The following is a 67448-nucleotide window of genomic DNA, read 5'->3' as shown; positions in this document are numbered from 1 at the left end:
TCCAACGTAACTATTGTAAATCTGATCTCTCGTTCAGGTTCACAAATTTTTAATTCTTGTTATGTTATGTGGTCTTTGTTGAGATTTGGTTATGATCTTTGTTGAAGTTAATGTTTTCACCATTTCTTCTTGGTGTGGAAAAAATATTATTGTCATGCATTTTGGGGTTTATTAGTTACAAATAAATGAGAGATCTCATGTTTTAACAATTTATGAATATGTTGTGTATCCTAAACTTTATTTCCTAATCTTTTATTTATTTATTTATTTATTTTCCTAATGTTTTCATAAATTGGATATATAAGAGTAATGCTTTATTGGATATCATATCTTATTTCGAAAGTTTTTCTTTAAAGAAAATAATAATAAATAAATAATTTAAATACTCTTTTAACTTTTAAAATTTATAAGTGTTCGTATGATTGCTCACGTCGTCTTAGTACTTAATATATTCGCTCTTTTATAAACTTACTAAAAAAATACAAAATATAAAAAATATAAAAAAAGGAAATATCAACTTCTTCGAATAAATTGTTTTTCAAAAAAGTTTTTTCATAAAGAATTACGTGACCCTGATTCTCCATTATGACTGAAGATACGTAGGAGCAAGGAGTAATCATTGTCGGACCCAAAAAACAAAAATCTTTTTGTTTCTTTTAAATTTTCTCTTTTTATTATTTTAGAAAATAAAAATTTAAAGGAGATTACATCCATTTGTATTTTAATTAAAGGTACCGTCTTAGGACGGACGTTTTAGGGTGCTAACACCTTCCCTACGTGTAACCAACTCTCGTACCCCAAATATGTTTTCATAAACATTGCTCTTTTTTTCATAATTTTCTATAATAACTATGGTGATGACTCCAAACTTCTTTTTTTAATGTTTTATTTTTAGTTGTGACAGATGTCGACTCCACTAGGGACCTTAGAAAGTTAGGCCATTTAATTAAATATATAAAATTCATGTGGTTGTTTCAATTTTTTTCCTCTTTTTGTTCTTATATTTATTTATTTATTTTCTCATTTCTCATTATTATTATTTTTGTATATATTTTTGTTCATTTTGGATGATTTTTATTTTATTTATTGTTCGTATTGCTTTATTTTTATGCTTGAATTTTGAATCTTAGGATAGATGACTTTATTATATATATATATATATATATATATATATATATATATATATATATATATATATATATATATTTGTCTTTTTTTTTTCTATTTGTTCGCAGGAAGGGGTTTGGGGTATGCATTATCCTCCCTTCACACATACACACTATGTGCATGACATGAATGGGGCCCTATACCTGAGCCTGAGTAACTTTAGAAGTAGAGGGAATTGTGTAGCAGTGTCACAGTGGATGTACTTCCCAAGTGGTCATTGTGAGAACCACAATTAGAGTTTGTTTGCTTCATTGGTACTCCCACCTCTTGTTGTTTACCAACTGTTGTGAGAAATGTCATGAAGTGGGTTATAACTCTAGTGACCTTGATATCTAGGTATTAGGAAATATTCTTGGTAAGTGCATGCATTTTACCTTAGATCCATTAGGCGCCAAACCTTTGTTAAGGCACAAAGGGAGATATACACGTGTTTTTATTCTTAGGTTTTTTATTTTATTTTATTTTTTTATTTTCTTTCCTCTTAATTTTTGAATTAGTAATAAAATCATGCATAACATATTATTGCACCCATGTATTTATGTTTTACCATGTCATCTCATCATGTTTATTTAATTTTAGGTCCGAAATTATAAAGTTGTGATTAAGTTTAAAAAGAAAAGGCAAATTAACATGGAATTTAGAGTCGGGGGCAGTTAGATGTTTTTCTTTGAAGAAAAAGTTATCCATTAAGGTTGCAAAAAGCAAATTGAGTAATTTGAGAGAGTTAGCTGGAAGAATGAAGATTATATCAAGGAATACTTTCAAAAGGAAATATGAGAATTTATTAGGTTTGCTGAAAGTGGAAGCCCAAGCTGTAGCAATCATAGCTTTGGCCCAATACTATGACCCACCATTAAGATGTTTCACCTTCCAAGATTTTTAGTTAGTACCCACAATAGAAGAATTTGAGCATATTCTGGGTTTGTCAGTGAAGAGCAAAGTCTCCTACAAATACTCGAGCCAACATAATATGCTCAAATTCTTCTATTGTGGGTACTAACTGAAAATCTTGGAAGGTGAAACATCTTAACGGTGGGTCATAGTATTGGGCCACAACTATGATTGCTACAACTTGGGCTTTCACTTTCAGCAAACCTAATAAATTCCCATATTTCCTCTTGAAAGTATTCCTTGGTATAATCTTCATTCTTCCATGTAACTCTCTTAATTTACTCAAATTTCTTTTTGCAAACTTAATGGATAACTTTTTCTTCAAAGAAACAAAAACTAACTACCCCCGACTCCAAATTCCATGTTAATTTGCCTTTTCTTTTTAAACTTAAACACAACTTTATAATTTCAGGCCTAAAATTAAATAAACATGATGAGATGACATGGCAAAACATAAATACATGGATGTAATAATATATCATGCATGATTTTATTATTAATTAAAATTCAAGAGGAAAAAAAATAAAATAAAAAAAACAAAGGAATAAAAAAACGTGTATATCTCCCTTTGTGCCTTAACAAAGGTTTGACACCTAATGGATCTAAGGTAAAATACATGCGCTCAACGGGATGGTTTCCTAATACCTAAATATCAAGGTTAATAGAGTTATGACCCACTTCATGGCATTTCCCACGACAGTTGGTAAACAACAAAAGGTGGGAGTGCTAATGAAGCAAACAAACTCTAGCTAGGGTTCTCACAATGACCACTTGTGAAGTACATCCACCGTGGCACTGCTACACAATCCCCTCTAATTCTAAAGTTACTCAGACCCAGGTATAGGGCCTCACTCATGTCATGCACACAATGTTTGTGTGAAGGGAGGATAGTACATACTCAAACCCTTTCATGCAAACAAACATAAAAAAAAGACAAATATATATAACAATGTCATCTATCATAGGATTCAAAACTCAAGCATAAAAATAAAGCAATATGAAAAAAAAATTTCAATCATCCGAAATGAACAAAAATATATATATAAAAATAATAATAACAATAATAATAATAATAAGTGAAAAAAAAATGAAATGAAATAAATAAATATAAGAAGAAAAGAGGAGTGAAAAAGAAAGAAAAGAAAAGTGAAACAACACATCAATTTTATATATTTAATTAAATGGCCTAAGTCTCTAAAGTCTTCAGTGAAATCGTCATCTGTCACAACCAAAATCGCGACGGGATGAGAACCAAAAACAAAAAAATTTAAAAAAAGAGGTTTGGAGTCACCGTTATTATAGGAAACTATGAAAAAAAAAAGAGCAAGGTCTACGAAAACAGATTTGGGGATACGGGAGTTGGTTACGCGTAGGGAAGGTGTTAGCACCCTACAACGTTCATCCATCTTAAGACGGTACCTTTAATTAAAATACAAATGGATGCAGTCTCCTTTAAATGTTTATTTTCCAAAATAATAAAAAGAGAAAATTCAAAAGAAACAAAAAAAAAGATTTTTGTTTTTTGGACCTGACAAGGATTACTCATTGCTCCTACGTATCTCCATTCATAATGGAGAATCAGGGTCACGTAGTTCTTTATGGAAAAACTTTTTGAAAAAACAATGTGTTCGAAGAAGTTGATATCACATTTTTTTATATTTGAAAATTTCGTATTTTTTTAGTAATTTTATAGAAGAGCGAAGGTATTAAGTACTAAGACGATGCGAGCGGTCACACAAGCTCTTATACATTTTAAAAGTTAAAAGGGTATTTAAATTATTTATTTATTATTATTTTCTTTAAAGAAAAACTTCCGAAATAAGATATGATACCCAAAGAAGCCTGACTATTATATATCCATAATTTATGAAAATATTAGGAAAATAAATAAATAAAAGATTAGGAAATAACGTTTATGATTAAACATATTATTTTATTATTTGTAAAATGTTAAATAGAAAGTTTTAAAAAAACTTAATATGAAAAACATGGCACAACATATTCCTAAAATGTTAAAACATGAGATCTCTCACTTATTCGTAACTAATGTGCCCTAAAATGCACGACAGTAATGTTTTTTCCCCACCAAGAAGAAATGGTGAAAACATCAACTTCAACAAAGATCATAACCAAATCTCAACAAAGACCACATAACACAACAAAAATTAAAATTTGTGAACCTAAGCGAGATAATGGATTTACAAAAGTTGCGTTGGAACACCAAGAAGCACATGGGAGTGGTGATCGAAGGTGAGTGGGTTTTTTATATACGAGGGTTTAAAGAACTTGTGTGCTTAAGGTAAGAGAGAGGTCTCCAGAATCTTCAGGAAAATGTCCTTATTCTTTTGCTTGATGGGTTTATATACACAACATTATAAATCTAATGTAATCTCGTAATAAAGTTAGTCTTAATTACAAAGAATTTTAAAAGGCAAGAATTGGCTTTAATATTATCACATTATGGGGATCAAATCACAGAAAAATCAAAGGTGATCAAGAAAATTAATTATAATTAGCAGAAGAGATATTATTGAGAAACATATTACTATTTTCCTCATCTAGAAAGAAAAGTGTCACAAAATCATAGCACAAAATCAATTATCCTTGGAAAAAAACAATTCTAGATATTAGAATAGACTCTGCTTCTAAATATTAGAATCTCATCATTAATTTCTTGATTTGGAGCAGAAATGACAAAGCATAGAGTGAGGGTGAGAATATAAAATTTTGGGCTACTGTTAGTTGTAAGAAAAAGTGGTGTGAGTGGATAGAGTATTTTGGGCTAAAGCATCAAAAGAAAATACGTAAAAGATAAAGTAATTTTTTTCTTTTTATGTGTTATTATTATTATCATACTATTGTTATTTAGAAAAAGAAAAAAAAGTTATATATATTTTTATTTGTTTATTGTTTATTTTTTTTAAATATATTTTTATTATTAATTGTTCTATTATTTTTATTAAGTCGAACCAGATTGGGTGTTGACAACGTGAAAGTAAAAGAAAATTCAGAAGCCATTACCAATTTGAAGTTTTGATTAAGTGATTGGAGAAGAGAAAAACAGAGAAATTGGAAGCAAAGATAAAGTAGTGAAATCGATTGTTGAAATGGAGAGATGAAGAAAAAAAATTGTCCTCTAATGCGGGATAATAGAATGTACTGAGAAGTTAAATGAGGACCTGAAAGAGTGAAAGAATTTCATGCGGTTCATTTAAAAAACCTCTGGAACTTCCCAAGGGTTTAAAAAACCTCTGAGATGTATATAAATTACATGAGGTTATACTAACCTCTCTTAATAAACCCCCACTAAAAATCATAATTTTTGTACATCTAATGTCTAAAAAGTATTTTAAAAAATAAATAACATCATATATATCCTTTATACCGTACCAAATTGATGATGATTTAAATAAAAATACTATAAAATAATTATAATAAAATAAAAAATAATTTTGCCTTACAATTATAATACAATAATAGATTACATACAAAAAATCCTTACCTCTATTTCGTATTACCTCTTGCGTTTATTTCCCTTCTACCCCTTCTTTTAATTTCTATAACTTTATTTTTATCCAAATAAACTTTGAATCCTTATGTACACCTAATTTGTTAAGTCTCCTTATGATAAAAAAAATTACATATTTTTATTAATACTATTCGTCGTAAATTTCATTGATAAGAAATAAGAAATTTCGTTAATTTATTTTTTTAACTGACATTAATATAATAAAATTGTCCACTCACTAACACTGTTTCTCTTTTCAAAATATTCATTTTATTAATTTATATATATTCTTTATTTTTTAACTACAAATAACTCAAAAATAAATAAACAAAAGTAATAAATTATATACTTATATAAGTTTGATTTGATATTTTAAGATTATAGGTTATTACATATTATAATTGTGGCGTTCTTGGAAACTTAGAAAGGATAATTGTGATCGTGACAGAGAAAGGAGAAGTTTGACTAAGATTTTGTGGAGAAAGTTCTATAATAAAATTATTTGCCTTTATAAATTTGATGATGATTAATTTTAGTGTATTATGAACCACTTATAGAGGTTGTTCATCCTAGAATTCATCACGATAATTATTAATTTGAATTTGTTTTTCAGAAACAATGATTCTAACATTAAAAATAATTTGCTACCACACATTAAAGTAGTTATTATCTTTTTCATTGTATATAAACTTTTAATAAGTTACAATAATAAGGAAAATTAATTTTATTACTGACACTAAATTTAATTAATGATTTGTATTTTTAAACTTTAATTTAACTAGTGTGTAAAGAGATTAATGACTATATTAGTATCTTATTAATTTGTTGTTATTCATCTTGCTCAATATTAAGAGAGTGAAAATTTGTAGTATTTATGGTTTATTGACTAAAAACATTATAAATCAATTAATTGCATTTGTTAGAAAATTATTGCTTTGAAAAACAGTTTGTAGAAAGTCTTAATAACCTAAAAAATCAGAAAAGAGGTTTCTCTACAAAGGAAGTAAAAATTCAATCAAATTTAAATTTTCTGGAAGAGCTCTATTTAAAGGAAATGGAAAACTTTGAATGATATGTACGAAATAGTAAATTTCAATATTAATATGTTCATCGTAGAAATAGAATTGCATAAAAAAGTTTTTGATCATAGATGTATATATACAAAAAAAAAAAGAAAAAGTTTGATGGAGCCTGTGCCCATATATCACGCTAGCTAATTACATTGAAGTGAGGAATAAGAAATTGGCTAATGGGTGGGGATGACACTGATTCTGATTTGGTTGGGATTGTACTCGCACAGTTACCTTTTGGTTTTGCGTGGCATACAAAATCATGACGGGTAAGACTGTGAACTTGATTCATCCCAAGAGGGTGGCTTTGATCTGGCTCGTCTGTGCCTTCTGCTTCTTCACCTTGTTCAGAATGGCACTTCACAACTCATCGCAAACTTTTTCATCTGCTTCTTCAGGTAATATTGATTCTTTTACCAATCAGTTTTCAAACTTTTCTTTACATCAGGTTCAGTTAGGTTGGTTGTTATGTTTCGTTTATGTTTGCATTTTATGGAAGATTTACTTTTGTGACAATTGTCAAGAGTTTCTTCAATTTGGGTCATCTTTTTGCTTGTCAAATTGCTCATTATTTGGCCTTCTCGAGACAAGTTTGAACTTTTACAGTTTATTCTTTGGCTTAATGTAATAACTCCGTGTAAAGATGTTGTCTTGGAGTTGGGTTTTATTCAAAATTTGATTTTGAGGGAGATATAATCGATTTTGGTACGAAATTAAGAAGGGTCTGTCTCAGATTCTCAAAATTCTTACACGGAGCAAAGATCAAAGTTGTATGACAAGATGGGGAGAGATCTGGATGAGCATGGAGCTGCTTTCCTGAAACATGGTGAAACCTCTCAGTCATTGTCCCTTTCAGATATATTCACACTGAAAGATGGATATGTAACTCCTGTTCTGAAGGTGACATGTAACAACAATTTAGGCTTTGTTTCACATATCTGTTTGGGAAGCAACTAATGATTATTTTTCATGTGCAGCCTGCAAATCCTCCGGTGCGAGCTAATGTGTTGTATTTGAGCACTGAATTTTCTTTACCTATCGCGTAAGTGTTACTAATTTGACTCCTGGGTTTCATTGATGATCATTTAATGCATCTATGCTTAGTTGAAGATACATTCTTTTTTTCTGAGTTTGCCCATGGTTTTGAATCAGATGGTCATACTACTGCTTAGCTTTGATAGTTACTAGTTGTTTTTCTCTATGTCTGATATAGGTTGCACCTTCTATCTGTTTCTGGTAAATTCTTTTGTTTAATTTATTGAAAATTTGCGTATCAGTAACAAACCATCCATAGGATTGATAGTATAACACTCTCGGTATTGATGAGGATAAATAAGATTTATACCTTTCTCTTTGCTCTATATAAAGAAACTCTTCTGCATCAGTTGTGTGCAATGCAAACATATATCTCTCTCTCTATCAAACTCTAATATGGTATCAAGAGCTTGAAGGTCCCTTGTGGCTGAAAATCCTCTGTCTTCCCCTTCCTCCATCTTTGCCTCCCCCTCTCTCTACCTTTGTGAAGATTTCAGAGAAACTATATGATTCCAACTTCTTGCTTTTGTGGCAATAGGTAGATTCATGCATCATCTTCAGCACTTTGTGGCTCTGCTTCAATTTCTTAGAGAAGTAAATTGTGCATTGGAAAAACCAATCTGGCGTGTTGTACTTAGGAACAACAAGATCAAATGCTATTAACATTGCTATAGTCTACGATCTTTTCTTTTTCATGTTCTTCGAAATTTTTATTCCTATAAGGTTTGGGATAAAGTGCATGAGTATTTTCACAAATAGTTGAGAGCAAGAGTGAAACAACTTTGCAATGAACATTGTTCCATGTCTCTTGAAAATTGTTCATGGCAGAAATTCTTCTTTGAATGAAATTGTTGGTTGATTGCCTTGGCTCTATGGGAGATCTTGTTTCTCTTAAGACATTGATGTTATTCTTGAAGGTTTGCCTCATGCCTATGAATCCATTATTGAAATTAAGTTTGAACTCTTCCTACTAAAGAAGTTGAACCTCTACTTGTGCGCGAGTCTTCAAAAGTATTGAGAGGTAGTTGTTCTCGATTCTGCTTCTCTTAATCTGACTCAAGCACTAGTATCAAATTCAGTTACCTGAGATTTGATAAAACAACGAGTCTCATGAAATTCAAAATAAACAAAATTGTCCTTAGCATATTTACTAGCACTAATTAGACTTAGTTATAGTGGACAAAAAAATAGGAAGAACCAGAGGATTAAAAAGGCAAACCTTGACTATTACCAATATAGATCTGTTCAGGACCTTCATAAGGAATATTACGTTGAATATTCTGACTTTCTCCAGTAATGTGAAAAGAAACCCCAGAACTGTGGACGAATAGCAGTGGGGGTTGGCAGTAATCCAGCACCAGTATTGGTTAGCATAGCAGAGGGAGATGTTGTGAAGTGGAAGGATGAGGTGAGGGAGGACAATAGTTGGCATGTGGGTATCGAAGAGGTGGAGTAAAAGATTGTTGTTGTTGATTGAACAAATAAAATTATTCTTCACCAAACTGATCTGTATGATCTAGAGAATTAGAGTAAAAATTACTTGGAGTGGAAGGTTGAAAACTGTTATCAAATCTGTAGTAACAGAAAGCATGATCGTGTGCAGTATTGAAGCATAACTAACATTGAACATTGGCAAAACGCCCTCTGCAGTCACCATTTGTCCTCTAAACCAATTCCGCGACCACCAAGAAAAGAAAAGGAGTCACGAAAATTGTTGATCTGCACTTGAGTATCTTGACTAGGAGTAGTCAAAGTCAGAGCAGTAGAAGGTTCTCCATCATTGTTTAAAAAAGAATTGGTTAAAAGTGCATGAGTCAGATTAAGAGATATAGAATCAAGAACAGTTTTCTCGCGGTATTTTTGAAGATGAGACTCATGTAAGGAAATAACGCACATTTCCTATAATCAGATTTATGGAAACAATATAAACGCGGAACAATCGCACACAAAATTGATAACGGATTTCAACTCATTATGCCTACGTCTCCAAGTTGCTGCAAACATTTTATTTAAGAGAGAAAATTTCAAAGCAAGTGTTTACAAAACACTCAACTTACAACACTAATAACCCATAAAAATAAAATATAATTTTTCTCTCTCTCTTGTTTTTTGTTGTTGTTGGAATATTTAAAAGATTTTGCATATAGGTATTTATACATGCATGCTTCATTTCTAATCCTCACAATTAATTTCCTATATTTAAGCATTCTATTTATTTCTTCGTTTTTATCTTTCCTAAAAATATAATACATTCCTCACTTCTTTTTTGACCAATTCCAACAATCTCCCACTTGAAGACTAATTTCAATTTGTCTTCACACCTTGACCAATGCAGCAACCTTCTCATGTATGTTATTCTAGCATGCCAATTGAAGTTGAGCGCAACTTCAATTTGTCAATTGTTACTACCTTTGTTAACATATTTGTAGGGTTTTTACTTCCTAGATTTTTTCTTAATGTTAGCACCTGATCCTGAAGGAAAGATTTGATGAAGTGATAGTAGAGACCAATGTGTTTTGTTCTAGAATGAAATGTTGAATTCTTTTCCAAATGTATTGCTCTCTGACTATCACTATATAGAACACTATTCTGGATAAATCCCAACTCAGTTAACAAACCTTGAAGCCGTATCAATTCTTTACTAGCTTTTGTTACTGCTACATACCCAGCTCTTTTTCTTAAAACCAAATCACGTCTCGGAATTAATTGAAGTAGAAACCTAGTAGATATGTTAACAAAGGTAATAACCATTGACAAATTGAAGTTGTGCTCAACTTCAATTGGCCTGTTAGAATAACATACAAGAGAAGGTTGTTGTATTGATCAAGGTGTGAAGACAAATTGAAATTAGTCTTCAAGTGGGAGATTGTTGGAATTGGTCAAACAAGACGTGAGGAATGTGTTCTATTTTTTAGGAAATATAAAAATTAAGAAATGAATAGAATACTTAAATATAGGAAATTAGTTGTGACAATTAGAAATGAAGCATGTATGTATAAATACCTATACGCAAAATCTTTTAAGTATTCCAAAAACAAGAGAGAGAGAGAAATAATATTTAATTTTTCTCAGTTTATTTGGGTTGTGAGTTCCGTGTTTTGAAAACACCTGTTTTATAATTTTCTCTTTCAAATAAAAAGTCTGCAACAACTCGGAGACGTAGGCATAATTGGCTGAGCTCGGTTATCAATTTTGTGTGTGATTGTTATGCGTTTATATTGTTTTTATAAATTTGATTATAGGAAATGTGCGTTATTTCCTATTAACTGGTATTAGAGCAGTTGTTAGACCGACTCTTGGATTCCCAACAACTCATGTGCAAGAAAAAGAGCTTAATCTTCTTCATTAGGGAGAGGTTCAAACTTACTTTCAATAACAGAAATAACATATTCATAATCTTGAGGCAGCCCTTCAAGAATAACATCAGTGTGTTCTTAAAGAAAGTAGGATCTCCTATCAGAGCAAGACAATCAACCAAATATTTGATTTTAAGAAGAAAATCACCCATTGAACGATCATCAAGAGTCATGGAACAAAATTTACTGCAAAGTTTTTGCACTCTTGCTCTTGTTTGTTTGTGGAAATAATCATGCACTTTATCCCATAATTGACAAGAATGAATACATCCAAGTATACATGACACAAAGGATCTTGATAGAGTGGACTGCAGCCAACACAACAACATCTGATCCAAGAATACATGACTGAATTAATTTTGCAATTATCCTGATATGTTTCACTGATTGAACACAAAATGTTGAAGAGGATGGGATTTGATGCATGATTACTTGTTGACGCCAAAGCAAGTTGGAATCATCAAGTTTTTCAGAAATCTTGACAAAAACTGCAGAGGAAACAGTGCAGCCAGATTCATTACAAGGCCATGGAGGTGGAGGAGGATGATTATTTTCTGAATCCATGAATCACTAAGCTCTTGATACCATATTAGAGTTGAGAGAGAGAGGTGAGAAACTGAAAAGGTAACTTTTGTATTGACAAAAGAGTACAAAGGAAAACAAGGATTCTCTGTATATAGAGAATGAAAAGAAACAGGGTTGTAAAGAACAGCTAATAATCCGAACACCGATAACAAAAACTATATCGAACTGAATACAACCCTAGCAGTATTATATTGTCCTTAGCTCTTACCAGACATTGCCCACTTCTTCAGTTTGATGTGAACAATGTCTTCCTAAATAGTCTATTGGATGAATTTGTTTACATGAAACAATCTCCTGTCTATTGGGTGGTTGATTCTTTATTAGCATGCAAACTCAACAAGGCTATTTGAAGCAAACCCTTCGTCAATGTTTGACAAGTTTCAAGGCACTCTTGTTTAGTATGGGATCCCTCTCATTTTACTTGTTAAAATCACATTGACATGATTTACATGTTGATGTGTGCTGATATAATGATAACAAACAACTCTTCCAATCTTGTCCAAAAGATTATGAAACAACCTAATTCTATCTTCTCTCACACACTTGAGATGTCCAATTCTCACTTGAAGGGATGCATTGGAGATCCCATGACATCCAGAGATATGGCCAAATTATAATACATAAATAGATGCAAATCTTACCTTTTAATCTGATTTTGTGATGTTGAGTTAGGCATAAAGTTTGAGAATATCCATTTTTTATTTTGCTTTCCTTGTTATGGAGAATTGCATATCACATTCATAAATTATGACTGTAGAAATGATGATCTTCAGTTTCATATATCCTTCTTTATTACCGTATTGATTTAATATGTTTATTAATTTACCCCAAGCAATTTGATATTCATATAACACATCACAATTTGCATGACACAGGGAGGCTGTCAAAAAAATTTTAATCCATACTTTGATAAAGGTAAGCTATATTATTGGATCAACCAATAGCAGAATTAAAATTCATTTACTGGTCAATATGTTAAAACTTTAAGCAAAACTGTCCTGCTTCAAACTTCTCTTCATTTTTTTTATCGGAATTTTTACATGTTTGTCAATTAGCAATCTGGTTTCAGAACTCCAGTCTGTACCATTTTAGCATGTTCCATGCCTCCCACCATATTGTTCCTGTACTCGCGACCAAAGAAGAGGTATAAGGTATACTTCAATTATGGATGTCTTTGTTCCATCTTGAAGTATGCTTAGTAAGCTCATGGGAATCATTTTTTGTGTCAGATAGAAGCTGAAGCATCCTCTGTGAAAGCTGTTGTTTCAAAAATCTGCCCTCTGAAAATTGTTTTGGATAGAGTTGTTTTGACCTCAACTGGAGTGCTCCTGGGTTGCTGGCAGGTTATTTTCCATAATTTTAAGTATTTGTTCCATTGTCCATGACACTTGTTGAAGAGTTTATCTGTTGGTGTGAATTGTGTTTAATCACACGTGTAAATCCTAAATTTATAATTATTCAACGATAATACAGGGAAACCTAACAATGGCTAATAATGGAGAATATCCCTAATTATCAGTTCTACTTATTTCTCTAATTATTAAGATAGAATCATATCTTTTACACTCCCTTCAAGCTGGAGCATAAATATCATAAGAGCCAAACTTGTTACAAATGTGGTCAATATGATGAGAGTTCAGGGATATAGTGAGCATGTTTGCAAGTCGATCACTTGGAGATGACAAAGTTTGTGATGATTTCTCCACAGAACACCTTCTCTCACAAAATGACAATCAATTTGTGTTTAGTCCATTTATGGAAAACCGAGTTTGATGCAATGTGAATGGCAACTTCATTGTCATATATTAGCCAATTATATCTGTATCTCCAAATTTTGAACAATGGAGAAGTTGTTTAAGCCGGTAATGTTGCATGTAGCTGCTGTCATAGCCTCATACTCATTCAACACTTGCACCTCCAAGAAATCAAATTCTTACTAATGAGAAGACACTATGTAGTAGTGGACCTCTAACTGATGGCGATGCTCTTGATCAGTATCACAATAGTAAAAATACAATTTTGGAACCTTTATATTAAACAGCGACCTGCTGCATTCTTGATGTATCACAACATTCCAATGACTTTCACAGGGGACCTTTAGGAGTTGGCTAACCACATTAACTGCATGTGATATCTGGTCTATTGACAGTGACATAATTAAGTTTGTCTATTAGACGGCGATATCTTCCAAAATCTTTAAATAAATCCTCATAACCTTGAAAAAGCTTCAATTTTGGATCCATAGGACTATTCCTAGGGCAACAATCTCGGTCAAAGCATACTTGTACTTTAGGAAATATTTTGGCATTCTCAGTTACTTGTATGATTCATTCAGACTTTTAGGTTTACTGATTCAGGAAATATTTTGCCATTATTTTACTCTCAAGAAGAAATTTTGTCCTGTATTTGTTCACTAAGAAAGAGACAGAAATGCTTTCTGTTGATTATATAAAAATACTTTGGGATATTTTCTGTGCATTTTTATAATAACTTGGTGGCATCAAGTTTCATTTTATTTGGTTAATTCCAACCTGCAAAGCAGAGTCAATTGTTGAAACTTTCAACCTGAGCAACAATCAGTATATAGAAAGAAACTGAAACTAGTAACCAAAGAAAAGCAGAAATATTTCCATTACTCTTTATGTTGAGTTGTGACACCTTCACAAGCCCTGGCTGACTAATTATGCTAATTTTGTAGGTCATCTCTGGTACAGATCCCGTAATCATTCGTTCTATGTTGAAGAATGCACTTCCACGAGCACCAGAAAAGCAACTTGTAAGCATGTCTTGAATACTCACTTTTGCTATAAGTAAATTGTGTATTTACCAATGTCTTAATTGGGACTACACTGTGGAGTTTCAAGATGCAGTTAGAACATGTTGTCATGCACGTATAAATTTGAAAGCCGTGGGAATTAAGACACGAATAATAGCCTTTAGGAGTCTGAAATCTTATGTCCTGTAGTGTCCTCTTAAGAATTCTCTTATGATATTACTGTTCCCTGTGTGGACTCATATCCTATAGTTTTTCTAACGTTACTTGGTAATTTGAAGTCATATATGCCAATAAAATTGTGTTACCTTGCAATGCTTGATGATATGTTATTTTCATCTGTAGTATGATGCTGCAATTCTCCACACCTCATTTGCAAGGCTTTTGGGTCCACCTACAGTATCATCACCTACGGTAATATTCATTTCATTTGGGCATGTTATAAAGTTTTGAAGTTTATTTTGCCATATGATTTGAGCATGTTTTCTTCTCTTTTTGTTTGGCAATATGTTTGAAGTATGGTAAAGTGTGAAGTGATATTGAAGAAAAGCTTATATGAAATGAATATGAGAACAGAAAGTATAGCAAATAATGACTTCATGTTATTATGCAGGAACAACTTAATACGTTAGATGATATCCACTTTTTCCATGAGCTAGTGAATCGGCTTAACAGTCAGATTCGTGGATTCCAGGTCTGTGATTATTTATTTCATGGGGGTTACCAATAACTGGAATTGCAGTTAAAAATACTGAAATCTGAGATTTGTCAATAGTTGGTATTGGAATGTTTATGATCTTTATAATCTTCTAGATCATATATATATCTACCATAGAATGATAAAGATTAAATATTAGTGGTAAAGAGAAAGAAGGCACATGCATTTTTTCTTTTAATTATTATTATTTGAATATGTCCTAATAGTAACTACAATATTTTCTTATATGTATATATATGAACTTTGTTTACGTATAATTTGACTTTTGTGATGCATTTTCAGGCAGTGGTGTCTGAATTATGGTATGTCGAAGAATATGATGTGCTTGCCCTTGCGCTAAATGGAAGAATGAATCCTCGCAAATTCAAGTTTGGGTGCTCAAGAACTTAAAGTTAACTTACACATTACATTTAGTGACTGTAAAATGTATAAAAGAAGCATTAGTTTATAGAAGAGTGTGCATTCGAAATGATATCTTAGTGGACATAATGAGAAGTGTGTGTATCATCACATCTAGATAGAATAATATGTTTGATCCAATTTCAGGTGCTCATAATTTTCTTAAATGATGAAATTAGTTTTTCAAATTATCATTCTAGAATAAATATGCTCCCAAATATTGGCTTTTCCTTCCTGTACCCCATGATTTTTAAAATAATCATTTTATCCTTCTTAGAAGTAACATCTGAATTATATGTTTCACAACAAATTTTTTTATCAGAATAAACTTTTTAGAACAAGCTTCGCATAGTATATATATATATATATATATATATATATATATATATATATATATATTGAAACATGTTTTTTTTGAATAAAATGTGTAATGTGTTCATCTGAATTATATGTTTCACAACAAAATTTTTTTATCAGAATAAACTTTTTAGAACAAGCTTCCCATAGTATATATATATATTGAAACATGTTTTTTGGAATATAATGTGTAATGTGTTCATCTGAATTATATGTTTCACAACAAATTTTTTTATCAGAATAAACTTTTTAGAACACGCTTCGCATAGTATATATATATATATATATATATTCAAACATGTTTTTTTGAAGAAAATGTGTAATGTGTTTCGCAATGGGTTATAATATACAGAGTTTAACATGTTTTTAGTTATAGTTTTACAATGGGTTATAATATACGGGGTTAAACTAATTTCATAACAACTGATAATAGAAAGCATTTTTAAACTAACTGATAAAATTATTATTTTAAATTGACATTTACTTTCTTAATTTCCTACTATATAATACTTTTCCTTTATCATAATTAATTTTGTCTGATTGATATTTCACATTCAAATGATGATAAAATCAATCTGTCAGCAATACATGTTATTAAAATCAATTTATTTAATTTTTGTTCAGAAGTTATTAATTATAAGTTGGATTCTAATAATTAGTTGTGAAAAACATTTTTAAAATAATGATTGGAGTTGTTAATATAATTATGTATAATTGGATGTGTCAATTAATATATTACTTCTTACATCATTATTTCAAAACTTTTGAATATAAAATTAAATCTACCAATAATTTGTTGCATTATTTTGAAGAATACTTTAGTTTAGAATTTCTTTCTCCTTCAAAGTTATTATACTATTCTTAATTCATTAACATTTGAAATAACTATTATAAGCAAATCATATTCTTTAAAGAAAATTAATTGCAATACAGTGATATTATAAAAATAATTTGCATTATAATCTAGTCATACATTTGTTTACGTAGACATAGAGTGAGTTTGTTTTTAGATATTTTTTACAAAAATTGTTGTTAAGCATATTTCAACTATTTTTATATATTTGTCTAATATGTTTATTCTCAGAATAAGTAACTTTTGTTGTTTTTCAATAAGCTATTTTACAAGTGATTATTTTTAAAATTATTTATTTTATAAAAAAAAAGTATGCAAACTGGATTTTTAAGCTTAACACTTTCGATGAATCTTAATTTTAAAGTGGTTTCTAGCATTAGAACATTCCAAAGATTAAATACAAAGAGACACATTTTATTGTTTATTAAATTATACTATAATGTTTCATATGTAATGTTTTTTCCACAAATATTGGAATCTTTCGTCACAGTATCAAATTATATCTCTTTTCATTAAACCCGATTCTCATTAGCTATATTTCAAAAATAAAAAAATTTACATAAATTTTAAATAATAGTAAATAGTGTGTTAAAAACACAGATAGTGATGATGACTTAACTATTTATCAATATTCATACTTTGTTGTAATGGTGTAATGGTTTGACGAATACTCAGTTTATAAAAAAAAAAAAAAAAAAAAATCCTTCAATAATATACTATTGAATGACTCTAGTTCCTTAATATTTGAAATAAATATTATAAGAAAATCATATTCTTTAAGAAACTTAATTGCAATACAGTGATATTATAAAAATTATTTGAACTATAATTCAAATATTTGTTTTTGTAGACAAAGAATAAGTTTGTTTTTACTCAACTTTTTCTTTTTGAAAAAAACATTTTTTTAATAAAAATAAGCATATTTCAGCTATTTTTATATATTTTTCTAATATGTTTATTTTAAAAAATAACTTTTTTTTTTGTTTTTTGAATAAGGTTTTTCTATATATTTCCTATACAAGTGATTGTTTTTAAAATTATTTATTTCAAGTTTAGCCAAACTCACTCATAATTATATTTTCTGTCAATTAAATACTATAATTGCATTATATTTTTTCGTCCAATTTCAAAGCATATTGATCTGATTTAATTAAGTTTTAGGATTGTAATAAGAAATCAATAGTACAAATAAATTACATTAACCCACATAAATTGTCATGGATATAACATATTTAAAGTTACCTTAGAATTTTTTTAATATTTGATTGAAGAGTAATGTTGAGAAAGAAAAAAAAAAGATAGAAAATTAATTTTGTTGGACTAAAAAAAATTAAAAACAACAATAAATAAAATACATTTTATATAATAAAATTTTCACTTTAATGTTATTATTTTACTATAAATAAAAATATAAAATTTAATCCACAATGAATTATGTAAAGTTGATATGTGTAAATATTAATAAAATATTTATAATATAATTATGTATTATGAACTTTTTTGTATAAATTCTTTTATATTTTTGGGAAAAATTTATTGTGAATATTATTTTTTTTTCATTTCTATTTTATTATTTTTTTTATTATTTATGTTAATCATTCATTTATTAATCGTTAAACTTTAAAAGTTACAATAGTTTACATAACAAAACATATCATTCATGTATTATTAATTGTTAAACTATGTTATAATTGCTTTAATATTTATATTTAAGTTTTTTTTCTGATAGTAAGTAAAAAAAAAAATCTTATTTAAAACTAACTAAAATATATTATATAGTGAAATATATATAAATAGTTCAACTTTCTATCTATAAAAGTAATCCATTTCATCTGAATATCAAAGAGACTTTTTTTATCAATAATATTATTAACCGTTTTAAATCTTCATGAAATTGATAATTTATATTTATTTTTAACATTTTTTTAACAAAATCATAGTATTTCTTTTTAATTTTTACTTTTCGATAATTAATGGTAAAAAATATATTATAACTTTAATAAACAGTAATAAAAGCCAATTTTTTTTAGAAATAAAACAAATATTTCACTTACCAACTCACTCCACTTTCTTTTTTATTTCAAACTGTTTTGTTTTACATGCAAACTGGATTTTTAACATTAACACTTTCAGTGAATCTTAATTTTATAATGGTTTCTAACTAGTATTACAACATTCCAAAGATTAAATACAAAGAGACACATTTTTTTATTTATTAAAGTATACTTTAATGTTTCATACCTAAGAATTTTTTTTCGAAAAAATATTCGAATCTTTCACCTCATTATGAAATAATATTTTTTTTTTCATTAAACTCAAATTCTCATCAATAATATTTCAATTAAAAAATATGAGAATTTAAATAAATTTTAAATAAAAGAGAGGAGTGTGTTAAAAACACATATGATGATGACGTGGCTAACTTCAACGTGAAGAAGTGTTATGAGTGTGTGGTAGACACACGCTGCCGGAACGTATCACTGTGGAGGGCACACGATTTTGTGTTAAATTTCAAAAAAATATTTATATTCATTATTCTATTAATTACTAATTTAAAACTCATAAATTGTTCCAAATAAGTACAATCTACTTAATATAAACACTTTAAGCACCCCACATTATCTTATAAAACAGTAATAATTAAAAAAATTAGAGAAAGATGTAATGCATGAGTTTGAATGGTGGTGGGAGCACACGAGCATTTGATAACCACGTGCCTGGTGCGAACGGTTACCTCTCGCCACGCTCACACTCTTACAATAATAATGTCTAACTCTTTCCACAAATTTCAGAAGACTTGTGTTAGTGAAAGATTCACTCTTCAGAAACAATTGCAAGTAACCTAAAAGCTTCTTTGAGATTTCTACAATGGTGTCTGAGACTTCAGCCACTGTTATTGAAAAGGTCAACAATTCACAAGATTTATCAAGAAAAAGGTTAGAGGTTCTATTCACCCATTGCTCTTCAAAAGTTTATAGAATAATTGATTCAGTGCTTAGTTTATAGAATAATTGGGAACGCTTAATGTGGTGCAGGTCTTGTTCCAATAAACAGAAACAAGAAAAAATCCCTAAGAGAATTCGCAAGGCTGAAAGAGAGAAAGAGAAGCGTGGACAGTTGAATGAACTCTTTCTTGGTCTTGCTGATACACTCGGTAACTTAATCTTATGTCACCACTGAATCAAATTTTAGTACTTTAATCTTATATCAGAGTCTCAAATTTTTGTTACGGTCAATTTGAACTTTACTAGCAATCTGGTTATTGCATGCACTATTTTTATTTTATGTTTGATTTCTTAGATAATGTCACCTTTTGAGACTTTTTACATGGTCTAATATTAGTGCTGCTTTGTTTCTTTTTGTTTTGGGGCTGTGTTTTTCTCTGGGACGAGGTAACAGATCTTAAAGAACAGAACAATGGAAAAGCTTCTATCTTGAGGGAATCCATCAGATTGCTGAAAGAGTTGTTCAGTCAGATCGAGTCCTTGAAAAAGGACAGTGCATCTCTGTTGTCAGAGACTCACTATGTAAGTTCTTCACCACTTTTTATCCAATGGAGATTCCTTGCATGTGTTTAGAAAAGATCAATTTCAAAGATTTCGGCTGTTTTTAGGATAAAGTTTGCATTTTTAATGGTATGTTTGACTCAGCAATTGAAGTTTCGTAAAAGGTTGTTTTCTGCAGAAGTACCTTATTTCATGAGTGTTTTTGAATGGACATAGTCTGAGACTAAACAACCTTATGACACTAATAGACCATGTTCATTATTCATGATTTCAATCAATTTTGTCTTCTTTTGAATCTGATTATAGTGAGAAATTCATGGTAGGTGACTATGGAGAAAAATGAGATGGAGGAGGAGAATTGTGTTCTGAAAACTGAAATTGAGAAACTTGCCGGTGAAATAAAAGCAAGAGTAGCCCAATGTGGAGCTAACCTGATGAATCCATTTCCACAACCAGAAAAGATTGCAGAGTTTTCAGGGGAGAATCTGCAATTGTCGAGCACAGAAGCTGCAGTAGTGCAGCAAGGACATGCAGTTTTGGTTGTCCCCATGACTGCTCATCATGGTCCTCATAATGTTGGTGACCAGACACCAAAACCAACCTCGACTATCACAAAACCACATCCTAGGTATCCTACTCCAACGGATTCATGGCCACTGCAGTTGCTTTCAGAGCAACCAACTTCAAATTAGAATATGCAGTTGTGTAGAGTTGTGGAAATGGACCCTCTGATATCATCATTTTCAAATCTTTGTCTTGGACATCACATGTGGAAATTGAAATGTTCTCAGGAGCTTTTTGTATATTCTCTCTACCTGGAGAAATTTGGATTAGGGTCAGAGAAATTGTGATGAAGTAGTCCAGATTCTCTCTTGTTTCATTCGCACTGTTTATTTGTTTATTTCTTATATATTTAACATGCACCGATTTTGATATGGAGCACTTTTTATATTCATTTCTAAAATCCCATAAATTTATATTTTATTATAATATAATGATATATTGGAAAAAAGATAAGTGTTGAATGGCCGTGATTTGTGAACACTTGTGTTAAAGTAGTTTTTTTCTTTGATACATTGAAAATGTTTTAATGTATTTTAAAATATGAACGTCAGTATACTTTTTGAAGACATATCAGGTTTAGAGTACAGGAAACTGTAAAATATTGCATAAATCAAAACAATTTTAAAATATTCTGTCATTTTAGTTTCGAAAAATAAAAACAAAAATTTGTTGATAAAAGATTTTTTTTTATATCTCTTAACGAATAATTTAAAAACAAAAAAGGAAACGTTTTTCTACCGCTTCATTTTCTTTCAATTTAAAATTTAGAAAGATGTGATCGGCTACTTTCCTTTAGAATTAGATGATAAAATAGGTTCCTAAATTATAACATAATTTTAATTTTATTTTCTATTTTAAAACTAGATGGTGGTAGTTTTTCGTACTTAAAAAATTGTGTGAATTCATTCTTCGATGTCCAATGACATTATTTTTTTTACATCTGTTTTTTACACATGTCTCATTTGTAATCCCTTTTTCTTTCTTCATGTTGGAGGGTTTTCTTCCTTCCCCATTCACATACGTGGGTCATCCTGTTAGTGAATTGGAATAGAAAAAAAGAGAAGAAAGAGAAATAGTTTCGTATATACCAATCGCACAAAAGGATACAAAAAAGATTTGAATATCCAAGCCAAGAAAAACGGAAATAAACAGAAACAGATTGTACATCAAAAATAGAAAACCATAAGAGATATTCTATAACTATCTCTATCAGTTCCCTTAAGCTAGTCGTAAATTGTGAAGGCCAAACTTAAAAGTAACACTTTGAAAACATGTAGGATGAAAAGACATTGTGAAGGGTTTTTTTTTTTATTATTTTAGGGTCCCTTTCACGAAAATATTGTAAATTGAGATTAGTTGAATTTTTTTTTTTAAAAAATGGGTCATATGTCGTTAGCTAGGAGGATAACTTCCAAAGTAAAGTCGTCATTCCCAAGACCGGTTTCGCTTCTTTTTTTTTTTAAATGAATGTCGTACTTCACGTAACCGTTTTTTTTAATAGAAAAGTGAAGTCGTCCTGTAACATGACGACTTCACTTTTCATTTTTTTTTAACTTTTTAGTTTTTTAGTTTTAATTATTTCTTTTTATTTTTCTTTATTTTATTTTTTAAATATTTCAGATTTCTTTTTTTTTAATTTAACAGTTTTGCTTATTTTTTTATTTTTCAGTTTTGATTATTTTTTTATAATTTTTCAGTTTTGGTTATTTGTTTTTTTTAAACTGATTAGTTATTAATATTTTCTAAATTTTTAATTTTTTTTCAAATTTTGTTAGATATAAAAATTATATTGATTGTATCTATAATTATTTTTAGTTTATTTTTATTATGTAATTTTACATTATCTAATCTATTTTATTAAGTTTATTTTATTACAAATACAATCAACATATTTTTTATATCTAACAAAATTTGAAAAAAAAATTAAAAATTCAAAAAATATTAATAACTAATCAGTTTAAAAAAAACAAATAACGAAAACTGAAAAATTATAAAAAAATTAATCAAAACTGAAAAATAAAAAAATAAGCAAAACTGTTAAATTTTAAAAAAAAATCTGAAATATTTAAAAAATAAAATAAAGAAAAAGAAAAAGAAATAATTAAAACTGAAAAATTAAAAAGTTAAAAAAAAAATGAAAAGTGAAGTCGTCATGTTACAGGACGACTCCACTTTTCTATTAAACAAAAACCGTTATGTGAAGTAACGACATTCATTTAAAAAAAAAACGAAACCAGTCTTGGAATGACGACTTCACCTTGGAAGTCGTCCTCCTAGCTAACGACGTGACCCATTTTTTAAAAAAAATTCAACTAACCCTATTTTACAATATTCTAGTCAAAGTGACCCTGAAATACAAAAAAACCAACGACATTCATTTAAAAAAATAAGAAGCGAAACTGGTCTTGGGAATGACGACTTCACTTTGGAAGTCGTCCTCCCAGCTAACGACATGACCCATTTTAAAAAAAAAATTCAACGAACCCCATTTTACAATATTTTGGTCAAAGGGACCCTGAAATACAAAAAAGCCCATTGTGAAGACATCTGCAAGTTGACTAGCGGAAAGAATGTGCCGAAGATGTATGAGACCATCCAAGAATTTTGGTCAGATGAGGTGCCAATCAAATTCAACATGTTTTGTACGCTCGTGAAAAGTGGGGTTTTTGCTAGGGAGGCCAAGGCACGGTATTCAGTTTCCGAAGAAGATCTTGAAATCGTGGTTTTTTTCTTGGACTTCCAAGAGATCACAAAAGTACCAAGGAAGATGCAAAAGCTAGAGACGGAGTGTCGTGTGGTAGCACAAGAAGCCTAATCAGAATCTAAATATGCTTGGAGTTTAAGATCAGTGTTGGATTTATATTGAAGACCAAGTACAGAGGCATTCTTCTGATATCTAAGAACACAAATGTCTTACTACATATGAGGCTCATGGGGGGAAGATACAAATTGTCTAAGTTGTTGGACGACAAAAGAAATGTCAGGTCATGTATGGGTCAAGTAAATTAACCGTCCAATGATATGGTGATAGGAGGAGGGTCAAATAAAAGTAATCCTTCATCAGCATTTAACTTCATTGAATGATCAGAGGGAATGGACACAACTTTGCAACCAAGGAGCCCTGCTTCAGTTATGAGATATATATAATATTTTCTTTAGTGTTTGATATGGAACTGGGTATAAAGGTGAGTTTTAACCACTTGGATTTCAGATATGTCATTACCATTGAGAAGCATGTCATCAACATAAGTCAGCAGCACAATAATGGAAGAAGATTTTATTTTGAGAGTGCCTGAGAGTGAGAAGAGCAACAATGAAGGTTTGTCATTGTGTGGCACATTGTTTGCCATATCATTCAAAAGTTGATGTTTTGGCAGCTTGTTATGACCTAGCTGCTTTTTGGTTAGCTCGTCCTATGACCTACCTGCTTTCTGAGAATGACTAAATTTATGAGGTCAACTTATTCTTGTGGGGTAGCTCGTCCTATGACCTACCCACTTTTTGGGAAGGACTGGGATCTTGAAACTTGTTGGGAATTTCGCCAAGACGGTACACATTATGATAAGTCTTCACCAAGTCACACTCCAAAGTAACTATGTTGAGGTCGGCCCTCCCTCTTGGCGTAAATGTTGGCTTCACTTCTTGCTCGGTCCAAATCCTAGCAAGTTGCCTTGACCCATGACAGATCTTTGATGAAACTCGTCGTTTTATGACAAATATTTATTGGATCGGAATAAAAAATGAGTTTGTTGAGGTCGATCGTTCCCTGAACGGTGCAAAAGTAATTGGCCCAAATTGGTACATATAACCACTGTTTTCGAACTCAATTGAATGAAAAGAAATGGTACAATGTATTTAATTAGACTAATCAACTTAGATCAATTCTCCTTTAGTGGTCTGCTACTATCACGGCTCTAGACTGCACTAATGGGACATTGGGTGCCAGTTTTGGAAACCCATAACAAAAGCCATTGCACGTGTGGCGCCAAGCGCCACTCCTCACCACCAGACACCAGTTTGACAACGGTTCATTGTCTCATTGGCGTTGGTGGCCACTTTCTGGCTTTAGGCGCTACCTGGTCTTTCAACACTACGTCCTTTTGGTAAAATGAAGATTTCCACTTCGTTAACCATCAGATGGAGCTTAAATTTTAACAGCTGATCCTAGACACGTGATTCTTCACTCTGACTGGTGGGATTTTTTTTTAGAAGTTTGCGGTTAGAAAAATGATTTTCATTGTTTTGATATACTTTGTGTATGTATATATATTTGAGATTATAATTGATTGAGATGGAATTATTGATATATGAATATGAAAATGTGATTATGAAGGTAATTAATTGTGGTGAAAGTATTTTTGTAAAACTGTGATGATAATGGGTTTGTTAATGTATATAAGCATTGTATGTGTTTGACATAATTTCATGGGTCTCATGGGTAGATTTTGTGGTGGTGATATTATAGTGTATGCATTGGACTATGGATTCATGTAAGGTGACATCCTGAAATTCTAATGATCATTCACACTCAAATAGAGTTGAACGGATCATGTGGTGAGAGTAGGAAGAGATCATAGTCTATGACAAGAAAATGACCTTAGATGATGATGGATTAACCTTGTGTGTGGTAGGGTGACCCATTGGCAATGGCTTTGCAGAGCATAGAGACCACCATAAGTACAAGTCTCTAGTGAATCTGATTCCAAATGTATGTATCCGGATAATTGAGTTTAATGTGAGCTGTCTCTGAGCAAATATATGAATTATTGTAGTTTGTCCATGTATGACTTATAATTGATATGATTTAAATGGTCTTAAGATAACTCTTTTGTATAGTAGCTTACCCTTGCACTTTGTAGTCTTGTGTTTTTTTTTTTTTGTGATAATCACCATTCTGGTGTAAGCATATGACGATGCAAGTTGCATATGACAATGCAAGTTTAGAGATACCTCTGAAGATGAGAAGTTTATAATTAAAGTTGTGAGATTACAGTAGATGTATGAGTGATGTCAGTATCTTCAGTGTAGGAATATTTTTGTAGGTTTAGTATTATTGTATAAATGGTGTATTTTACACTTTGAACATGATTGTATTAATATATTTTTTATTATGTTAATTTGTTTGAATATTATTATGAAATGTTTTATTTTACTAGTTTTATATTACTAAATTAGAATATTACAATATGAGTAATTTTTAATTTATAAAAATTATTTTTTATTTTTTAAAATATATTTATAAAAGAATTCATCCTTGCCAAAAATATGCCAAAAATATGTGAGGAAGAATTTCACCTAAAATCTAGAGTATAGTGAACTGGTTCAAATTTCAGGGAAAACATTTGTAACAAGAAATCCAAAAAAATAAATGGCACACTCGAGAATCTCCACGCGGTAACGTTAGCACAATTACAAATGTATTTTGACTTTATTTTATATTTAATTTAATCTTGACGTAAGGTATTACTATTTGTTCGTAACTTTTTGGCTTAATATTTAACTTTTACATTCAAGACCATTAACTAAACAACATTAAATAGTTACTTTGCGTATCATTAACAAGTGTTTTTGGATTTGATTATATTAAAACGATTTCATGACTTTTTTATGGCTAGAGGGGCTACAAATGTTTTTTTTTCTTTAAATTTGAAATATTAAAATGATTTTGTTTTCAGAAAAAGAAAAACAAAACTTACTTCAATTTTTAAAAATGAAGAACATAATTAAGTCTATTGAAACGAAATTTACGTGAACCTTTACATTTACGTCTAAGAAAAAATAGTACATGTTAGTCTAAAATGTTTACAATAAATTATTTATAGCAAAATATAAATTGAAAAAAAAAAAAGAGTGTTTCCTAACTTAGTATTTTACACATTTAGAATATATATTTCTTATAAAACATAATAGATAGATATTTTACTATTACAAACATTTTATTAATATTCAATTGTTATATATATATATTTATTTATTTATTTATTTATTGTGACATCCTATTTAAATAGATTAATTTATTAAATAAAACATTCCATATTCATAATAATAAAGAGCAAAGCAAACGGATGAAAAACCATAGTTAGGGAATACACTTTTACAGTCATCCATGGGAGTACTTGAAAGGGTTCTAGACATATAACCATGCCATAGCCAAAACAGAAACAACAAGGTTCACAGTTATGCAGAAAAAAAGCTCCTAGAGCAAGGGATTACAAAGGCACTAGGGCCATAGAATTATCCTTCGAGGGCCACATCAACGAGCCCACTAAGCTGCACCGCTACCACCATCAGGCCTACCTCCAGAAGTATTTCCATCTGCTCCCACCACATGGTGATCATCGCAAAAGGGAAATCAAAACAAGGACACACACACAAAAGAAATGACAGGGTAAGCTAGAGTGAATTAAATTGTGCATGTTATCGCAGAGAAATATTTAGAAACAGTCCAAACATACAACACAGTAGGCACAAGAATCACATTATAGCAAATAAGCAAGACACTATGACTCAATTATCCGGATACATATACTAGGATCAGATTCATTGGATGCTTGCACTTGTGGTGGCCTCTACTGCTCTGCAGAGCCATTGCCAATGGGTTTCATCCTACCACACACAAGGTTAGCCTTTAAGCGTCTAAGGCCATTATCCTGCCAAAGACTAGGGCCTCCCGCTACTCTCACCACTTGGGTCAGTTTGCTCTACTTGAGACTCACTAACCCTTTAGAGTTTCGGGATGCGATCCTTACTTGAATCTTTATTCTAACATATACACTACTCACCACCACGAGATCTCCCCACGAGACTCATGGAATTACGCCTATCACATAATCAGAATCATTTTTCTCATACAATTCCATTTTTCTCATTTCCTTCATCCAATTCTCATGTTAAGACATCACAAGCCACAAATCCATTATCAACCTCATACCAAGCATGCCAATTTCATTCATAAATCCAAACACCCAAGCATATTCACGTACATCATATTTAGGAAGAATAATCTAGACAATACATGCATCAAATCATCAAAACAGTCAAGAAGACAGTGCCCGCACTCACCACTGCACTAACCTCGCCCAAGCTAGGAACCTCGCTCAGGTGAGGAGATTGCCTCGCTCAAAACGTGGGCTCTCGCCTAGGCGAGACATGCAACAGTGGCCCCTGGGAGAATTCACGAGCTCTCGCTCAGGCGAGGCCTTCTCGCCTGAGCTAGACAAGGCGTCACTCAAAACGTGACTGGCCGCCTGGGCGAGCGCTCGAGGCAGAATCTTGGGCGAGCTTCTGCTATTCTCGCCTAGGCGAGGCGAGCTCGCTTGGGCGAGAATATTAGTTCTCCCCCACTGTTTCGCGCATGCAACCCAAAACAAACAAACCAAACATCTTTCTTTTGATCTCACATAAGCACAAACATTTTCCAACTCATTTTATGCAACAACAGAAGGGAAAACAAGCACCTACAACGAAAGACGAAGAAAACTAGCTTCCCTTACCTTGCTTAGATGCTAACAACACGACACAGACCCGCAACAGAAAGTACCACATCTCCAAGAACTATTTTAGAGAGCTAAAACAGAAAGATTCGTACAAAACGAAGTTAAGAGACTTAACCCTAACTTGACCAACGTGCTTAAACAGTGCGAAAAGGAGAAGGAACAGACCAAAAGCTCTAAAGCTCAGCTTACCTAGAAATAGAATGGGCTTTTGCTAGCTCGGAGACGTAAGGATGGTGTGCCCTAGCAGAACACCTTGCTTGAGACGAAGGGAGGGAACAGAAGCTGGTTTCTTTTTCTGAAAAAGAGTCAAGTAAGATTGTGAGAGGGGACTAGTAAGATATTGGGGTCCTTCAGAGGGGCTGACCCTAGGCCTACGAAAGGCCAGGCCCAACCCTTTTTAGGACAGAGAAAGAAAAACAAGGCTTACATATATATATATATATATATATATATATATATATATATATATATATATATATATATATATATATATATATATATATATATATATATATATATAATTAATAGTTTTTATATATTCAAAATAAATCACGATAAATAAAATAAATTACATTTATTATATAATTTGAATTCTTATACTCAAATTTTAATATTTTTTACAATGATGGAAAGAGTTGTTGGATTTGAAGAATTAAGTTAAGCATGTTTTCTCACAAGGCTAAGAGAAATTCGTTTTAATAATGATATTTGAAAAATGCGTTACTAAAGATATATTGATTGTTATAACTTTCATTATGTATCGGTGAGTCCTATACACAAGGTAAATAAATAAAAAGGGTGCTAGTTTAATACACAGTTTTAATCACAAATTCTTTAAAAACAGTTTTAATTATAGTATAATTAATTAATTTGTTATATAATTAATTATTTTGTTCTTTCTTTTAAACCAAAAAATCAATTATCAATTTTGAAAAAGTTCTATTTTTATCTTTTTATATTAGTTTATCTATTAACAAAATTATGTTCAGTTATTAACTAATACGATCAAGTTTCACTTAGTAAATTAATGTTATAAAATATAAATCGAACATAACAAAAATATTCTTAAAGCTTATTATTGTGTTTTAAAAAATGTCATCATCATTTGTGTGTCAAAATTATTAACAAAGCAAAAGCCTACATCAAGTCACTTAGGATACAAGTCAAAGCTAGTTCATTTCGACAATCGTCTTAACACAAACTTATGTTAACTTTGATCCAACTATTTGTCTTGTATGGTCTTTTTTCTTGTTCTTTTTACCTTATTTTTTTAGTAATAATCTTTTTTTCTATTATTGAAGTATCACAGCTATTGGGATGCTACTTGAATAGAACATTAACGTTTAATGTTGTATGAAGTGCATTTAATTCACATATACATCCATGCTCATTGGATGAAAGAAGATGAATCTATTTGAGTTTGAAAGTTCTCAACAACCAAAAAGAGATTTGTAACAACATTTTCTTCAAAGCTTTATATAAGACCATCCTTTAAAGAATAAAAAAAAGAAGTAAACAATTGTTAAGTGTCAAAACATTGCCAAAATCTTCTTGTGGCCTTAAAAAATTTGAAGAGAATATTGTTGTGTTCATAAAACTAGAAGAGTTCGCATACTTGTATAATTGTAAGACACTAACACTCTCATGTGAGCAAACCTTTATTATTTGTGTGATCACATCTTTATACGAATCTAGTTTGTTTAGCAAGGACCGACTACGTTCCAGCTAATATTCAATGTGTTAGTTAGGAGTGGTTGTTGTAAAATATAATACTGTTTTAACTAGAAGTGGTTGTTGTCCAAACAGTACTAAGTGGGTTACTTAAGAGTGGTTGAGTTAAAAAAAATACACAAATTGTTTAACTAAGAGTGATTGCATTCTAGAACATACTCAAATTTTTATCTAAAAATGGTTGGGTGTTCGAATAATACTTGAGTGAGAAGTGACTACATTTCAAATAATACTAAATTTGTAACTTGCAACAGTAGTATGCAATTGAAACTCAGTCAATTGATTAATAATTGGATGTAATTTTATACTATAAGATGAATCAATATAAAAACCATAGAGTAAAGTTTTGTATCTTATCTTTGTTCATTGCATACTACATACTAATTAAATAAGGAGACATTTACAAATTAAACTTTAGAAAAGTTCTTTTTATATCATTTGGCAAGCTAAAACTATTGTTTGACTACTTACTATTATATAATACGTTGCAAAAATTTTAAAAAGTCTTAAACCACAATTTAACCATCTCCTTTTTGTGTTTTGGATTCATTTTTAACAAAAGTGAAATATCACAAATTCAAGATCCATACAATTTCTCTTACCATAGTTTTCTAAAAATACAAATCTAAGTTTGAACAATTATCCGGTTCAATTAATTAATTCAATCAACAAACTTGAATCAGAAATACAAATCAAATCAAAATATCTCAATCCAATTAAAATACAATTATCAAATTAATATTTAATTGATTCCTACTTAATGTCTAAATTAAAAAAAAATTAAGTTACAATCATAAAGTGCATTTTATTCTCCGTTGACATTTGAACTAGATAATGACTTATTGGTTAAAATATGTTAAATTTTGCAACAATAAAAAAAATGTAAATATGTATTTTAAATTTGCTTGAATAAATAGATCAATGAATTTGGGTCGAAAGTTTTCTTGTGAAAATTTTGCATATTGATATTCATGTCTATCACAGTTAAGTGTCAAGTTGTCACCTAAACAATGTTTAAGTGATAGTCATTAGTTTAAGTGCAAATCAATATTGCTTGAGTGACCAAGTAGATATTCAAGCCACAGTATTAAACTTTGAACAAGAGATGTCAAATTAATTTTCTCTACTCTAGAACTTCATTTTTTAAGTGACAAGTGATCACTCAAGTGATGAAGTATTAGTAAGGTGATGAGATTCTGGTAAGTATATTAATATTATCGGTGAGACTTATCGCTCAAACGTTTTCCAACTCAAGCGATATTGGATGTTGCTCAAAGAATATGTTGGTAGTTCAGACAAGAAAAGTCTAATGTCAATTTTCTCTTTTTCAAAGCATTTTGTCCAAATGTTGATGTGAAGCTCAAGTTGTAAGACTTTTCGCTCAAACAATTATAGCATGAGTGATGGACGTGTAGTAACTCTTCCATGTTTTAAAAGGTGAAAATTATTCAAGTGGTAGTAGTTATTCATTAAAGTGACCTGAAAATAAAATCAATGCATGTGTATATGCAATTAATAAATGCAAATATGTATAATTATTTGATGATGTGCAATTTGAAAAATTTGAGAGTTTGAATTTGAGTAATTACATGAAAATGTATCGAAATAATCATGTTATCTTTGATTGAATAATTTGGAATCATATACCTATATAGATATGTTGAGTTAGTTTGTGATTTATAATATTAAGTATACGAATAAATTATTAAAAAAAGATATCAGTATTTTGTTAATGATTTAAATCACATAAATTAAGTTATCATGCTTTCTGAGAAGTCGGAAGAAAAGTCTTACACAATTATTTAATATTCTAGATTGTATATTTATTTATTTAATAATTTTATTCTTTATTATACCTTTAAGAATCACATGTAAATCAAAAATATTTATAGAAAGTTATATTTTATTTTGTAAAATATGACTTTCAAAATGTATTTATTCAATATTTTTATCTATTTAAAGCCTTAGAATGGATTAGACAAATTTATATTAACATGAATTTATTTGTTTAAATCCCGTTTTCGATATATTTGTGTTCGATTAATATTATACCATAGAGAGAATGGAGTGTTATAATTATACTAACTCTTTCATCTATTTTAAAATTATTACATCACTTATTCCTATAAAAGTTATTCTACAAATGTTACCAAAAACATAGGATTGAAAGAATATCGAAGTGTCTCTCGAAGTTTCACTTGTAATTTCCTCTTTCAATTATTTAATGTCTAATACCTTTAAAACCTAACAGCCAGGTGCGTCTCACGTCACCACATGACGAACATCGTATACCAATCTTTGGGACTTCAACATATAAAACCAAATTGTAAATATTCTTAAACAAAATTATCCTAGTTTTCTTATTTACTGGATAAAAAAAATACAGATTTTCAACATTTTTTCTTGAAAGCTACACATTTTTAAGATATAAAACACAGTTACTTTTATATAATATTTTTGTCATAAATATTCAAAAGTTGTAAAAAGTATAGCCTTTTTTCTCTTGAAAGAATAAAAATTATTGATTTCTAATCCAACGGTGTGATTGAATTCACCTGAAACACAGAAAATTTTCTTAACTTCGCTGCTTTGTTCTCTCTCCTTGTGTCCAATCGTAAGTGCAATCTCCAATCAAACTAGTTTAGTTTCATACGCAGACACGCCCCTTTTAAAACAGAGGAATCCAACATGGGAGCAGGAAGTTTCCTGAAGGTTGTTCTGAAAAATTTTGATGTTCTTGCTGGGTAAGTTCTTTTTTTTTTCCCTACTTTTCTTGCTTTTACCGAACCTCTGTAAAACACACTACTTGGAAATTATTATGTTCAATCTGTTTTTATTTTTCTCATGACTGATGGTGATATCTTTCGCTGTTGGGTTTCTCTTGCAGGCCTGTGCTGAGTCTTGCGTATCCTTTGTAAGTATACATAAGACATGTTAAAAGCTTAGGATTCACTCTATGTTTGGTTCTAAAAGTTTTCTGTAGTTTGGTTTTGTTATTTTTTTAAAGCTAGTGGTTTTATTTCCACCCTTGTATTTTGTTTTTGTTTTCTTTTTAAATATTCGAGCTTCGGTCTATAAAACAAACATTTGATCTGCATACAAAGTTTGAGTATTTTAAAAAAACATGGGAACTAAAACCAACGATTGAACCATGGCCAATGTTTTCTTTGAATATTCTAGTATTTTAGGAACTAAAACTGATAACTATTTTTCTGATGTTGTATATTTTGCTCGCTCTTGTGATTGATCCATTCGTGGTCTCTGATTTCTGTGAATAATGTCTCAGATATGCGTCGGTTAGGGCAATTGAGAGCAAGTCTCCTGTTGATGACCAGCAATGGCTCACTTATTGGGTTCTGTATTCCTTGATCACCCTCTTTGAACTTACTTTTGCCAAAGCTCTTGAATGGTAATTTTGCCTTTGCCTTTGCCTTTCAATCCTTGTTTTGGGGGTTTTCTTCTTTACTTAACCTGACATGAGTACTCAATAAACTTGATGAGAAATCTCAGATTTTGACTCCTTATTATCACATGGGCTGTTACTTATTTTGGATTTTATTGATTTTGAGCAAAGTTATACGACAATAATTATTTAAGAGATGTGTTCATCACTGCTTACTAGTTGTCATCGTAGCTAAGTTTACCAGCAATGCAATTCATACTACACCGTTACCCTTTGTGTTGTAATAAGTTTGGTTGCAGTCTCCAATCTTATTATCTAAATGTCTACAATTTGTGCTCTGTGACATGGAATATGGAGATCAAGACACAAATGAAACTGCATGTTAAGTTTGGTTTTGCTTTGAGCGTTCTGTCAGTGTATTTTTTTTCAACTACTAAGAAATGCAAATGTGAGAATAGAAAAAGCAGAAAGCGTTTGTATAATTTCAGAAAACCTCAGAAGTACTTGGTGTAGCTTCTACATTTAGTGAGATCTGCATTTGTGATGAATTTACAGTGTGATGGTTGTATTATACTCAGGGAAAATACTAACTACCTGTGATTTAATTGTGTGAATCTACTGCAGGATTCCCATTTGGTCATATGCAAAACTGATCCTTACAAGCTGGTTGGTCATTCCCTACTTCAGTGGTGCAGCCTATGTTTATGAGCACTATGTTAGACCTTTCTTTGTCAATTCTACTGAGAACGTTAACATCTGGTATGTTCCAAGCAAAAAGGATTCTTTGGGGAAGCCAGAGGACATGCTAACTGCGGCAGAGAAGTACATTGAAGAGCATGGAACTGAAGCATTTGAGAATCTTCTTAACAAGGTATTTCCATGTGTAAAACTTGGTTTTTGGTTTAAGGGTTAATTCTACATATTTATGCTATCTTCTGTATCTGACTAACAGTGCCATCATCTCTCTGCAGGCTGGTAAAACTAGGAAAAGTAGCAAGCATGCAAATGGAAGCTATTGAATGATGAGGGAGAGTTGCTTGTACATGTTGCCTTAACTTTTTTTTTCAAGTGTGTAACTACATATATCAGTTTTAGTCATCTATGTTTTGTCTCTTCACTATATCAGCCATGGTGTGTGTCAAACTGTGGTATATAGAATTGTAGAATATATATGTGTGTGTGTGTGTGTGTGTGTGTATATATATATATATATATATATATATATATATATATATATATATATATAATGGATGTGTAATACAAATCAGTTTGTTACTTTGTTTCATTTGTCACACTGCTACTCACTACCCAAACCCTTCTTAAGAGGAAAATAGTCAAATAGGTTTTGGTCCAAACTATGTAACATAATGAATACTTTGTTGTTTATGAGATGATGTGTGGTACTAAAATATTACAACACTTAAAAGAAGATGAACGGTGAAGTGTCACTATTACTTTTTCTTATAGTTGCAAGCATTATTTTCAAGTGGAGATAGATGGCAAAAATTTTCCTTCAAATCAATTTAAATGGTAAAGTGATGTTGTTTTGACTATTGATGATTCCTGTTTAAAAATGTTAAAATCTGATTTACAAATAGAAATGAAAAAAGAAGAAGATAATTTAAGGATCAAATACAAATGTAATAAAAGTACTCTTGAAATTATACTTTCATAAAAGCTTATTGTTATTATCAGGTTCTTTTAATTTGTAGGAAAAATTATGTTCTCCTAGATGTTGAATAACGCTCATACACCTCTCTAGTTATAAGATAGATATTTATAAATTTTTACTTTCCTGGTGTTATTTATAAACAGCATTCACCTTCTTTATCTTTTAATAACGTGTTATTTTATTTTAAAATATCATAGTGGCTAAAATTTAAATGAAAAAGTTACGAAAATTAAAAATTAAATGTTTAAAATATAGAAATTTTTTTGTAACAAAATTAATTATTTAATTATTACATATTTTTGAAAAAAACATTATTTTAATATAAAAAATAAATATAAAGTATAATATTAAATCTATCGACTTTTTTGTCTTTAATACAATTTTAAATATAAATATAAACAAAAGACATACAATTATTACTTTATTGATAGCATAAAAGGCGTAATCGACAAGAGTATGGTATGTTAGAAACTTATTTTACTTGTAATATTATGATGGTAACTAATCCAGCAAGTTTTCAAATCCAACAAGTTTTCATTTGTGATAGGAATCATCCAACAATTTTTCACATACGATAGGAGTCAAACATGAAAGTAAACATTATTTATGAATCCTTAGAAAGTTATAAGAATATATTTTTTGTATAATTAAATCAAGTTATTCTTTATTTATAAAAAAAAAAAACTATTTTAAACCTTTAGTTTTCATAATTTTTTATTAAATTTTGATCAAAGTTATTTTTAAATAACATAAGAAAGATGACTGTGAATTCATTAAAAACATATAAAATGATAGAGAAAAAAGAAAAAACATTTAAAACCAGTATCCTTTTATTAAAATATAAAAAGGAGATATATGTATTTTAAAATCAGAATAGTGTTCTTTATTGTGGGCTTGAAAAGGAGCTTGAATCTCTCCCAATTAAAAATAATTTAAAAAAAAGAAAAGCAAAGCTTCCACAAAATTCTATTTGAATCATGTAAGCTTATCTGTTGTCTTTATAACATAAGAATTGTTCTGTTTTGGTTAATCTTTTGACTAAATATTGTCAACTTTTGAAAAGAAAAAACTTATTAATTCTTGTCCAAAATAATAGAAAAACAAACCAAATAACTAACTAACATTATCACAATTAAATTATTGGAAAATGTTTACATTAAGATCACATCAAACTTCAATACCTTAACCATTAATTCATTTCTGCATCAAAATTCTGGTGACATTGGATAATGGCATCAATGAATTATAATAACCTATAAATTTCAAATACAGTACAGACATTTCTACTTGGAATTTGAAATGTTACTAGTATTAACATCTTCATGGTCAAATTCTTGAAACCAGTCACATTAACCATCTCAAGGCATAACAAAAGAAGAGTTACAATAACCTAGAAGTTCTCATATACAGTAGATTTCTCTACTTGGGATTTCAAATGTTATTGGTATTTGATTAGTATTATTATCATCATCTTGATCAATTTCTTCAAAAATTAAAAAATCAGCCACAGTAATATCTCAAGTGGCAAAACCAGTATAAGATTTCTTGCATCCTTTTAAAAGTAAAAGGAATCCATTTCATTCATAACTATAGATAGTGAAATACATCAAACTTAAAGAAAATTTGGAGAGGCTCCAACAAATAGGAAAGGGTTGAAACATATCCATTTCAAAAAAAGTTCATTGAAGTTATTTTTTAACAGATATCAAGGACAAGTGAGATTAACTCTATTGGAAACATCAACCAGAATATTTGATTATCCATCCAGGTTTACAACAAGAAACAAAAGATCCATAAAACTACAGCTATGTCATTATGGCACTTCATGGCCATGGCATGGAGAAGGATAACTAGTCTCAGTCATCACAGATAGCAGTAACTCCAGTTCATACCAGCCAGGATCATTTTGTAAGAGTAATCAGGTTTTAATTTCATCTTCAACTTCACCTTCACCTTCATCTTCACCTTCACCTTCACCTTCACCTTCACCTTCATCTTCAACACCATTGATGACATCATTAAGGTACTCTTGAGCTTCATCTAATGCTGATCCTTTTGCATCAGCCGCATACAAAATCTTCTTAATTGCCAGAGACATCTGCGTAAAAAAATGGTAACAAGGGAATTAATTACTTTTGCAACTTCACTGTGCATGAATGCACAATTTACTACCGCTTTAGGAATAGATTGTTTGTAAATATATATATATAGAGCAGTGATTGGTTTCCATTGTAAATATAATATGCTATTTTATGTTCAAATTCAACATAGGTAGAGATGGGCATAACCACACAGGAAAGTAATAGACCTTTCAAATCCATTGTGAATAAAAATAACTAAACTACAATGAAAGCCTTTCATTAGAATTCTTACAGGATCATCCTCCAGTGCTGAAGCCTGACAAAGAATTTCTATATCCCTTAATTTTGCGAAGTAAAAGTCTCTTTCTTTTTCCAAGTGATCCACTGACTGTTTGAGATCACAAACCTGAGAAACAGAAAATAGAAAACAAATGAAGGAGAAAAACTGTAAAGGTAAATAATTTTGCATTAAATTATTATGTAATAAACTTTCAACAGCAATACCACCACAAGACCTAATAGATTGTCATGCCAGGTCTCAGCATGCATATATTGCATTGTATCAGGTGCAACAATTAAGAAAATCAACAATGTCTAAACCTAATGTTCACAGTCATATATATATATATATATATATATATATATATATATATATATATATATATATATATATATATATATATATATATATATATATATATACCTGCTTGGACAAAGCCTGAATATCAGCTGAAGCATTAGCACCGTCTGCTCCTCCACTCGACCTCAATTGCTTGGACCCTACACTCAAGGGGAAACAGAAAAGGATGAAAGGTTAAAATTGTAATGCAGAAAAACCTGTATGAAAAAGCTGCAAAACAATTGAAATTCAAACTCAAAGACACCCATAAACAAACCAAATGTTCTGTTCATACTGAGTGAGTCGCCTGAACCAGGATGATTCATAGTATTTGTTTGCAGTGATTTTGATCCCTTTAGACCCTTGACATTTCGGTTTCCACCCTTACTATTCCTACGCTCGACAGGATTATAGTTCCTAGAAAAAAAATGGAAAGTAGTTGATAAATTATACTGACCAGAACATATATGCATAGCCAGTCTAGCTTAGTATTTCAAACCCAAATATCAGTAATAATGAGTTTTAAAATAATGAAACCTATTCTAGAATAGACCAGCAGTGAATCACAAAAATACAGCATCATTATTAAAATAAGTAAATAAATAATAAGGACTAAAGAATAAAATACTAATTTGAAATAATTAAATTAAAACCAAAGTCAAAACAAAATTTCAAACCCTTTTCAGTTTCTCTCTATCCATTGAACTTTGCATTTCGAAATGTATAATAATTACACTCCATATGGAATTCCCCTTTAAAAGTACACGAACAGCAACAACCATGGCCAACCATCCTTATAAATAAGAAAGATATATGGTCCCAGAAAATCTTTCCACTTATTTTCAATACCAAGTCCGAACATCTCATTCTATTTTGGACATTGTGGCTATGAACTAGCGTCAGCAAGTGGCTGGTTTACTGTATGCCAGACTTCATATGTAGTACAATGAGATCAGGTTTATCATAGCTCTTAATGTTACAGATGAGCATAGTCACCCAAAAAATTAAATGGCCCTCTTTCAGTAACATCCATAACACAACTACAATCACACACAAACAAACAAATAAGTAACAAGATTGCAGAGTCATTTTGTGAGTTAAAGGAATACCTTCCTCGTGTTCCTCAATTTTTTTTATTCTATTTTGATAGCATAAATGAACTTACCATGTGTATAAGCCTTCAAGAGTGTTCACTGTGCATAGCAACTGAAATAGCATTCTTTTGAGAAACTAATAAAAGATCGGGGTTTTCATTTTTATTAATTTAATATTTGTTAACTTAGTAAACATGACACTTTATTTATTTGACAACAGTATCCTACTTAAACTCCATATGCATATTATCACAAGAAATGATAGAATTATGTATTTCTTGAAGAAAAATAGTAACAGAGATCAAAAGCATTAAAAGATTGTAAAAGAACTCAGAAAGCATACTCATTCATAATGCCTCCATTGACAGAATCACAATAGCGTTTTAGCCATTGAAGGAACTCCAAGTTGTCCAAAGGTCGGCCTTTAACAAGCCTTCCAACTTCAATATGCTGCAACAAGGTAGTCAAGAGTCAAGTTAGCCCAATATATGAAGGCATCTACTATTAACTGAGTCAAAGTATATACAAGTTTTCAGTCCCAGTTTTCTCTTCTTTTTTTTCTGTTAGTGGGAAAGTTGAACCCACAACCTCTCCCTACCCTTCCTTCTAAACCTGCCAAACCAATCTTACCTCTCCAAATTGTTAACCGAGGATCAAACCTACGATCTTTCCCTCCCTTTCCTTCCATTTAATCACTAACCCACCATATCATTCCAATTATAAAATCAAGATGGAGAATTCACACCCTGGCATAGAACTTATGCAACCAGTGAAACTGGGATTGCATAGCCCAAAAAGTAAGTAAAGTGAGCAATAAACTCTGAATGCATAACAAACCATAGAAGTAATACCACAATAACTGCAGTCGAGGGAAGAGGAAAAAATAATAATAATCTCACAAATGTGGAATCAAACCATTATATTTACTCCTCGTTAGAACATGTAAGTCTTGATAAATTGTTTACCAATGGTGAATCATTCCATTCAAAGTTAAAAATCTTAAAGATAAGTTATTTTAATACTACAATAGAAGTTTAAGAACTCATCCCACTGTTATTATATCTTGCTTTCTTATTTACAAATGTTCTGCTTAGTCTTGTGATGAGAAGAGCACATACCTTCTCAATTTTCAGCTTGTTGAACACATCCTGTAGAACTTTGTAATTCTGAATCATATCATACTCTGTTTTTGCATCAAAATTCACCTAGAACAACAAACTCTCAAGTTTTCAAAATTAATCTTCAAGACACCAGAAGAGCATAAAAGAAGTATGAGCAAAGTCATGTACCTTGTGCATTGGAACAACCCCTGGATATGTCATGTCCATCATCTGGCATTGTACAGCGCCAGATGCAGCCTGGCAATAAGGATAAGAAAGAAGCAGGAATGAACAAAAAACTAAAAGACTTTCATTGTAGATAATAAGCTTTTGCATTAGCTAATAATCTTTTCTGTCATTATTTATTATGAACTTCATTGAGTAATGAAATAGAATCATTTCCCAAATTTGTTCTTCAGGAGAGAGAGAGGACAGGGAAAATAAATCAGACAAGCTTGGTGCAAAAGCAATGTTAGCTCCATTCCATGGGATGCTCACACTTTACCACACCATTAACAGAAGACCAATAACTTTGAATATTTTATTCCAAAACCCACAACATCCAACGAACAGATCAAACAACAGCTGACTGTACACACAAATCATCTGGTTCACATTCAAAACAGCATTCTCGGATTCCAGCATAAATCTCAGAATTTGTTATTCAACCACATTTGGCAAAACCATCAAAGAAAACTCCACCCATAGCATTTCCTAGAAAATCCACAGCAAAACCAGATTCCAATTCTTTCAAGAACCCTAATCCTTCACCATCATAAATAAACATATAGAGATAGCATTCACGAGGAATAAAAAATGCCAATATGTATGAAAAAGAGAGTAATAAAACAAAGCTTATTACAAAGTTTTTTCTTTTTTAGAGAAATATGAAATGCAAAGAAAGTATTAACAATCCCACAAGATTGAAATTAAAAAAATAAAAAATAAACAACCGGTATTAAGATAATGACATCAAATACACCCCAATAACGAAAACAAAAGAAATAGAGAAACCACATTTCTGTATCAACCCCAAAATCATTCTTTTTTTATTTTCTTCCAATGTTGACACAAACAAGAACCAAGAGGATTACCTCCTCAATGCGAGTGAGGTTAAGTTGAAGGCGATTGTTGATCCAAGTGAGAATCTCATTTCTGCCGACAAAGTATGCGCTATCCATCATCCCTATACTCGACGCCATTTGTTTTGAACGAAAAATGAGCACCTACAGCAGCAACAACCCAATGGGAAAGAAACCAACAATCACGCTTCTGGATAAAGGGATCAAGATTCTGGGGGTGAAATCTGAGGGTGGGGTTACACGTTTAAATCCAAATTTCAATCTTTATTTTCAGAAGAAAAAAAGAAACAGGAAAAACGGAAGAAAATGAATTGAATGAACGAACGGTGAAGAATTGATTTGATTCTTCTGCTCTCAAAGGAAACAGAAACCGGAACAGGACAGTGGTCACAACCAAACCGTACCCAAACAAAGAGAGAGAAAAAGAGGTTCTTTATCACATTCTCTTCTTTTCGACACATATAACGTTTGCTAAATTGTTAATGCGATGGCCACTCTTGAAGTGGGAAACCCGTTTTTTAAAATATTAACTAAATAATTAATTTACTAATGGGTAGGTTTACTATTATTTTAATATTTCATTTACAATCTTACTCCACATATTTTATATTTTTATATTTTCTTTAATAAATACATATATTTCATAACGCCGTTCCAGTTTAGTGCCAGATGGAATGATATGATGACGTTATGTGATTCTTAATCATTATATCCGTACACAAGTTGTGAGAGTGAAAATCACTTCTATCAACATGTGTTATCACAGTTTCGTTTTTTTTTTCTTTAAATTAAATTAACTCATGAAAAATGATCTAAGTTATGTATATGTAATATTTGAAATAACATTAATTATTATCATTATTATTATTATGTTAGAGAACACTACTAATTTGTGCGTATGTTTAATGTATTTGATTATATTAATTATTGTTGATTACTACCACCTACGGTTAGAATCTGTATCTCATGTTAAATTATTTGAAAATTTATTAAAATCTTTGATTTTTACAAAGTAAAAAAATATATATATATATTAGTGGAATATAATATATGAGACTATTTTAGGAAAAAGCGGCAATGGTGTGAGATTCTTGAGATGTGTTGTCTTATTCCTCAAGAGGTAATAAAGAAATTGCGGGCCCTCACCGAAAAAGTCTTTTATTGGAAAAAAGTTTAACACAAAGGACAATGAGAAATCTTAATTATAAGATTATTAGTTGTACAAAAGCAACAATTCTAACTTATGAATACTCTTTTCTACGTATATGGTAAAGGTACTTTTCTAAACGTTTGAAACCTACCAAGGAATCAAGCACTCTAAATCTTAAGTCTTCTAATAATGTAAATGTGAATACAAACCAAAATTATTTTCTTGTTTTTTGAATTGTTGTTCAACTTAGGTAAAGAGAATAGTTCTACAATGATGGATAATAACAAATTTGTTAAAACAGATAAATCAAAAACACCAAACATTGGCCAAATTCGTTGTAATTTTTAAGATATGGGTTTGGTACAAACTTTTAAAAAGGAAACGGTATAAAATTGGAATGTTTTTAATATTAAATTTTGTTTAAGCGAAAACTATCATTTAACTTTTAAAAAACGGTAAATGGTATTGGTATACAATTCAAAACTTATTTATCTTTGTATCTTTAAAATTTCATTACCTATTTTCTTAAGTTTAAAACATTACTGTCACGATATTTGTTATATTAGTTCAATGTTTAGTCATACTTGTTATCTCTCATGTTTTTATACCAAACATTGAATAGGATTAATATTTATTTTACTTTTATCATATCCAAAATTGTGTGTAACTTATTAATTTTTTTGGAAAATAACTGACTTATATTTCAAGTATTTGTGATTGAAAATATGCTAAATGTCACTTTATGGATTTAAAATAGTGTATTTAAATACAAACTTGAGTACAAGTTTTAGATTAACATAAGATCAAGTTAAATAAAATTCATTACTCATAATTATATTGAAATTACTCTGAATATGATCTGTATAACGTTAAACCAACCAGGCCATTGAATTTCATATTGAAAGAAAAAAAAAAAAAAAATATATATATATATATATATATATATATATATATATATAACAATAATGTTTAACTATAAACTTCGCCTTCATCTTGGTTCAATAGCAGGCCAGTATCTTCTATAACCCAATTAAATCCTTCTTAAAGCAAATTAGTTTTTAAATAAAAAGTTTATGAAAACTAATGTAAAATATTTAATAATAATACACGCAAGTAACTAATACATATTTATATTATTTTTTTATGAATAATAATAAAACGTTATAAAAGTGAATCAAGGAACCCAAAGTAAAATCTGAAGTAAAATAAAAGATATTTAGCCGTAAAGCTTTATTTTGTTTTGTTTCTGATTTTATACGTGTTTGTGGGTTGAAGGAAAAACAATCATGAATTAAAAGGCACAATGGATCAATGACTTAAGGTTTTCGACATCTTGAAAGCATTTTTTAAGAAAATTAGTTTCATCATTCGACAATGTTTATCGTTTTACCGTGTTTGTTTTAAGGTTTAAAAAAATCACTTTGGTTTGGATTATTTTATTTAGTTCACAGATCTACCAATTTCATTCCTTCTATAGTATATGCGTTAAATATTAGAATTGGTTTGTTACGCAATAAGAATAAAAATATTATAATTTTTCTTTTGTGTTGTTTGAAACATTGAAGTATTATAGTTTATTTTATTGTTAAATGGTATGGCATTGAAATCTTGGGTCCATTGGTATAGTTATGTCCCTCTTATTTTAATATTTTGTAACCATAGTGGGTGAGTTAATATATATTTCCACTCTATACCTAGTAGGAACCATCTTCTTAGGGACTCCCAAAGTGTTACATAATTTTAATTCATTCTTTAGATAATTTTTACAAAATGGTGTTTTCTAAAAATGGAGATATTATTAGAACTCCAAGTTAGAGTTACAAAATAAATTAAAATAGTATTAAATCATCATCTATTATATATCACCTTGATGATATATATTTAGTTACGAAATATTTTTTACCTATTCCGTAGTTAATTCTTTGTTAACAATTTTGTTGACAAATTAACTATCAAATTGTTATGGAATATTTCATAGCTAAATTCAAGTAGTTCTTTAGAGAGAGATACAATCTCTTGTTATTGTGTGACTAATCTATCGTTAATCTCTCATCACCTCAAATTAGAAAGTTATATAATTTCTAAATAATTTGTTGTTACTTTCTTGCAAATTTGCTCTTATAAATTTGTAGCTAATATTTTGTAATTTTTTTTTCTTGTTAATCCATAACTAATTTGTCACAATTTTGTTCACGTTAATATGTAGCTAATTTGTCATAATTTTATTCTTACTAATTCATTGTTAATTTGTTGAAATTTTATTATCGTTAATACGTAGTTAATTTGTTGCGATTATGTTTTTGTTAATCAATAACTAATTTGTAGCAATTTTTTTCTCTAATCCGTAGCTAATTTGTCGCAATTTTTTTCTCTATCTGTAGTGTCGCAACCGGAATTGCGACGGAACGGCGAACCAAAAAAGAAAACGGGTTTAAAAAGAGATGTGGAGTCGCCACCATAGTTATTTCTGGAAAACTATGGAAAACCATGAAAATAAGACAAGTCTACAAAAAACAAGATTTCAATCCAGGAGTCGGTTACGCATAGGGAAGGTGTAAGCACCCTACAGCGCCCGTCCGAGGGCGATACCTTTAATTAAAAATGCAAAATTGATGTGATTTTCAAAATGTTAATTTTCCCCAAAAACAATGAAACAATATTATTAAAAAGAAACAAAAATATTTTTTAAGTTTTTGGGCCCGACAAGAATTGACCTTAATGGTTTTACGTATTCTCATTAAAAATGAGAAATCAGGATTACGTAGTTCTTTAAAGAAGATATTTGAAAAACTATTTGAAAAATGATTTAATTTTTGAGAGGTGAACCTGACAAGGACTAGCCTTGCTCCTATGTATCTCAGAGGAGAATCAAGGATCACGTAGTTTCCTACGTATCTTAGAGGAGAAGGATCACATAGTTCTTAAAAGACATGTTGCTTGGAAATGTTGATATTTTTGTATTTTGAAATTTTTGTATTTTTTGGTATCTTTGAATTAGTTAAAAATATGTGTTACACGACGCGAGCTGTCGGACAAACACTAAAAGGGAAAGAAAACTATTTTTTGTATTTTTAAAAAATAAGTGTCACACGGTGCGAGCGACCGGACAAACACAATAAAGAGAACATTTTTTATTTTTTCTATATTTTTGCAATTTTTGGTAATTTTCAAATATATTTGTTTTTTTTTTTGTTTTTAAATAAAAATAAATAAAGGGATGAAATTGTTTAAGAAAAATAAAAGTGGAAAAAAATGAGTGATTAGTGGAATGTACATGAAGTAATAAATGAGGTGTGTTTATTAAAGGTAGGGTGCAGCAAGTTAAGTATAAAACAAACCCAAAATAGGAAACAAGGATATAGGAGGTGCGTGGTTAACACGAAGGTGTATGAAGTAAATGACGGTCCAGCCCACAAGCCAAACCTGTAGTGTATGTAGTAATCCAAGGAGTACAACAAGCAATTGACACAGTCCATATATGGGGGTGGTGCAGAATAGAAAGAAAGGGGTGCACGAGAGGTGGGCTCAGACGTAGCATGTGGAACCTAAACCCTAACTGCTCGATAATCAGGAGCCAAGCCCTCTCCCTCTCGACGTCCGCACGGGTCACTGCCGTCGAACCTCCAGCTAGCCACACCTCCAGAGCTCGCCGCCGCCCACCTCCAGACGGCCGGTTTTATCGCCGCTGCCATGCTCTTGACCGAGACCGCCACCGGCGCAGACGAGAAACTCGCGATTTCTTCTCTTCATTCATTTTTCTTGCGCGAGACAGACCACTTCTTCCCCCGCGCGACCACAAGACGATGCCAATCCTCCTCACGGCTGCGCGGCTCTGCTCGCCGGAGACTGGGATCAACGATTCCGGCCGCCGTCGGCGTCTACACCGGCGCCCATCCATCTCTAAACCCTGATTCTCTCCTTCCGCAAGAGAGAAAAGCGCCCTATGCCCTACGATTCGCTGCCACCGTGCCAGCCACCAAGACTGGGTCCGCGAGCACCAAGGATACCAGCCCTCCGGCCGCCGCGACAACGACTGCTTCTGCCCAAGACTCCGACTCGCCGGCGGCTATGCCGCCGGCGATTGTTTTTCCTATCGTCTTTCTGTTTTCTGTTTTTTATTTTGGTTTTATGCAGGTGAGTGATGAAGATGAACGAAAAAGATGAAGATGTAAAGAGAAGTTGATTGATGACGGAAGAGAAACGTGATACTCAGGTGATGACTTTCGTGTTGTGAATGCAAGGGTTGAAGGTGAAGGTTGACGATGATGGAGACTGAGGGTCGGGATTCGAATGAAGGTGTTGGGGTTTGGAAAATGACTTAAGTCGAGTGAAGGTGTAATGGATGGTGTGTGAAGGCTCTGTACGATGAAAAGGTGAAGATGAAAAGGTGAAAATCGAAACATTGAGAAAGAGAAGATGAATGTAAGCAATAAGCGTGTGAATCTCTGTTTTTTATGGTGTTTTATGTAGGTGCGAGATGCAGATGATGGTGAGCAAGAACAAAATCTAGCTTATGAATGTATGAATGGAGTTTATGAATGTACTTTCTGTTTCTTTTTTTTTTTTTTTGCAGTTGCAGGAAGGATGAAAACAACATTCAAGTAACACATTTAATTCATAAAAACACATCTTCATAATGAACAATCCAACAGATAAACGATCCTATACAAACGCCAGATCAGTTCACAACAACATCAGTGATGTATATCAGTTATGTTCATGCTCAAGTGTGTTGTGAAGTGTACCTCTTGTAGATCCTCTTCAATACCTCTAGCTTTCCAATGATGTTACTTTTGTTGTCACTAGTTTCTCTAGCTCCCTTCTTTGCAATCTCCTTTCTCCCTTTTTGTTGCTTTGTTGCTCCCTGTGATAGAATTTTGAAATTCCCTTCTCTCTTACCAGTTCGCTCTGTGAAAATGTGAAACCATGTCCCCTCTTCTCCAAGGAGTTCTCCCCTTTTCAAATGGCTCTCCTCTGTTGTTATTACCATGCCAGTTTCCCCTTTCATCATACTCTGCACAAACATTCTGACATGACCAAAAGCACAAGCCAGGATGCCTTCCGGCCACCCTATCAGTGTGGTTACGTCTGCTGTCCGCTGCCATGACTGCCGTGGGTATCACAGCGGTACACACAGATACCCAACATTTCTGTTTGTGTGCTAAGACACTGACATCGATTAAAATATGAAAATGAACGTTTTTCTTTGCATGGGGAGGGAATGGTCAGCAGAGGAAAGTTGACTCTTATTCTCTCTATTTTTTACTTTTTCTTTTTTTTGTTTTCATTTTTGTTATTTTTTATTTTCACATATCTTTTGAAAACGGAATAAAAAAGTAAACAAAATATTATTAAAATTAAAACCAAAATCAAAATTAAATTAAGATAAAATAAAATAAAAATAAAAAGATAAAATAAAATAAACAAAATAAGGGAAACAAGATTAAATAAAATAAGACAAGATGAAATTAAATTAAAGTTTAAATGAGATGAAAGTAAAAGTAGGAATATGTCTATACTCAAATTAATGTTCACTTTTTTTCTATTATTTCCTTCTTTTATTTAAAGAAAATTTTTTATTTTTTATCTGGACGAAATTGGGTATTAACACGTAGCTAATCGTTTATAAATATTATTTTGTTAATTACAATTCCTTCGTAATTATTCACTCTTTAATTCATGATAAGTCATGTTCAACATGTGCCCATAATGAAAAGAGAGAGAAAATGAATGATTCACAAGAGTGTCTAAACAACTTCTGTATTTGCAATACATATTCAAAAAGGAAATTAATCATGCAATGATTAAAGTATTTCCAACAAAAATGTTAGAATGTATCGGGACAATTATAATAAAAACAAAATTTTGTATTCCTTAAGACACATCTTAATTCTTTTTTCTTTAAAGCAAACAATAATTATCTCTTAAAAGATTGCATTTGCTCTTGTGTTTACTCTTAGATTTGTTGTTGCATAACTGTTTGCATTTTTGCATGTGCCTTAATTTGTGCTTGCATTAATGCTTATAGTGTTTTCACTTGCTCTTGCAAATTAGATATTTTTTTAGTTAATATAGTGATTTCTTTAGTTATCGGATATGGGTTGTTTTTAGAAAAGGAGCCTTCAACCATTAAAGATGAAACATGTGGATTAATGTTGTGATCAATGTCATAAACTCTACCTTTCTTATTCTCACCCCCTGTTTTTGTCCAAACATCAGAGTCAACTGTAGGATGTTTTGATGTGTCTTTCCCATATTTTTCAATCATAGCATTTTCATATAATTCTTACATCAAAATCAATATGTTAGCAATATTATAAATAAATAATTTAACATTTATAGAATAAATAAATACTTACAATAAAGCTTTTTTGCTTTGTTACACACATATTAACCATGTTTTCTTTCATGAACTTTGTTATATAATTCACCATAAGACATTGGACACTTATATTCTTATTCCTCTGAAAAAAATACAACTCAAGACTCGTATACCTACATGTAATTCAAGAAATACAAATTATATTCGTGATGAACATATATGTCTTTTTTGTTGTGTGATATTTCTAATTTACCGGTCTCATAAAGCAGAACAAGCTGTTAGTTTGGTTCTTACATTTTACGTTGTATTAGAACATATAAAAGCTTAGCTAAAGTCTTTGGCTCTTACAAACATAGAATGTTCAAGCAACAATAAGTTAGCTTGGTATATGGCAAAAAAAAGTTAAAGACTGTGATGTGTGATCAATATTGAATCTTCCTACATAAACTAAAAGATGCACCGAATGCTTAATCTTTTTCTTTTTAACATTGACCATCAGTAAGCCGCCTATTGGGATATTCAAGTGCTTCATTTGGAAAGCATTGTGAGAGGTGAGAGGTATTAAAGCTAGTAAGGAAAGGATTTCAAAACTACTACATGAGGTAAGTTGTTGGCTTATTTGAAATAAATACAAAAATGATGCCAAATGTCACATTTACATTCTTATTCCAATTTAGTTTATGTTTCAATTTTGATTCACCTTGGAGTCACTAATGGTTGTGACATCCTTGAACACGGTAAGTTTTCTCTTATATATCCTAAGACTACGTAAATTTGATAATCTTTTTATGTTGAATTTTATTTGTCTATTTTAGAAAATTGGTTATGAAAAGGCAACCATAGTTTTGACCAAATATTAAAGGTGAAACTATCACATTATATATATAACATAACTTAAATGTGAAAAGCATGAATACCATTTGTTCAAGTCTTGTCCAAAACTTCGTAATCCTCCTACGTGAACCATGAAATCATACGAATTCATCTTCAAAATCTCATAAAAACTAAATAAGAAAATAACAAAAATAAAAGCTAAATGAGTAAATCAACCAAACCAAGTTAAATGAAAATTCATTTTTTATAAGCACCAAAATATTTTCTATTTTTTTAGTAAAAATAATAATTTGTTGTCAAGAAAATACATGGGATTTAGAAAATTTTGGAGGTGCAATAAAAAACGTGGAGATGCAAAAAGAAACTCCCTTTTTTATTTTGAATTTAATATACAATTTGAAAATGTTTCAAAATATAAATTTTATATTTCAAATTTCACACATTAAAATATAAAATAAAAAATGCATTCTAGATTATATATCTTAAAATAGAAAACAAAAATAAATATTTTAAAATACAAATTCCTTATTTTGAATTGTACACTTTTTATTTTGTATTATGAAAGGTAAGATATCTATACATAATACAATTGAACAAAAGGAAACTTCCAAAAAATATAATTTAAAAATCTAAAAATAAAATTTACTACAACAGGAAAATATATGATGTGGCAAATGTGGCACCAAATAAAGAGGTAAATTTGGATATCTCACCTGTAAAACACTTGGCACTAAAAACACTGCATTGTAATCTAAAAAATAAAAACCCTAAATCGTGCGAAACTGAGCTCACTTTTTACAATGCCCATTTCATCTCCTCTTTGTTCCAGTTTTACTGCTTAGAAGAGATTCTGTTTTAGTTTTTAATCTTTCCATATTTGTATCTCAAAATTGTAGAATAAACTCTCTTCTCTTCATTTTTCCATCCATTTTCTACTTTCACTTCTAATGCATTTCTCTTTTTTTCACTGATTTCGGTCTTACAGGTTTCTTCATTTGTTTTCTTATTTTCGGCTTTCCATTTGAATTATTTTCTATATCGGTGATTGATTTCTTTATTTTATAGTTTTCAATTTCATATATGGTCCAAATTTGTGATCCTTTGCCGTGTTTTACAGTTTTGTATTTGAGAAGTTTTTCAACTCAGTTATTGAGCATTGTGCTTTCGTCTCTCACACATCAATGACCTTTTTCAAATATTTTGAATTCAAAATTTGAATTTGAAATTTGAAATGAATGTTTCACACGTGGGATTACTGTTTCCTATTTATACATCTTTTCACTAATCTAAAATTGTTGTATTCACTTAAATCGGTATGTCACGTTTTGTAGGAACCGATGGAAAATTTATTCTCACATTTTATTTAATTTCGTGGGAAACCTAATTACCTTTGATTTGTTCAGGCTTTTGGGATTTATCTGATGCAATTATGGAATCAGAGGTGGTCAATACTCATGGGATGCCTACTTCTTCTTTGGCGATGACTCTACTCGTGGTATTGACAAGGCCATTCACACATTAGCTGTCTCAGTCTCCTAGCTTAATCAATGGAGAATCCAAATTGCTAGAGAAACCAAAGGCAATTTCGTTACCATATGCTTACCATTTCGTTACGGTACACACAATGGTAGATGTTGATAATCTACCATGTTCAACCTTATGTTGTTTTCCATGTTATAGATTGTTTACACAATATTGATTGGGTGATTAAAATGTTAATTTTCGATTGATGACCCTTGAATTTGTTATTTTGGCCATATTGCAGAAACTAATTAATGCATCACTATGACAACAAAACAAACTGCAAAATTTCTCTCTTTATGTTCCTTCTCACATTTAATGGTTCATGTTCTATTTGGACTACTTCATGTATTAATTCATTTATTTGTTGTACAAGTTTTTGACTGATTGAGTTCAGATTAATGGTGGAGAGAAATTTAAGGGACATACTCAAAATATCTTGAAACTATGTATGAATAATCTATTTTTCTTTCGGGGTCTCTTTTGACTAAGTCACCAAACTCTACATTGTAGGGAAAATGGGTTGCATGGCTTGGGGGTTTCAACCATGGTTTTGTTGCTTTTTGTGCATACAAAAATGAAAGCCCGTTACTGCATAATCAGTTGAAAGAATTGATGCTTGGTCTTGAACTAACAAGTTTTCCATTTCTTTTAATGATAAGCCTCTTAATGGATTTGAGTCTATGGAAGAGCTTTACCATAAGGGTTGATAGAAAGGGTCGAAAGAAGGATTGCATATGAAGGTTGGGTGCCACAACAATTGATCTTGGAACATCCTACTTTTGCTTGGTATGCTTTCTGGAAGGGATATTTTTGTTCTACTTTCTATTATGTTCCGTTATGCCTGCTTATTCTTTTTGGGTAAGATAAATGTAATGCACATGTGGATTTTAATTATAGGTCAATGTTGTATCTGAATGCAAGGCTATCATTATTGAGCTTTAATTGAGAGAATAGGATCTGTGTTGTTGAACTTCAATTGGGGAAATAGAAACCTATTCATAAACCTCAAAGTGATGGCATGTGTCATGGATCAAGTTTATAAGCTGGTATCTTTTTTTTTTCTTTTTGAACAAAAGAAGAAAATCCACGACATTAACTCATTACTCTTCATATATGAAATGTTTGAATTGAAAGTTTGACAGTCCTCAAAATGTTTGCTCTATTAGATGAACTGTATTTGCTATCTTTTGATTAAGTAATCGATAATTTAGCAGATAAATCTAATATACTTTTTGGTCTGCTCTTTATTCATATGTTTGATTGTTCAAGATAATGAAAATGCAATTTTTGATTTTGAGGTTCTCTTAAAGGTGCAATTTTTTAATTATGGAATTGCTATTTTGCAACTTTATGATCGAGAGTTTTGGTTCTTTGTTTTCTTCAAATTTATGCCTAACTCTACCTGTTTTAGTGGCAGTGTTTGTGTTTACTCACACACTAATCAAGTAGACAAATGGTTTTGCAGGCTCTGGAACAATATACATTTATCTACCTATGACATCACAAGTGCAAAACCACTCCCTGATCTCTATTAATGGACAATGATGTTGTGGCTACTGTCATTTTGAGTACTGCAATCAAAGCTTGCTATGTTGAGTAGATCAGTGTTATTCCTAAGTTACAGGGTCCATGCTATAGATGAACAATATCATCTTAGTATGAGAAAAACATTTATTGATTCAAATCATTGATACAAAGTGGAAAGCATTCTTAAAGTAGTCTCTCTTTAATTGAATTTGACCAAGAAATGAATGTTGCTAGGATATGTGTCTACTTTAACTTTATTCCATTATAGTAAAATTGATTTGATTATTTACCAACATCTAATTGACTCTTTCTATAATTTTTACTACACAGTGTTGGAATAAAGCAACTAATAATTTTGTAAGGCAAAAATTCAACCTTCTTCTAACTGCTTTGAAAATTTGTTGATATTTTATAAAATTTTGGTGGGGATGAATATTTTAACGTTTCAGAACAATTCTTTGCATAATAGAAGTGTGTTTTGTTGATATTTTGTAAAATTTAGGTGGGAATGAATATTTTAACATTTTAGAACAATTATTTGCATAATAGAAGTGTGTTTAGATTTTAGTTTAATACTCAAAAGTAGTTTATATACAGTAGTTTACATGGAATATATTCATTTCAAAATTCACTTCATATAAAAATATAGGTTTTATTTTTAGTTTAAATGAGCTAAACTTAATTCATCTTTTACAAAAAAAAAAATATTATTTTTCATCTCTCATAGACATTATGAGTTTTTATTTTAAGGAATAAGAATAGAAAATAGAGGGATTTAATTGATTTTTTTTATAAAGTTATTGTTGTTATAGAAAAACAAATTTCATATTAATTACTTAAGATAATGAATTATAAGATTATTTTTAATTTAGTTTTAATGAAAAATATATATGAACTGAAACTAAAAGATAATTAATTAAGAAAATTAAAAATAATATTATTAAATTATTTTAAAAAATATATATTCAGTTATATTTATTAGTTCTTGTTAGTTCCGAGTACAATATGAATTTGAGGATTTATATATTTTCAACCTCTTTCACTAATAAATCTTGACATTAATGTTAATGTTACTTTTAATAATTACATTGAAAAGTTGATTTGATATTCGGTAAACAAAAAGTAGGGTTCATCTCCTATTGTATAAGTTTAATTATAAATTTTAAGAAATAGTTTGTGAAATAATATTTAGAAGAAATTTTTTGAAAACATTAATTATAAAATAATACTTTTAAATTTAATGTAAACAAAAATGAATATATTTTACTCATCATTCAAGTTAAATTCTAATTATAAACTTTAACATCAAATCCATTGACAATGTTTATTAATACTTTGAATATATAAAAACTAAAATCCTTTTAATAGAAATTAAAAACTAAAAATTAAAAATTTATAGGTTTATTGTAATATAATGTACAAATATGAATTTTATAATATAATTAAAATTATTAGGTTTTAATAAAATAATATAAGAATGAAATATACATAAATTTTATATATAAAGTATTTTCTATTTAATTAAGGCAATGAAGAAATGATTTAAAATGATATTGACATATATTTTATATTTTTATTATATTATTTTTAATTCCTATGAATTAATTTATCTAATTTTTTCAATGATATTTTAGAATGAATAAATAAATTTTATGAAATTGTTTTAATTTACCAAATTATATATATATATATATATATATATATATATATTATACAAAATACAAATATTAAAATTTTTTACATATAATAAAATAAGAAAATTTAAATTTATTTTACAATCAATATTTTACCGGATAATTTTTTAGTAAAAAAGTCAAAAATATCTTTTTTATATAATTAAAATATCCAACTTAATTATAAAGTATTCAAATAAAATTTAATTATTTTATGATTAATTTCTAAAAGTATTGTAAGAAAACAATTATATACATCTTATTTTTTATTATAAAATATTTAAAATTTTACTTTATAAAGTTAAGTCTTAAACAACATTTATTATATATATATATATATATATATATATATATATATATATATATATATATATATATAACAATAAAATAAGTATGGCATAGAAATCGAAAATCAAGTGGTAAAAATCAATAAAAAATATTATATTTCAAATTTTTATGAATATAGAAAACAAATTTAAAATATAAAATTTTAATAATAATAATAATATAATAATAATAATTATTATTAAATTTAATAATAATAATATTATTATTAGTAATATTAGTAGTAGTATTATTATTAGGAATATTAATAATATTATTGATAATTATAGTTTGATATTATTAACAGTATTATATATATATATATATATATATATATATATTTCATTACATTATAAAAAATTAATATTAAAATAATTGTATTGATAATGAGTGATAACACTATTATTGATAATTGTTTTTAATTAATATGTTATTAAGAAAACAAAAACAAATTATTATTTTATATTTATCATATTATCTAATTTATTATTTAAATATTATATATATATATATAATTATAGCACTCCAATATAATTGCATAAAAAATATTTATTTAAATATAATAATCATAATAATAATATTAATTTTTTTTTAATTTAACTTAAAAAAAATAAATAAGGACCCGCGTTTTAGTGGAAGTGGAGGAAGAAGGTAACGTGGGGTAGAAGGTAGAAGGTAGAAGAAGAAGAAGAAGAAGAAGAAAGAGAGGATGAAAGAGAGGATGAACCTGTGGTGAAAGGAAAATATGGAGAAAGAAGATAAAAAGGTAAATGAGACATTTCACAATTTGATAGGTACAGAAAGTAATATATAAAGAAGTTGCCTAATAACACTTCGTTTGGGCCTAATATTTAAGTGCTTGTGGTGCCTAAAGAAGTTGGGCCCAGACTTGTTAATTTCCGCGAAGGTCAAATAATAGGGGAATTAGGGTTTTTGTGATGTAAAAGGCGAAAGAAAGGAGACAGAAGATCTAGTGTGAGGTCGGAAGAGCGAGCAGAGCACAGGAGCGGTAGGAAAAAACGGCAGCGCCGTAGAAGAGAAAAACCATGGTCCACGTTTCTTTTTACAGGAACTGTGAGTAGATGAATGAATTCTCTCTCAGAACGCCGTTTTGTGATGTCCGAGAAGCGTAACAACACCATTGATCTCTTTTGTTTTGTGTGGCAGATGGAAAGACGTTCAAGAAGCCGCGTCGTCCGTACGAGAAGGAGCGTCTGGACGCGGAGCTGAAGCTGGTCGGAGAGTACGGACTGCGCTGCAAGAGGGAGCTGTGGAGGGTGCAGTACGCCCTCAGCCGCATCCGCAACAACGCGCGTAACCTCCTCACTCTCGATGAGAAGAACCCTCGCCGGATCTTCGAGGGCGAGGCTCTCCTCCGCCGCATGTTCCGCTACGGTCTCCTCGACGAGACCCAGAACAAACTCGATTACGTCCTCGCACTCACTGTCGAGAACTTCCTCGAGCGCCGCCTCCAGACCCTCGTCTTCAAGTCCGGCATGGCCAAGTCCATCCACCATGCTAGGGTTCTCATCAAGCAGAGACACATCAGGTCCTTTTCCATTTCCAAATTCCCTCTTATTTTCGTATCAATTGTGTTTCTCGTCACCTGTTTTGCTCATCACCACTAATTGTATGTTTTCAGTATTCGATTGAGACTTGTTTTTCCAGAGTTTGCATTTGTTAAGTAGTAGGCTTCTTCTAATTAATTCGAAAATGCATATGTAGAGAAAAATGCAATGATCTTGATAGCTTTTTTGTAATGGTTTTTTGTAGTCAATTATGTGGCTTAATGAATAAGTGCGTATCTTGTGAATTAGGTTATATTTGAATGATTTAAGTAGTTATATTACAAGAAAATGATGAGAAAAGTGAATTCATTTTCTTTTGTGAATTAAAATGAGCTCAATTTGCTGCAGAAGTTCGTTCATTGTACCTTCTTTTTGAGATACAGTTGCTTTAATAATTGAAGATGAAATAGGGTGAAGTTATTTTTGTAAGAGTGCTTTTCCAAATAAGCTCAAAAAGCAACCTGTGACTATATTGTGAGGTGTTTTCGGAAGTTCTCTCAAGCACTTGTGTCAAGTTTTACAAAACCGTCTGTTTAGCCAGAATTGAGAGTTGCACTTTCATCAAGTTTTACAAAATCCTCTGTTTATCCGGAATTGAGAGTTGAACTTGCATAGTTTTACAAAATCCTCTGTTTAGCCAGAATAGAGAGTTGCACTCGTATCAAGTTTTATACAAAATCCACCGTTTAGCCAGAATTGAGAGTTGATGTATCTATCAGCTTTCTATTTTTTTGAATTTTTGAATTCTTCAAACTCAAAGCTCAATGTTTTGCAACAGCTGAATGTTGATGTATCAGTCCAATTTGTTTGTTGTGTATGTATTACATGCGTTGTTGGTGAATGACTTTCTTATGGTGTTATTTGGGATGATGCAGGGTTGGTAGGCAAGTGGTGAACATCCCATCGTTCTTGGTGAGGGTTGACTCACAGAAGCACATTGACTTCTCACTTACAAGTCCCCTTGGTGGAGGACGCCCTGGAAGAGTGAAGAGAAGAAACCAAAGGGCTGCTGCTAAGAAGGCCGCAGGTGGAGATGGAGATGAGGAAGATGAGGATTAAACTATTAATTATGTCTTTCTCTACTCTGCATTTACACCTTGTGTCACCTTTTACCTTACGAGCCTAGATTATGGTTTTTGATTGTTATACATTTTCATCCTCGGTTCCTTGTTTGAGAAAACATTTTGTTTGACATATTATGTTTTTTGAAGTTATATATTTTAAAGTATCAAGATTTTCTTTAAATAATTTTTCTGACCTTCATTTTCACCTGGTATTTAGAACATCGCAATCATATCTAGTATAGGAATATTCAGTTATAGGAGTATTTAGAACATCACCTGGTCTGTGTTGTTCAAGTTTCATAGGGATTATTTTTGAAGATATTAAGCAGGAAAAAATAGGTCGTCAATTATAGAAATTGGGTTATAGAGATGTGAGTAATTTACCTCTAATCTACAGCTAGTGTTTTTGCTTATACCAAAATCAGATGCTCACTGTATTTTTGGTTGCTCATCCACTAAAAGGTTATAATTTAGTTGGTCGATGCCCACTATTTTGAATCATATAACATGTAGAACCCTAAACCAACCTACCCATAGAATTTAACTTGCTTTAAATTTTTCTCAACCCGTTCTGAAGAAGTTTGGCTTGGTATTTGTACGAAAACTGATATATTTATTTACAAAAACATCAAACCTCACATCAGACCCTTAACAATGATGCTGTCTAATCACATCATACTCTCAACCGGAAGAGTATATTGAAGCATACAAATAATGTAAGGAAATGGAAAAACTATTGAGAGCTGTATAGAATCAGCGCCAATGCAGGACCCTTTTTCTGCTATTTTTGTTTTTTATTTTTCGCATTTGGCAAACTCGTTTTAAATTATTTCTGATTTTTTAAATTTTTTATGAATTAACCTATTAACTTTGTCCACTTGAACTAGTGGAGCTTGGATGGTAATTTTATTTGGCTCACCGGTTAACTAACTTTCGTTCATCTCCACTTGTCAGCTTGAGGTTATGCTCTTGTCTTGGATAAACTTACATATAAACATTTTTAGAGGAGAAAAAAAAATTAAAATTGTGCACAATTTAAAACTAAAAATTAAAAGTTTAGAAAATTTGTATGAAAAACCGCTACAAGATATGTTTTTAAGTTTTGTGATCTAGGGTTTAATTTTTCTTTTCTACAATTTTGTTGTTCATTCATTAATCTATACCTTTATTGTTTTTCTTTTTCACTTTGTTGGTTAGTGTTGTATAGTAAGCTAGTTAGTGGCCTGTTGATTAATTTCTTATAATAGTTTTATAAATAGTAATGATGTATTGTGATATATATGTGTGAAATGCACATTTTATTATCGGTATCCATACATCTTCTTGTTCTCTTTTCCTTTTGTGAGTATTTTAATAAGTAGTTTTTAAAGCTATTTTGTGGAGGATCTATATGTGATGCCCACTACCTTGTGAGGTATTTTGATGTGTGAGAAACCCTTCCTGTGTGGGTTTTATATCTGTTTTTCAAATCTTATTGGTGTGGAATTAAACAAAGTTTAGAGTGTGAACAGGTGCTACAAAGGTACCAAGGGCAACTATCACAGAATCTAAGAAGAAAGATTGTAAGTTTTTTTTCTTATCCATCAATGTGTGGATTCTACCAATTTTGAGAAGATATCTCTGGCATATTTAGCGAATGATGCTTGGAATATTTTGAGCAAGTCATATTGAAGCTCTAATCAGTAGAAGACAATATGAGTTGCTATCCACGCTTGACCACGAATTAGTAGGGGATTACTCTAATACAACTCAAGTGCTAGTCAACTCAATGAAAGCTTAAGCTTGTGGTGAGATGTTTGTAGATAAACAAATAATTGAGAAAGTTTTAAGGACATTAACTCCTCGATTTGAACACACTGTGGTGGAAATAAGGAATCCAAAGATCTTGAAAACATGAAAGTGAAGGAGCTGTAAAATTCCTTTATCTTGTGTCTGGATGGAGCATTTCAACAATGCTGAAAAATTGAAATGCATTATATTTGAATTGCTTGCAATTTAATTCCCTTTATTTTCTAAATAACTTGTTTGGATAAAGAAATTAGAGTATCTTACATTTCAATTTATTGTTTGGATAAAACAATTGAATTTCTTGTGAGATAAAATTTCATTTTAAAAATATTTATTTTAAGCTTAATTATGTTTTGAGTTCATGATAAATTTAGAAACGGGCTCGACAACCCAGATGGATCGGGCGAACCTGACGACCCAGTTGGGCTAATTCGACCCAACGACCCAGACAGGCTGACCTGTCGGGAAACCCAAACGGACTAGACTCGCCCGACTAGTCTTCAATGTTGGGTCGGCTTGACCCCGGCTAGGTCGTTGGGCCAATCAATAAAACTTGGGTCGTCATGTCGGTTGGGCCCGTCTAGGTCGTCAAGCCCGTTTATGTCGTCGGGTTTGTCTAGGATATTGACCTGGTTAAACTTGTCAGGTCGGCGGGCTAGTCAAGTCTGTTTGGGTTGTCGGGCTAGTTGGATACATGCGGGTCGTTGGGCCCATTTGGGTTTTCGTGTCGGTCGGTCCTGTACAACCCATTTGGGTCGTTAGGCTGGTTCGGCTCGTTGGACCTACCTGACATGTTTGGGTCGTCGAGCAGCCGACACCTCTAGGTCATTTGGCTTGTCTGACCCGTGTGGGTCGCCAAGCCTGTCCAACCAATTTGGGTCATTGGGCCTACCTGATCCATCTTGATTGTCAAACTCATTTTGGTCATTGAACCCACCCAATCCGTTTAGGCCATTTTGAGGGTAAGGTTGAGTGAGAAGAATTACAAATTTATACTAATTTAACTAATTGAAATTCTTAAAAAAATGGTTTTATTTTAAATGCTTTCTAATATCTCTATCCAAACAAAACATTCCTTTATAAAGAAATATAAATTCTTCAAAAAAAATGAATTGTTTCATTTCAAATACCTTATCCAAACACACCGTTGTTGAGAAAACTACAAATCACAAATCAAGCTTTTTAAGCACAAATATTTAGAAGAAACAGTTGGGGTGGCAAAAACAAGGAAAAATGAAAGAACAAAGTGAAATATTTTGGTGAAAGTTTTAGTTAGCTCTCAACTCAGAATTTTAGTGGTGACAATCATAAAAAAAGTGGAAAGGGAGGTGTGAAAACAAATGAGAATAGAAAAAAAATTGGTAAAAAAATGTAGTGTTATGCTAGTAAAAATTGGGATCATTTTGTATATGAATGCTACAACAATAAAGACAAACAAGTGAACAAAGATGCAACTCAAATAAAATAAGGTGATAATGATGATTCTAATTCAAATTAAACTTGTCAAAAACTTGAGAGTTTACGTAAATTCATGGGAGCTTCGTAAATTTAAATCACAATCTCGAATCATAAACTCATAAGAATTTACTTTGAAAAAAAATTAAAATATTCATAAATAATATAAATTTAATATTATATGATGTTATAAATAACTTTTTATATATTTTTACTAAAATATTATTATTATTATTATTTAATCATATTGTATACTTTAATCATTTTTTATACTTTTATGATATTATTATTATTCTATTATAATAACTTTAATTAATTACAACTAATATGATATATTGCGTTTTATAGAAAATAAAGGTTTATTAGATTTGAGGGAAGATCCAAATGGTAGGAATGGAATAAGAAAACCCATTAAACAACGAGATTGCACACTAGATAGAAAATAGAAGAGTTACACACTGCCTCAACTACCAACGACCCTAAATTTAAAACTTCAAAATGAGAGAAGCTAATGACAATGGCAAGAAGAAGTTGTACGACCAACCACGAACGAGACTACGAATGCAACCACCAAAGACAATGGTGATAACAAGCAACATGCAACCACAAAACGAAGAACACGAACACGAGACTTACTATTAGAAACCGGGTCATTTGGGTTTAGAGGAAAAAAAAACATTTGGACTCGCTAACTTGATTGTAAACTGCATGTTCAATCGAGTTTACCAAGTTTAGAGCAAGTCTACCAAGTTTGCTCTAAAAGCAAGTTTGCTTCTGAGTCAACTCACCCATGATAAGTGGGAACGTAAACTTGGGCAAGTTAATGGTTAACTCGCGAGTTTGATAACCATGATTCAGATAATGTTTTTCTCATGGTGGTAAATCAAATTGTACCAAATTTGATTACTAATATTTGAACAATGGATGTTCAAATCATATGACATGAAATAGAGAGTGATTTGTCAATCTTGATGAATAAGTAAAAATAAAGGTAATATGATTATAACTGAAGGAACATACAAAGTTTTGATTTGAAGAAAAAATGGAAAACAATATTCGTAACAAATTTTCTTCATATACCACAAATGGAGATCAACTTGGTAAGCCTTGGACAATTAGTAGAGAAAGGTTCTAACATAAATATGGAATAGAATGTGGTGAAAAGTCATGACAATAAGAGAAAACTATTTTGAAGGCTATTTTATCAAACAACAACCTTTAAAATTGAAATTTTGATTGGTAAAATTTATTTTGTAATTATTTTGGAAGATCAAAATTGACTTTGGCATTAAAGATTTGAGTGTAAATTTTAGAGGCTCGAGTCTACTAAATATGAAATGGATGGTGTAGGGTTTTCCTAGAGAAACCAAAGGCCTTACATGAAGGTTGTGTCCTAGGCCAAGAAAGTATAAAATTCAACATTCCAACAACAAAATTAACATTGGAAGTCATCTATTTAGATGTGTGTGGTTCTATGGAGGTATTTTCCTATGGAGGTAATCACTATTTCCTTTTCTTTGTGATGCTTTACAAAAACTTTATGGATTTATCTAATTAGAAGAAAAAGAAAGGCATTTGAAGTGTTGAAAAGTTGTAATTCATGAAGTTGTTGCTCTAAATATTCCTTAACATGATAGAAAAGTTGAAAGAAAATGTTGAACATGACAAGGCATATGTTTGAAGAAAGGAATATGACAAAATAATTTTGGGGAGAATTCATATTTGTGACTGACTATATTGTGAACAAAAGTCGTTTATATGATGTGACTCCAGAAGAAGAATGGTTAGGAAGAAAACCTATAATAAATATCCTACGAGTCTTTGGTCCACTTTTCTTTAGACATGTACTCAGTGAAAGAAGAAAGACTTTGAATAACAAGAGAGAGCCAATGGTGTTTCTAGAGTGTTTCTAGAGTATAATTCAATATACACATACAACTATACAACCTTGTTAGCAAAAAGTTAGTGATAAGCAAAGATATTATTGTTGATGAAAGTAAAGGTTGGAGTTGGGAGTGTACAACTAGAACTAATAAAGTGATAAAGTGTTTGTACCGATGCAACTTGATATGTAGTTCGAAAATTGTGCAAAATGGTTTAGAATCAACCCCATATAAAAAAAAGTTTTGGAACCCTAAGTATTTTTACCAAATATCATTGTTACCTATGCCTACATAACTGATTTGATTTTTATTTTACTATTTAGTTTATAAAATGATATGATGCCATTTTTTTATAAAGATAATTAGTATTCAAGAGTTTCAAGTAGTCTAAGTTCTTGATATTCTACTTAAGATTACAAAATCAAATTATTATATAACCTTTAATGGAGGATATAAACTTAATTTAAAAGTATAAAAAGTTTTAACACCTAATATAATGAAATATTAAATAAAAATTTAAGTAAAAATATTCAAATGTATAAAAAACTTAAAATTTGTTGTTTTAACATCTTTCGCATCGATTCATGTAACTGATAAAAATGTAAAGAAACATCTTTGATCTTAGTTAAGGACAAAATAACAAATATTGTATTCAATAAAACAAATATTTTTAAATAAAAATTTAATTAAAAATATTCAAATAAAAGACTTAAAATTTGTTGTTTTAATATTTTTCACATGGATCCATACAAGTGATAAAAATGTAAAGAAACATCTTTGATCTTAGTTGAGGACAAAATAACAAATATTGTATTCAATAAAACAAATATTTTTCATAAAACCTTAATTAAAAACACTAAAATTTAATAGAGATTTAAAGCTCAAATAAGCCTAATTAATTTAGTTGTAAAAAAAGTTAGTTTTATTTTTTCATAATTAAAAAATAACATTTTAGTCATTAAATATTTAATTTGAGATTCTAAAAAGGAAAGTAAAAAAAGAAAGGTTAAATATGTTTTTGGTCTCTTAACTTTAAGTGAAAATTAGAATTAATCTATCTTGGAAACTTTAGATCAATTTAGTCGTTCATGTTTAGAAGTACGTGGATTTAATCTTTTTAACCAAATTTTGTTAAATTTATTTGACATTTCAAAAACGTTTCATGATAGTATTTGAGTTGTTTTTATCATTTGACATTGTTCCGCTTCAATGTTAGTTGAAAAACGCATTTGAAATGTGTCAAACAATGTAAACAATTATTGTCATCCCGCCCTACAGCACACTAAAATCACATTTACCACCATTACACTAAACCCACCAACACTCACAATGGTAGGGGTTTTAGTGTAATGGTGGTGAATATGGTTTTAATGTGGTAATGTTGGTGTTGATTTTAGTGTGGTGGTGGTAAGCGGTGGTTGTGGTGGTGATGGTGGTTGTGGGTTTAGTTTAGTGGTGGTAGTGGCTGTGGGTTTAGTTTGGTGGTGGCAGTGGTTGTGGTGGTGGTAACGGTGACAGTGGTGAAAGGTTATGAAATAGAGAGTAAAGGTGGTGAAGGAGTCCACGTGGAGAGTGAGGATGATGAAGTGGAAGCTGAGACTTAATTTGACCAGACGATGCACTCTGTCATTATTGATTCAAACTACGTCAACAAAAAAAAGATGAAATTAAATATCATTTAACAAATAAAGATCAAATTAAATGTGTAAAAAAAATACCAAATTAAACAAACATTACCAAACCAGGACCAAAATAATATTTAAACCTAAAAATAAAAGTTGAAATGGGAAAGACTAAGAGTTGCAAGAGTCGAAGAAACCTTAAGACCGTTAGTTATTGGTTACATTTCTTTATACAATATAAAAATAAAATTGATACACATTTTGAAAAGAAAAAAAAGACATAATACAATTTTAATTCATAATACGAAAACAGATCACATATTTAACTTTTTTTTAACATTAAAATTCTAAAATAAAACTTATCTAACAATTTCAGAAATTGAAATCATAATTGAAAAATATATTTAACATCAACACACCGTGTTGACTTCGTATTCCTCCGGCAATTCTTGTCATTACTTTCCTTCCCAAAATAAACAATTTAGAAGTTCCAGCAGAGTAAGAAAGATGGATTCTCTGAAAATGTTGAAAGGTTACGGCAAAATAGAACGCGATCAGCAGCACGGAATCGAAGATCAGCAACGAAGCCCTAAATCCCAAATCTCAAAACCCGTAATCACCACAACAATTTCCGTCTTCGCAATCCTTTCCCTCACTCTAATACTCTCCTTCGCCATCGCATCCATTGCACACCACCAAGCCACTGAGTCCCAACAGCTTTCCAACTCGGCCGAGTCCATTCGAGTCGTCTGCAACGTCACGCGCTTCCCCGCCGCGTGCCTCGCTGCCATCCCGCCCTCCGTCAACACCACCGATCCCCAAACCATCCTCCTCCTCTCGCTCCGCGCCTCGCTCCACGCGCTCCAGAGCCTGGCGTCCTCGCTCCACGCGACGAAGGGAGGCGCGCTCGCCGACTGCAAGGACCAGTTCGACGACGCGCTGAGTCGACTCAACGACTCGCTGTCGGCCGCGGCGGCGCTGACCGACAAGGCGGTGGGAGACGTGCACACGTGGGTGAGCGCGGCGGTGACGGACCAGCAGACATGCCTGGACGGACTGGAAGAGGCCGGTGACGCGGCGGGCCTTGAGAAGATGAAGAAAATGATGAAGAGATCCGAGGAGTATACGAGTAACAGTTTAGCTATTGTTGCTAATTTTCGTGATTTGTTACGCCATTTCAACATGAAACTCCATTGAACCTTTCAAATCGTTGCATTTTTTTCTACTTGAATCAGGGTTTGGAATTTGTGAGTGTAAATATGTGATCTTTAATTAATAGTGTGATGTTGTATTATGGAGTTTCAAATTTTAATTAAGTTCTTTCCCTTCGTCATAATCACAATTTATTCTTCTTTCTTTCATGATAAATCATCTACTTATAAATAAGAATAAGTAATTATTAGTGATCTTATAGATCAGAACTTTATAAACAAATTCAGAGTTAAACAATCCTATATATTACATTTTGAACTCTTTAAATTATAAAATTGAACTCTTGCGATTTGATTTGTTACTTGCTACTTTTGTGGTAGCTATTAACTAACTTTATATTTCAAAGCTTATATGTTTTTGCTCATTTGTTTCTTACCTCATTATCAAGTAAAATTATTTTTTACATTAAATTCATATCTTCTATTAACACCTTTGAATCAGATTAAGCAGGTGATTCTAATGGGTGATGGAAAGCCACTCACATCTTTTGCCAATTCCATCAAACAATATGAAGTGTAAAATCAAAATCTACAAAGCATGTGAGAAAATAAAAAATCCACACAGCAGAAAATTTAAGTCGACTTTTTTATTTTTTTAAATTTCTTGACACCCATTCATGAAAAAAAGCTATTAAATAATTGATTATATTAACATTTTTATTATATTTTCTAATTTTTAACTTAAAATATTAATATGTATATATATCATTATATTATTTAAAAGAAATTATTAAGAGGTTGTTTTATCAAAAAAATGTTTTCGAATTAAAATTCTAATACCAACTAATCAATTAGAATTTTTTAGAAAACTGTGAGGCAAAATTTTCAGAATTGAAACTCAATGAATCTTATTTATTTACTTACAATGTGAAATCTCCAAAAACAAATGTCCAACTAACACCAATGGACATAAAGATCCAAACTCTTTCATCTTAACCCTTTTTCTTGCTTCTCATTTCAGCAATCTCAAATCTTTGCTTAATTTCCAAAAGCTTGAAGCATGAAGGACATTGGTATCAATTTATACTTTTATAAAGAAATGTATTAAAAGAAGAGATAACTCTTTCGTTAATGTTCCAGAAGTGTTCTAAGACACTCCTGGTCAAGAGAAGACTTCATTTGAAGAGACGGAGGTGATTGTGGCCATGCCTTGACCCTCAAAATCACACCCCCTATGGATCTAAGTAATGCCTATCTTCAAAGACATCAACTTCAGATCAAATGTCTATCAATGAGCATCTCACTTCCAAGATCAAGGGTAGAACAACAACTATGAAGAAGAAGAAGAAGAAGAGACAGCGGCAGGAGGCAGCACATTCACCATTGTTGTTAAATCAACCACATGGCTCGGGACAGTGCATGTCGTGGCATTGATTTCATAACTTAGCATTCGATAAATTACAGTCCTAATTAAAGATAAATAAATAAATAGGATGATATATAAAATAATTACAAATATCAATCAATATTGGAGAGAATTTTAAAACGTTTCAAAGAAGGAACACAAAAATTAGCATGAATCCAAATTGACTTTAGAAATTCACTTTGGATAGTTAATCACATGTATCTCTTTATTAATTCAGTCTATCTAATCCAAGACTATTTCCAAGATTCAGATTGTAAAAATTAAACTTGATTTGTTCGAGGCTATAATTGAAGAAATCTTAACGTATAGTCTCATATTTCCTCAGGTCGTGCTTAACATGTAGAAATGGGTTATCCCTACCACGTTATGCCAAATTTCGACATACAAAAACTACCCTTGCTTCCATTTTTTTCAAACATGTTAAATCCGCTACTAATTTAAGCAACAATTGTCTCATCCAAAATTTGGAAGATTTAACATATTTTCACAATCAATGTGATGATTCACTTTTGTTTTGTCCAAAACTTTAGTATCTTTATTTAGACGGTAAAATTCATATTTTAACTTAAGCCCCCTTCACTCCAACAGTTAGTTCCTGGCACACGAAATTTAATGTTTTTTCATCCAAAATATCCTCTTCAACGGAAAAACATAAGAGGGGCCTGTGTAATTTGCTCCATGTTCTAATCGACAATTATTTACTTTAAAGGTTCCCTTCAAAGTAACTAAGGAAAACAACAAAAAACACTTCTATTGAGAGCAGGAAGAAGCCTTCCTCAATAGCTTTCAGCACAACCTCGAACATGACAATATGCTAACACCTGTTTTTTTGAGACATCTAAAAGTAGGAAAATAGAAATTTGGCAGCAAAATATTATGATGTAACTCACTTAACACTTTATCATGTTATAGACCAGTAGGAACAATGAATGCTTGATTAGATTCCCTCCAGACTGACTAAAATACAGAACAAAAGCAAACATCATTAAAAGGTAAACTCCTTCAAAATAATACTTTTGGACGATGCTTCAAGTTAGCAAACTTATATCTGCAAATGTAGATGTCCTATAGTAACAG

General features: G+C 30.8%; 7 protein-coding genes across 10 annotated transcripts in view; 5 read left to right on the top strand and 2 right to left on the bottom strand.

Annotated features, from left to right (window-relative positions):
* The first annotated feature begins 6737 nt into the window (after window positions 1-6737).
* Window positions 6738-15691, top strand: LOC114164716. The gene is given in 11 exon segments (XM_028049463.1): window positions 6738-7034; window positions 7370-7536; window positions 7614-7678; window positions 12488-12501; window positions 12504-12527; window positions 12668-12756; window positions 12842-12955; window positions 14311-14388; window positions 14731-14799; window positions 14999-15079; window positions 15386-15691. Coding segments are annotated over 11 exon segments (945 nt in total). The 5' UTR covers window positions 6738-6898; the 3' UTR covers window positions 15494-15691.
* Window positions 15692-19461: 3770 nt separating this feature from the next.
* On the top strand, window positions 19462-21153 carry LOC114164671 (transcription factor bHLH47-like). Its single transcript, XM_028049410.1, has 4 exons — window positions 19462-19648; window positions 19748-19866; window positions 20112-20239; window positions 20542-21153. Exons 1-4 carry the CDS (start codon window positions 19581-19583, stop codon window positions 20908-20910), a joined length of 684 nt encoding a protein of 227 aa, XP_027905211.1. The 5' UTR covers window positions 19462-19580; the 3' UTR covers window positions 20911-21153.
* Window positions 21154-32480: 11327 nt separating this feature from the next.
* Window positions 32481-34580, top strand: LOC114164072 (HVA22-like protein a). The gene is made up of 5 exons (XM_028048558.1): window positions 32481-32753; window positions 32897-32923; window positions 33296-33418; window positions 34037-34283; window positions 34384-34580. The coding sequence occupies exons 1-5, from the start codon at window positions 32698-32700 to the stop codon at window positions 34429-34431; spliced, it is 501 nt and encodes a 166-aa protein (XP_027904359.1). The 5' UTR covers window positions 32481-32697; the 3' UTR covers window positions 34432-34580.
* Window positions 34581-36726: 2146 nt separating this feature from the next.
* On the bottom strand, window positions 36727-41563 carry LOC114164071 (microtubule-associated protein RP/EB family member 1A-like). 3 transcript variants are annotated; one of them, XM_028048554.1, is made up of 9 exons: window positions 41465-41563; window positions 41073-41204; window positions 40168-40236; window positions 39997-40083; window positions 39222-39328; window positions 38062-38201; window positions 37869-37945; window positions 37458-37571; window positions 36727-37182 (listed from the first exon to the last, which is right to left on the bottom strand). In XM_028048554.1, exons 1-9 carry the CDS (start codon window positions 41519-41521, stop codon window positions 37003-37005), a joined length of 963 nt encoding a protein of 320 aa, XP_027904355.1. In that variant the 5' UTR covers window positions 41522-41563; the 3' UTR covers window positions 36727-37002. The 3 variants fall into 3 exon arrangements, with proteins under 3 accessions (XP_027904355.1, XP_027904356.1, XP_027904357.1); XM_028048555.1 differs by having other exon boundaries at window positions 38080-38201; XM_028048556.1 differs by having other exon boundaries at window positions 41386-41536.
* Window positions 41564-55294: 13731 nt separating this feature from the next.
* Window positions 55295-57230, top strand: LOC114163371 (40S ribosomal protein S9-2). The gene is made up of 3 exons (XM_028047645.1): window positions 55295-55488; window positions 55582-55963; window positions 56858-57230. The coding sequence occupies exons 1-3, from the start codon at window positions 55461-55463 to the stop codon at window positions 57039-57041; spliced, it is 594 nt and encodes a 197-aa protein (XP_027903446.1). The 5' UTR covers window positions 55295-55460; the 3' UTR covers window positions 57042-57230.
* A 6989-nt stretch (window positions 57231-64219) lies between these two features.
* LOC114163370 (pectinesterase 3-like) lies at window positions 64220-65136 on the top strand. The gene has a single exon (XM_028047643.1). The coding sequence runs from the start codon at window positions 64302-64304 to the stop codon at window positions 64989-64991; it is 690 nt and encodes a 229-aa protein (XP_027903444.1). The 5' UTR covers window positions 64220-64301; the 3' UTR covers window positions 64992-65136.
* Window positions 65137-67216: 2080 nt separating this feature from the next.
* LOC114162248 (39S ribosomal protein L47, mitochondrial) overlaps window positions 67217-67448 on the bottom strand; it is a 2513-nt gene continuing 2281 nt past the window's right edge. For both annotated transcript variants that reach the window (XM_028046074.1, XM_028046075.1), the window contains one exon: window positions 67217-67448. This exon is cut by the window's right edge and continues 152 nt beyond it. The gene's annotated coding sequence lies outside the window, so the exon portion shown is untranslated.

This window comes from Vigna unguiculata, chromosome 9 (assembly GCF_004118075.2).
Source record: "Vigna unguiculata cultivar IT97K-499-35 chromosome 9, ASM411807v1, whole genome shotgun sequence".
In the NCBI taxonomy this organism is placed as follows: Eukaryota; Viridiplantae; Streptophyta; class Magnoliopsida; order Fabales; family Fabaceae; genus Vigna; species Vigna unguiculata.
The sequence above is the reverse complement of the archived record's forward strand: the minus strand, read 5'-3'. Positions and strand labels throughout refer to the sequence as shown.

Bases quoted from the DNA above. Each gene is read 5' to 3' on its own strand.
- LOC114164671 (XM_028049410.1), top strand. From the start codon at position 19,581: ATGGTGTCTGAGACTTCAGCCACTGTTATTGAAAAGGTCAACAATTCA. The intron at 19,867-20,111 runs GTAACTTAATCT...ACGAGGTAACAG, and splicing joins TGGTCTTGCTGATACACTCG to ATCTTAAAGAACAGAACAAT. The intron at 20,240-20,541 runs GTAAGTTCTTCA...AATTCATGGTAG, and splicing joins TGTTGTCAGAGACTCACTAT to GTGACTATGGAGAAAAATGA.
- LOC114164072 (XM_028048558.1), top strand. From the start codon at position 32,698: ATGGGAGCAGGAAGTTTCCTGAAGGTTGTTCTGAAAAATTTTGATGTT. The intron at 32,754-32,896 runs GTAAGTTCTTTT...TTTCTCTTGCAG, and splicing joins AATTTTGATGTTCTTGCTGG to GCCTGTGCTGAGTCTTGCGT. The intron at 33,419-34,036 runs GTAATTTTGCCT...AATCTACTGCAG, and splicing joins TTTGCCAAAGCTCTTGAATG to GATTCCCATTTGGTCATATG.
- LOC114164071 (XM_028048554.1), bottom strand. From the start codon at position 41,521: ATGTGTCGAAAAGAAGAGAATGTGATAAAGAACCTCTTTTTCTCTCTC. The intron at 39,329-39,996 runs GTATGTGCTCTT...ACCTTGTTGCAG, and splicing joins ACAAGCTGAAAATTGAGAAG to CATATTGAAGTTGGAAGGCT. The intron at 38,202-39,221 runs GTATGCTTTCTG...TTTTTTTTCTAG, and splicing joins AATGGAGGCATTATGAATGA to GAACTATAATCCTGTCGAGC.
- LOC114163371 (XM_028047645.1), top strand. From the start codon at position 55,461: ATGGTCCACGTTTCTTTTTACAGGAACT. The intron at 55,489-55,581 runs GTGAGTAGATGA...TTTGTGTGGCAG, and splicing joins CGTTTCTTTTTACAGGAACT to ATGGAAAGACGTTCAAGAAG. The intron at 55,964-56,857 runs GTCCTTTTCCAT...GGGATGATGCAG, and splicing joins ATCAAGCAGAGACACATCAG to GGTTGGTAGGCAAGTGGTGA.
- LOC114163370 (XM_028047643.1), top strand. From the start codon at position 64,302: ATGGATTCTCTGAAAATGTTGAAAGGTTACGGCAAAATAGAACGCGAT.